The 72,089-nt window shown below is 37.3% G+C and overlaps 3 protein-coding genes across 3 annotated transcripts; 1 reads left to right on the top strand and 2 right to left on the bottom strand.

Annotated features, from left to right (window-relative positions):
* Positions 1–36,689: 36,689 nt before the first annotated feature.
* LOC149215916 (uncharacterized) lies at positions 36,690–38,267 on the bottom strand. The gene is made up of 3 exons (XM_089389768.1): positions 37,753–38,267; positions 37,133–37,618; positions 36,690–36,866 (listed from the first exon to the last, which is right to left on the bottom strand). The coding sequence occupies exons 1-3, from the start codon at positions 38,265–38,267 to the stop codon at positions 36,743–36,745; spliced, it is 1,125 nt and encodes a 374-aa protein (XP_089245894.1). The 3' UTR covers positions 36,690–36,742.
* A 17,149-nt stretch (positions 38,268–55,416) lies between these two features.
* LOC149215915 (uncharacterized) lies at positions 55,417–56,102 on the top strand. The gene is made up of 2 exons (XM_089391114.1): positions 55,417–55,501; positions 55,630–56,102. The coding sequence occupies exons 1-2, from the start codon at positions 55,475–55,477 to the stop codon at positions 56,041–56,043; spliced, it is 441 nt and encodes a 146-aa protein (XP_089247240.1). The 5' UTR covers positions 55,417–55,474; the 3' UTR covers positions 56,044–56,102.
* A 4,158-nt stretch (positions 56,103–60,260) lies between these two features.
* Positions 60,261–61,964, bottom strand: LOC149215914 (uncharacterized). Its single transcript, XM_089389767.1, has 4 exons — positions 61,856–61,964; positions 61,185–61,198; positions 60,890–61,018; positions 60,261–60,761 (listed from the first exon to the last, which is right to left on the bottom strand). The coding sequence occupies exons 1-4, from the start codon at positions 61,962–61,964 to the stop codon at positions 60,480–60,482; spliced, it is 534 nt and encodes a 177-aa protein (XP_089245893.1). The 3' UTR covers positions 60,261–60,479.
* Positions 61,965–72,089: the final 10,125 nt, after the last annotated feature.

The raw sequence follows: 72,089 nt of genomic DNA, 5'->3' as shown, positions 1-72,089 counted from the left end.
AAGGCCCTTGGTTCATGGGTTCGGCAGGCCTCTTCTTAACTCCATGGTTCCCAGACTTTGATCCTGTTTCTGCAGTTATCACAAAAGCCCCTGTCTGGATCAGACTCCCAAATCTTCCAATTCACCTGTGGAGCACTGAGGTATACAGGCAAATAGGCAACACTTTGGGTTGTTTCTTAATGGGAGATTACAAGAGGGAAATGCAGGGTCTTTACACATATGCCAGAATCTGTGTGGAGCTAGATTTAAGCAAGGGATTGCCAGAGCAAATCAATCTCAAGATCAAGGACTCAGTTTGGACTCAGTTTCTAGACTACGAGAACACTGCTTTTAGGTGTCGCCATTGTCACCTTACAGGACACCTGCAGAACTCTTGCCCATCGTTGACAGCAAGATCGAAAAAGGGACTCAATGCAAAAACCAAGCCCAAGCGTTGGGCTCCCTGCCCTCCTCAGCCGACTGGAAACCCCAGCTCCCCAGGTTCGAAGGATGGGGATAGCGATGCAGAACCAGATCAGGAACCTCAGCCAATGGATCCTCCCATGAATACCATGGGCCATTCCCCGGGCACAGCTATCGCCCTGAAGCGCAGCCATGAGACCTCCTCAGAATCTGAAAAGGAATTTCCGGTATCAGAGTTTCCCAGTCTTCAAGTTGTCCTAGCTCATCCTCCCCAGGATGGCTGGACAAAAGTCAACAAAAAGAAAGGGAAAAAACAATGCGTTGGAGCTACTACCCCCATGGGGTAAAGATTATTTGATATGTTTGTAATTTTTGCTATCTGTTGTTGCCTTTAGTTTGAATCTTTTTACCGGGACCGAGGTTGATGGATACATCATTTCCGGTCTGCCGGTCTCTTGCTTCTCCTGATTGTACATTATTTTCTACCTAATAGAATTAGTCTTTACCGAGAAAAAAAAATATTATCACTCTCAATTAGTCATTTCCTATAAATTTTGGGGAAACCTATAGCCGTTCCAAACACTCGTACCCAAGTTCCAAAAATTCCCACGTTTCAGAAACTCATGCAACATATATTATTATATATACAAAGCCAATGCTTTCTTTTAACACCAATTCTTGAAATAGCTTGAAATTTATTTTTCTGTGCTTTTGAAGCAGATATTCATAGTTCTTTGTGGGTTTGCAAAGGCTTATAGGGCATGTAACACCCTCCTCCCACAACTACCCAAGCAACCGGCCAGCTGAGGTAAACATGCGACGAGAGGCCACAATGATATGATTCGACCTCGTAAGTCACGTTAAGGAAGTGAAACCAATGGAAACACACCATACATACATTCAACATCAACATTAGGACCCTTAGGAACCAATCCAACCTTTTTTCCAACCAGCCCCTGGGTCCCACTGAGATTTTGGACCAATTTACCTCTAGACACTCTCATGCTATGGGCATGCCAATGTCCAAGGACCTCTAGACGCTCTCACAAGCCTACAAGCCAACATCCAAGGACTATTTTGCATAGTGTTGTGCCAGTGTCCCCAAGATTTGAACCACTTTTTCAAGCCTAGAGCCCAGGTCACTACTAAGAATTGAATGACATCTTCATTACAGTGAAATAACAGAGGAATGATGGTACAAATGCAATCACTTGAATAAGACCTTGACTGGATGCCTACTAGCCATGATAGGAATTTTTTCAAACATATCATGAATATGTAATCTACATGTGTAAATAAAAAATCTGAGCATAGGGGTCTCATACTTAGATGGGAGTCTCTAAGAAGAATTTATGCCTCAACACATCGACTTCCATTTCATCCATTAGGTCATAGATACATTTTTCATTCATTTATCAGTAAAAACATGATGAGAGCCATACATAACTACTGTCATAGAACATATGTATAACCAGCATAATAGCACCAAAAATACTAATGAAATCATAGTCATGTAAACCACATATAACCCATATAATCCTCATAGAATTACAAGGAGAAATAACCTCATATTGATGATGCAAAATCCAAACCTGGGATGGGACTTCCACATTCCACTCGACTGTAGAATGGTTGAGCCAAATCTCTCTTCATCCATTCACTCCCATGCCATATTCCAAGCATGAATGTGGGATCTCATAAAACACATCAATCCAAAAGCATCTAGGGCTTCCAAAGGCCATCCACCTCAACCCATTAAACAATGATTCCACCTCACGATCAGACATCACAAAACCATCATCATATTGGTCTCTATCCAAGCCTTCTAGGTCTCTGGAGAATTTATTCAAACCAAGGGTTGAGGACTAGTAACTCAACCCACAGCTATCACTGGGCTCTAGAACGTTTGTCCAACCAAGGATCCAAGACTAGTAACTCACCCCACCAAGGACTCCAGAGCATTTTTCCAACCAAGGCTACAGAACTAGTAACTCAACCCAAGATGTTATAGGGCTCCAAGAACTAATAATTGAACCCAAGCTAAGGAAACATGAGAACCAACCAAAACAAAACAAGTAAATAAACCCACAATCTCCATGGTTATCTAGGAAATGGAAAGGCTAGGAAATCCACTATAAATCTAGGCAATCCTCCATGCTAGTGATAGATCATGACCAATAATACACATGCATATGTCATGCATGCCAAAACTAGTGAGGAAAACATACATGCAACTTGAACCCTGCAAGAAAAACTATTGTAGTTGTTGATCCTGATGCCCTCTTGTGCTTTCTTGCTCTTCCTTTTCATTCTTGCTCCAACAATCCAAGTACACCACACCCTCCAAGATTGCTCCAAAAAAACTCTAAGTGTTCAAGACTGAGAGAGAGAGAGAATAATGAGAGAGCTCCAAAACCAAAGTGACAAAAGGTTACCAAATGATCCTCATAAGACTTTTTATGAATGAGGCCTCTTTTTCTTCATTTTCCATTATTTTCCTTCAATTTCCTCCTCACATGAAACCTGCGACCTTTCACCTCCATTTTCTCCTACTTTCCATTATTTTCATAAATAAATGTGCGAAAATGCCACTATGCCTTTTCGAAGCCTTAGCCATTTCCTTTGCCAATTTCCTTAGCCATTAACCAACCTCAAGTGATCCCCATCACTATGCTTTTGCCTAACATTCAGCTTGGAATAAGTGTCCCATAAACCGTGGTTATTATTTTTCCTCTATTAACTTTTGTTACATGGAATTTTCACTAGGGATGTTACAGAACCCTCCCCCTAGGGGGAACATCGTCCGTGGTGTTCAAAAACAAATATAACAACAAACTGTTGCAAGCAAACATACTGCCGATGGTGCTTTATAACTTAGCTTGTTGTAGCATTTTAAATAATCATCCTACTGAGAAGCAAACCAACATGAAAACATAACAACATAACATCATAATGACATGACACCCATACCGATTATTAGAGCTTTAAAACATAGCTCATGGTGGTATTTACATCCATATACATATGTACATATAACAAACATCACCAAAACATATACTAAAACATATACCAAAACACCATACCAAAACTGCTTTGCCTCAATCGGAAAACAAGGAAGGATACATAGCCCGCATTTGATTTGTCATCTCTCATGTAGCTTAATTGGCCCCAAATTGCTTCCATTGCACCTTAACTTGCTCTATTCCTCGGTTCCAAAGCATGAGCACCTTTTTTGCAATATACACTGAAGCTCCCGCTAGAATTCTCCATCTGGTTCGACCTATAATATAGACCAGTGAATCACATGATCAACATCTTTAACATACTTCTTAAGCAATGACACATGGAAAAGATCATGGAATTTCACTCTTAGAGGCAGTGTAAGTCAATAGGCTATTGGCCCAATCCTCTAAATGACACTGAAGGGTCCCAATAACCATGGTGCCAACTTGGCACATGATCCAATCCATAAGGAGCTCTTATTCGGTTTTATGTGCAAGTACACTTGTTCCCCAACCTGGAACTCCTTGAACAACCTGTTTCGATCTGGATAGCTCCTCTACCTATCCTATGTTGCTCTCAAATTCTTCTTGATTACCTAAATTTCATGTTCCATGTCCACCAACATGTTTGGTACAATCAACACCTTGTTAACTGGATCACTCCAACATATAGGATTATTGTAACTCCGCCCATAAAATGCCTCAAACAGGCTCATCCTCAAAGATTCTTAATACCCATTGTTGTAAGCGAAATCTGCTAGTGGAAGGTACTCTTTCCACTTTCTCTATTGATGCATCAGATACATCCTTAACATGTCGTCCAATATCCTGTTGACCCTCTTTGTCTGTCCATTTGTCTACGGATTATTAGTTGTACTAAAGTCCAAATTCATGCCTAAACTTGCAAATAACTCCTTCCAAAACTTGGAAGTGAACTTTGTTTTCCTGTTTGAAAAAATCTTCTTCGGAACACCATGAAATTTAACCACATCCCTGTTGAATACCTAAGCTACATCACTAGCTAAGAATGTAGACTTCATTGGGATGAAGTGCACAACTTTTTTCAACCTGTTCACAATAACCATGATGGAATCATTCTGTCTCACTATTCTCAAAAAACCTGTGATGAAGTCCATGGAAATGACTTCCCATTTCCACTCTGGAATCGTAATTGGTTATAGTAGTCCACCTAGATTCTTACACTGTGGCTTGACACACTGACAGTCGAAGCAAATATCCACAAACTCTGCTACATCCCTCTTCAAGTTCGGCCAATAATAAAATCTCTTCACTGTCGTCAGTGTCTTTTGATAACCTGGGTGACCTGAATATGGTTTCACATGAAATTCCCTCATTATCACCTTCTTGAACTCACTACTGTCTGGCACACATATCGTGTCTTTGAATCTAACCAATCCATCCACTGTAAGACAATAATCCACATCTTGTGCATCTGCACCTATACCTATACCTGTACCTGTACTACCACCTGTACCTATACTATCACCTATACCTATACCTTTACCTATACTATCACTTGTACATGTACCAATACTTTGCTGCAACCTGTGCATAATCGCCATATATCTAACATCTTATTGACCTACCTACAAGATCTTATCTTATAAGTCTATCCCATAGGAGCTCATAGCTACTAAAAGTTTTACCTATATTTACCTGCCAAGAGCATCTTCCACTCTATTCTCTTTACCTTTGATGTACCTAATCTCAAAGTCAAACTCACTGATGTGGCCAACCACCGAGCCTGCCTTCCATTCAGTGTCAGTTGGTCAAATAGATACAATAACCCATTGTGATCACTCATCAATAAAAACCTCCTACCCAGAAGATAGTGCCTCCACATTTTCAATGCATGTATAATCATTGCCAACTCAAGATCATGTGTGGGGTAGTTCTCCTCGTGCTCGTTTAGTTTTCACAACTCATAACATACCACCTATCCATCATGCCTAAGGACTCCACCAAGTCCTTTATTGCAAGCATATGTGCACGCAACAAACTCTTTGTCTGGGTCTGCAGTCTTTAACACTCGTGCATGTGTCAAAAACTACTTAAGCTACTTAAAACTAGCCTCAAACTCCTATGTCCATTCAAACTTCTTACCTTTCCTCTACAATGATGTGATAGGATAAGCAATTTGTTAGAACTTCCTGATGAACCTCCTATAATAGCCTGCCAACCCCATGAAAGATATCACCTCATCTACATTCCTAGGATATACCCACTCCATGATGGCTCTTATATTTTATGGATCTATTGCAATGCCCTCCTTAGAGACAACATGCCCCAAGTAATGTACCTTAGTCTGAAAGAAACTACACTTGTTGAGCTTAGCATATAACCGATGCTTTCTCAAAAATCTCAACACTTCTGCTAAATGCTCGGAATGATCTTCCTCATTTTTAGAATATACCAATATGTCATCAATGAACACAATAACAAACTTATCCAAAACTGGATGCAAGACATTATTCATCATGCACAGAAATATCACTGGAGCATTATTCAAACCGAATGGAACTACAACAAACTCATAATTCCCATACATGGTCTGGAAAGTTGTCTTGTAAATGTCCTTTTGTTTGATGTGTACCAGATGATATCTGGATCTCATATCAATCTTCAAGAACACTCCTACTCCCTTCAATTGATCGAATAAGTCATCAATCCTCGATAACAGATAACTATTCTTGATGGTCACTTTGTTCAACTACCTGTAGTCAATGAATAATATGAGAGTACCATCTTTCTTTTTCACAAAAAATATCAGTTTGCCCTATGGTGATAAACTTGGTCTGATGTATCCCTTGTCCAACATTTCCTTCAAGTGCAACTTCAACACTACCAACTCAGGTGTGTTCATCCTGTAAGGTGCTTTTGATGTCGAAGTTGCCCCTAGCACTAACTCAATGGAAAATTTTACCACCCTATGAGGTGGAAACTCTAAAATATCCCCAGAAAATACATTCGTGAATTGTTTTATAACTTAGTACCCACTCTAAACATCTGCATCCACAATTTCCTTACCCTTTCCACTAGAAATGTGTACTGCACATAACACACACCCTTTTATATGACTACGCTTTACTTGCATAGTTGTCACCATCTTAACTGAAGTGGCATGCTTCTTACCCTGTAAGACTCTTGGTTCACCATTGTCATCCAAGCACTCAATAGCTTTTTCATAACAATACACCTTGGTTCTATGAAGATACAACCAATACAATCCCAACAACATGCTATATGATCCCAATGGTAATACAATCAAATGTGTTGTTGTAGGCATACCCTTCAAATCAAATGCATAATATCTTATCCAACGATGAACTCACTTCTTTATACCTGTAGCAAACTGCACTAATCAATATTCTGCATGCAATTCCTTACTGAAACCACAATTATCCACCAAGTTAGGACTAACATAGCTATAATTAGATCCAAGGTCAATCAAAATAAAAATAACTTGATCAAAAAGTTTACCATCCATCTCAATTATAGATGCCTGATGGTCTGCTTGTTTTTTATCTAATGCTCCATAAATATGAGGAATACTTTGACCAACATCCCCAACAGTTTGTGCATCATGTGCACTATATATCTGAAATCTACCACCCTGATAGTGTGGACAATCTCTCCTTCTATGATCCCCTCCACAAGTCCAACACTGCACGAGCTCCTTATTCTGCTCCTCAGATCTATGTCCCTATTCTCTGTCTGATGCATTGAACCTTTTAGGTGGTGCAACTTTCTCCTTATTCCCTGAATCCTGAGGTCTTGCTCGTTTCTTGTCCCATTTTCCTTTGTTCTTTGCATTACCTTTCTAGCCTGGCTTAGTCTCAGATCTTTGCTTCGATTGCTCATAGCAATGCCTTAACTTTCAAATGGTTTCCACTAATGATTTAGGCTCTTCGAACTCAATATTTTCTTTAAATGCAACTAGTAATCCACTAATGAACCTCTGAATCTTGGCCTTCTCCTCCATGAGATAAGGCACATACCTCAGTAACTCCAAGAACCTTCTAGTGTACTCCTCATCTGTTATCAATCCCATCTTTAGCTCATAGAATTTTTTTTTGTTTTCATCGAAGTATCTCTCCTACAAATACTTCTTCTTGAATATTTGCTCAAACTCACTCCAAGTCAAGTCATCCTCATGAATACATCTGACATTCTTCACATCTTCCCACCAAATGTATGTTTTACATTTGAGACTGAATGTAGATACTTTGTCTTTCATGTTCTCTGAATAATCATGTAACCTGAAGAACTTTCTCATACCAAGAAACCATGCCTCTACATCCCAAGGTTTATTCATCTCTCCGTCAAAAGTAGGTGGCTTTATTTCTTAAACTCATTCGATAAGTATCCCACATCACTCCTCCTGTAAGGATGATAATGATGACGATCCTAGTTCCTATCTGAATCAGAACTAGAATAATACCTGTGTCTATCCCTCTTCCTATCGGAAGTGTCCAACAGTATGCCCTCTCTGATCGTGTCATCTCTATCTGACATGTGACCACCATGCGACCTACTACCATATGCCCCATTAGTTCGGTCCTCCTGCTCATAGCTAATCTCACGTGGTCCCTGTCGCTACAAGTCTGACAAACTCTGAAATATCACTGCATTTACCTCTTCTTGTTTCCCTTATGTCTGCATGATTTTATCATTATCTCCCTTACACTCCTTATTCCTTCCTTTAAGCTTATCAGTGTATCTCACAAATAGGAAGATTTCCCAACACCATACTGCTCTTTTGATTCATAGGGAGAATCTTTGTAGTCTACCATCTTGCTAGCCATTTGATATTTCTTCCTACAAGATATATCATATCCACTAAATCAAATCACAATAAACCAATGTACCTTAGTATATCTCGGGGAGGATACATTGTCCGCAAGATCAACAAATCAACGTGATACATGTATAACATAAACATGACAGTATATAGAAACATAACACGTAAGCGTATAACCACACAACCATCATTCTAGCTAGGGTCCAATTATCAATGCATGACCTTATTAACAATGCATACCACGACCTCATGCATGACAACAACCATTACATCACTATACGCTTGACCACAGGAAAACATGAATATGCATAAGCAATGCGAAATCATCCACACACATGCATAAACACATATAATCAAGCATAACCGAACAACACTTGTAACCAAGCCTACAAAAATTATATATGCAACCAAGAATACAAGAATGTAACCAAACATATAAGAATGTAACCAAACATGCAAAAATGATGAATGTAAGCGAAATATAACAGCATGTAACCAATCATACACTCATGACGATGCATTCCAAAATTTCAATATCAAATTCCACATGGCGACATCACTACCACCGTGATCAACATTATGAAAATGCAACAAGCACATGGAATGCAAGTGTAAAAGACACACATGCAACTGACATGCATGCATGACCCAAAAACAACCCATCTAGTCTGAGGGGTGAACCATGCTCTGATACCACTCTGTAACACCCTCCTCCAACATCTACCCAACCTACCGACCAACTGGGGTACATCTACCCAACCTACTGACCAACTGGGTAAACATGAGACGAGAGTCCACTATGATATGGTTCGACCTCCTAAGTCACATTAAGGAAGTGGAACCGATGGAAACACACCATACATGATCTAGGTGGATATTGGTTGCCACCCGCCTATTCCATTTGGACCCCCACCATTGTTTCTTTCAGTTTCCTTATTTGTAGCACAATTTACTATTTTTGGCAGTTTTTCGTGTCCTAAACTTCCAAAGCAGTGTTGAGGCCCTAAATGACATTTGTTTTGGGAAAATTAGGGAAAACATGGGTTGTAGATCAATGTTGTCCATTCAAAAGTTGTATTCCTTGGATAGGTATTTCTAACGAGGTATTGTGCGCATCAAACCAAGATTGTATGCCAAATTTACGACCCTAGAAAGTTGAAGTATCAATTTTCCCAACGGGGCCCATAGTTTAGCACTTCATCTCCTAGGGTTAGGTTTTTGGATGTTTAAGGTTTTCCATTGTTTCTCAATAATAAATAGGCCTTCGAGCTTCATTGTAACATAGTTTAGAGGCATGTAGATGCCACATCTCTTCTCAGAGATAAGCTACCATCACCCAAGCTAGTCTTATTTCCATTCTGTTTGTAAGCATATTCAATATTTGATATTAATGAAATGAAGTCTCATTTCCATTGCATATCTGTATTTATGGCTATATTTGTAATTTGTTGCATTCCTTTTTAAATCCGAATCAATACAAACATTCATTGTCAACATTAGGACCCTCAAGAACCAATCCAACCTTTCTGCCAACTAGTCCTTGGGTCCCACTGAAATTTTGGACCACTTTATCTCTGTAGACTCTCATGCTATGGGCATGCCAGTTTCCAGGGACCTCTGGACACTCTCATAGGTCTATAAGCCAGTATCGAAGGACTATTTTTCACAAGGTTGTGCCAGCGTCCTCGAGATTTAAGCCACTTTTTTAGGCCCATAATCCCAGGTCACTGCCAGGAATTGAATGGCATCTTCAAAACAATAAAATAACAGAGGAATAACATTACAAATGTGATCGCTTGAATAAGACCTTGACTGGACCCCTACTAGCCATGACAAGAATTTCATCAAACATATCAGGAATATGTAATCTACAGGTGTAAATAATAGATCTGAGCATAGGGGTATCATACTTAGCTGGGAAACGCTAAGAAGCATTGATGCCTCAACACATCAACTGCCACTTAATCCATTAGGTCATAGATGCATTGTTCATTCATTTATCAATAAAAAATTATGAGAGCCATACACATATATTATCATAAAACATATGTATAACTAGCATAATAGTAGCATAAACACTGATGAAATCACAACCATATAAACCACATATAACCCGTATAATATTGATAGAATTACAAGGAGAAATAACCTCATATTGATGATGAAAATCCAAACCCGAGATGGGACTTCTATGTTCCACCCAACCGTAGAATGGTTGAACCAAATCTCTCTTCATCCATTCACCCTCGTGCCATATTCCAAGCATGAATGTGGCATCTCATAGAACACATCAATCCAAAATCATCCAGGGATTCCATAGGACATCCACCTCAAACCATCAAACAATGATTCCACCTCACAGTCAAACATCACAAAACCATCATCCAATTGGTCCCTATCCAATCCTTCCAAGACTCTAAAGCATTTGTTCCAACCAAGGCTCCTGGACTAGTAACTCAACCCACAGTTGTCGCTAGGATCCAGAGCATTTGTCCAACCAAGGCTCCGAAACTAGTAACTCAACCCACCAAGGGCTCCAGAGCATTTGTCCAACCAAGGCTACAAGACTAGTAACTCAACTCAAGTTGTTACAGGGCTCCAGGAATTAATAACTCAACCCAAGCTAATGAAACATGAAAACCAACTAAAACAAAATAAGGAAATAAACCCATAATCTCCATGCCTATCCAGGAAATGGCAAGGCTAGGCAATCCACCGTCGACCTAGGCAATCCTCCATGCCAGTGACAGATCATGACCAATAATCCACATGCATATGCCATGCATGCCAAAACTAGTGAGAAAAGCATACATGCAACTCGGTACTTGCAAGAGAAACTTATGTAGCTATTAATCCCGGTGCCCTCTTATGCTTTCCTACTCTTCCTTTGCCTTCTTGCTCCAAAAATCCAAATATGCCACACCCTCCAAGGGTGCTCCAAGAAAACTCAAAGTGTCTAAGAGTATGAGAGAGATAGAATAGTGAGAGAACTCCAAAACTAAACTGACAAAGGGTTACCAACTGATCCTCAAAAGCCTTTTTATTAACGATTCCTCTATTTTATTTATTTTCCATTATTTTCCTTCAATTTCCTCCTCACATTCAACCTATGACCTTTCACCTCCCTTTTCTCCTAATTTCCATTATTTCCATAAATAAATATGCGAAAATGTCATTTTTCCTTTCTAAAGCCTTAGTCACTATCTTTGCCAATTTCCTTAGCCATTAACCAACCACAAGTAATCCCCATCACTATGCTTTTACCCAACATTCCATTTGGAATAAGTGTCCCATCAACTGTGGTTATTATTTTTCCTTCATTAACTTTTATTACATGGAATTTTCACTAGGGTTGTTACAGGGGAACTTAATATGGCCTTTCTGTAAAGAAGATAAGGGAAGTCGTAGGAAAATCATACTTTGTTCTGATGCTACAAAGGAACATTGTGCATTGTATGTTGGAAGAGAATGGAGAAGATGTATTTTCTCTATCCACTTATTCCAATTATTCTCGGTTCTGCACATTGTTAAGGAAGGCTAAAGAAGAGTTTGGGTTTGATCGCAAATGGGCTCACTCTTCCCTGTGATGAAGTTTCTTTCCAATATCCAATGACCATGTTTGGGAAAAAGGACCAACCAACACCTACAAATTTGAATATGGATAATCTAGATAAAATCATTGATATCCATTCTAAAAAGGGAATGAATTGCACATATATGTTTTATTGATTGATCTAATATCGTTGCAATGCACTCCTTTTAAGATCTCTAGTCTTAAAAAGATGAAATGTGCTTGGATATTTTGGGGTTTGTGCAGCTTCTGGTTGCAATGTAGTAGAGCCAGGTCCCTAAAAAATTAGCCTATTCTAACCAAAAGTCCGTATTGATAGCTGTTAATTTGATGTAAAAAGAAAGACAAAACCTTGTATCTATAATTTGGGTTAGCATGGTTAAAGTTAATTCAAATGTTGCTAACGATTGAGAGATTTTCTCATGTAAGTATGCATAATGGTAAACAACATTAAAAATTCAGAAGATATACTATTTGATATACAATTTGACCATTACATTATATTTACACATTCCATCGTTATACTTGCTTTTTACTTTGAATAATTTTTTTAATCAGCGTTCACAAAATTTCAATTTGTGTAATAAACAACCTTAAGGCACTTGCAGCAGGATTTAATCTTTCTGTCACTAAATAGATAGCAGATTCAATTAATAACAAGGTAGCTAGAGGGATTTCGTTCCGGCTGGATCGAATCCCCTGCCCAGCAAGTAGAACTTCACACCGATGTATTGTGTTTTAACTCTATTGATCTTTTAGATAAACAAATTGGAGTTGGAGTAGCGTCACTAAGCCCTATTTTTGGTGTTTATCGCATTGAAGTGATTAAATCTTTCCGTCACTAAAAAGATAGCATATTCAATTAATAACAAGTTATCCAGAGGGATTTACTTCAATCCCCTACCAAGCAAGTAGAACTTCACACCGATGTATTGTTTTTTAACTCTATTGATCTTTTAGATAAACAAATTGGAGTTGAGTAGCGTTACTAAGCCCTATTTTTGGTGTTTATCTCATTGAAGTTTAATATGCATTATCTCCGAAAAGATTCAAAAATTGGAACAATTGACAATAATCAATGGAGTTGTCTATAATGCGACTTTTTGAAGATTCCGGTGACGGAATCCGACGGAAGAAATTGAGGTTAAATCTTGATTTGTTGAAGTTAAAATGGTTTTTTAACTACATATTTGGATTCAGCACCCTGAAAAACCCTTGGGACGCTTTGATTGTGCAGACACTAGCTATCAAACTTGCGATTCCAATAAATTGTTGCCGGATTTTGACCGAAAAAACCCACCTGAAAAGCTTCCAAAAAGTCGCATTATAGACAACTGCATAATCAATTTTGTTTTATGTTTTTTTGTTTCCTTTTAAAATCAAAACATTGTGAAAAATAAAAATAATAATAAGATGTGTTGATAAAATATTATGCCAACAATATTCCCAATAACTAGATAATATGTTAATAAATTTTTGTACAAATTTTGTAATGATTTTGTGAATATTTTGATATATTTTTAATATATTTGAGCAGTTACAATCTCAATACATGATATTAGACTTTCTGTATATAAATATATATTTCTTTCAAACTATAATTCCTTCTAATTACATAATTAGAAAGTTGTAAGCTTAAAATGTTGAAATAAGTAAATATTTCTCATGTAGTTATGAAGTTATAATTCTCTCCTGGGATTAACAATCAACACCTCCCAAATAAATAGACTTATGGTATTGGTTCCATGGAAATGTGTAGATAATTCAATATGAAATGGCATTTTTTAACTCCAGGGATAAACAATCAACACCTCCCAAATAATCAGACTTATGATATTGGTTCCATGGAAATGTGTAGATAATGCAATATGACATGGCATTTTTTAACTCAATTTTGATAGATCATGTAATTCATTTTCATGTGGGAACAACGCGTAATTGAAATTTTAATAGAAGATCATTTTAAGTTAAATTTATTTTAAATATTATTATAATTTTATTAAAATAAATAAAAATATAATATAATTTTAAGTATAATATGATATAGCATATTTTAATTTATTTTCAAATAAAAATGTTGAGATTGCAACAAGATGATGGAGCTTAATGAAAAGAGTCGCCTTCACTAAGTGGGCCCGTAGGCTATTTTTGGCGCAAGTCTATTTTTAGACTATGTCTATTTTTAGACATATGGATCATGTCTATGGATTGCAGGTTGTTTTTTATGGATGATTGATCAAGTTGGGAAAAAATAGATGGACTTCTATTTTTGATGAAAGTGTGAGTGATCAAAGTCTATTTTTAGACTCGCTGTCAAAAATAGAAAAGTCAAATATTATTATCTCACAATAATATTTGGACTATAAACTTAATCTTATTCTTTTGGAGCACTTCAGTTTGAGCTACAGAGGTGGCACATGCAGCTGTCAGAAGGAAATACGCTTTTCTTATGAGTCAGTTGAGTTGTTGCATGCATGACTTCAGTTAGAACTCAATCAGTTGAGTTTGGTGGAGTTGATGGAGTTGTGTTCAGTTTAGCGTTGTTAAACTGGTTGTATTTAGTCTAACTGGCAAATAGACTAGAGATGAGTTGGGTGAATTAGTTATTAATTAATTCACAAGTTATTAACTCATAATACAACTAATGAATACATCAGTTAACTCAGTTGCATGTCAGTGCATGTTCAGTTCAACAGGGACAAGGGGTAGAGAATCAGATTGCTATCAGTTGTGACTATAGTTGTGCACCAGATCTTGCACAATCAAGGGATTGAGTATGCCAATGAGTTTGCTCACGTATTTTCCCACATTATAGCTTGTGCTCACGTCCAACAAAGGGTGAGTGACTATTTTGCAGGTGAAAAACGAGTTTGGTGAGCCATTCTCATCAGTTCTTGAGCAGGTATTAAGCAGTGGAGGCAGGCAAGCAGTGGAAGAGATTTGGAGATCAGATCTAAGATGTATTTTGTGTAACAGAGGTGGAGATACTTGTGAGAAGTATTATGTTGTGTAATGTTACATGACTCAATCATTAATATACAGATAGTTGGGGTTTTTAGTGAGATGCTTTCCCCAGGATACATACTGTGTTAATGTGTGAATGCTCTTGATGTTTTATTGTTATTGATGCTGCTATATTGATGATCAACGTAGAGGATCTTATGTATTGTGTATTTTTTCCGCAATAGTACATGATCAGGATAATCTCCATTGAATATGTGTTAAATTATTCAAAATTTCTACATGGTATCAGAGGTAGATGATTTGTAGAAAAAGTTTCTACATGGTATCGGAGCTGCTTGATTTGTAGAAGAGATTTTTACAGGATATCAAGCGAGGATTGATCATCGGATCTATTATTCAGAAAGTGTTTACATTTTATTTCTTCAGGCAGAGTCTGTAATCGGGCCAGGTAGCCTCTGGATTCATCCTTCCTTTGGAAGGTGAAATATCCGGTAAAAGCCCATACAGTCAATCTCTGTACGAGAAATATTTTGTTCTCACGAATTCTAGATCGGAAGCAGTTGAGTTGGTTGCTGGTGGAATTCGAATTTGCAGCAGTGTTTTCTTGGTGACAACGCAGCAATGTCTTTCAACGAATTGCGATTGGAGTATGCTCTTGAGGGCAGCTCAAACTATATTGCATGGAAGGACAGGATGGAGGCAGTATTGGATGATAACGGGCTGAAGGAGTTCATAGATACGGATATCCCAAAGCCTACTGATGCTGCTGAGGCGGAAGTTTGGCAAAAGAAGACCGCAAAATGTCGAAGGATTCTGTTGGAGGGCGTGAAGGATCACATTGTGTCCAGCCTCCATGGAAAGGCTACTCCATATTTGATGTGAAAACCATTAACAGAATTATTCCAAAGCAAGAGCGATCAGAGGAAGCTGGCGCTCAAAGATAAACTCAGAAACATCAAATGCGAGAAGGGTGACAGTATTCCCAAGTATCTCACGAAGTTCACTCAGTGTCAAGATGAGCTGGGAAGTGTGGGGGTTACTGTCCATGATGAGGACTTGGTGAGCTTGGCTCTCCTTGGTCTTCCGAAGAGTTGGCATTCCTATCAGGACTCTGTCAAGTCGGGAGAAGTTGCCAGGATGGGAAAGACTATGGTCAGATCTTGTGCAGGAGGAGATCAGGCGGAGTACCAGGGACGGATCTTCGTCAAAGGGAGCTGATGAAGAGAATTGTGCTTTGGCTACCAAAGCAAAGAAAGGGAAGAGCAAGAAAGCTTCTCAGTCTGGTGCGAAAGGCAAGAAGCAGGATATGCCCAAGGTGAAGTGTTTTCACTGTCACCAGCACGGACACTATGCCACAAATTGTCCACAGAAGAAGAAGAACAAGCAAGCTGCTGGATCTGTAGGGGGAGAGGCCTTAGCTTCTCAGTTTGAGCTTGATTTTTCATTGATCGCATGCTTGGTTTCAAGTGTGATGGGATCAGTGTGGTTCTTGGACAGTGGTGTGTCTTTTCACATGACGGGAGATAGAGATTTGTTCTCTGATCTGGAGGACAAAGATCTTGGAGTGCACATTGAGATGGGCGATGATGGTAGATACAGTGCGACCGGTATCGGTACCATTTCCTTTGAGAGGGAGTCTGGTAAACCCTTTGTATTGAAGGAAGTCATGCATGTTCCAGGATTGAAGAAGAATCTCATCTCAGTGGCGATGTTAGAAGACAAGGGGTATGATGTTGTTTTCAGCGAGGGAAAGGCCTTCCTACGCAGCAAGACAACTGGTGAGACCCGGAAGATAGGGGTTCGAGTGAGGAACCTTTATCAGTTGCATGTAGATGGATGCGCAGCAATGGCAGGCAATGCAGAAGGATTGGTGAGCCAGGATGATGGCGAGTTGTGGCACAGGAGATTGGGTCACCTTCACCATGGAGCCTTGAAGATACTGCAACAGATCACTACAGGGCTTCCTAAAAGCACACTTGCGCAGTCAGATCAGTGCAAGGGGTGTACTTTGGGGAAGTTTGTGAAAGCCACCTTTCACGAGAAGGATAGTCGCGCCACGACGATCCTTGAGAGAATTCACACAGACGTGTGTGGACCTTTCTCAGTTGCTTCGACAGCAAAACACGGGTATTATGTGATTTTTGTTGATGATTTCTCTCGTAAGCTCTGGATCTTCTTCATGTAGAAGAAGAGCGAGACATATTCAAAGTTCTGTGAATTCAAAGCACTGGTCAAGAAGGAGTCGGGGAAGAAGGTGAAGGCTCTTAGGAGCGATAATGGTGGTGAATACATCTCGGACGAGTTCAAGGATTTCTACAAGGCAGAAGGGATTCGTAGAGAGCTCATAGCTCCCCAAAACCCACAGCAGAACGGAGTAGCTGAGCGGAAGAACAGAACGATTGTGGGTGTTGCACGGGCAATGTTGCATGATCAGGGCCTACCCCTTCACTTGTGGGCGGAAGCATGCAATACAGCAGTTTATGTGCAAAACCGTTGTCCTCATAGGATACTTGGCATGAGTACACCTGAGGAGACTTATTCTGGTAAGAAGCCTGATCTTTCTCATTTGAGGATTTTTGGTGCTAACGTTTACATGCATGTGACGAAGGATGCCAGGAAGAAGTTGGAGCCGACAGTAGAGGTTGGGATATTTGTGGGGTACACTGATACGCCCCACAACTATCGTGTGTATTTGCCAGACAGTGGTAAAACTGTTGTGCGACGGGATATAAAATTTCAGGAGGAGAAAGCCATGAAGTGTTCGCTTGAGAGGGAGCTACACTTGCATGCAGATGAGGAGCTATTAGTTCCTAAGGATGAACTTCAGGACGTGGATCAGCCATAGGACGAGGTTCATGGAGTGGAAGAGACCACTCATGCAGCGCCAACCATCAGAGGGCGAAAGCGCTTGACAGAAGCTGAGCGACTGGCTCAAGATGCAGAGAAAGTTGTAGGACCACCTACAGCCCAACGCAGGCAGAGACAGTCACCTGATCGGTACACTGGATACATGGCTCTTATGAGCAATGTGTTGTGACTGATCCATCCTCTTTCGAGGAAGCTGTGGAGGATCCCGCATGGGTAGACGCCATGGTGGAAGAGTATGATTCTATTGTCAGAAACAGTGCATGGGAGATTGTTCCTAGACCGGAAGGGAAATCAGTGGTGGGTTCGAGATGGATCTACAAAGTTAAGCAGGTAGCTGACAAGAGTGTGGAGAAGTACAAGGCAAGATTTGTTGCCCGAGGCTTTTCACAGATTGAGGGGATCGATTATGAGGAGATCTTTGCACCTGTCGCAAGGTATTCTTCCATACGGACGATTCTTGCTCTCTCAGCGCAGATGGGATGGCACATTCATCAGATGGATGTGAAGACTGCGTTCCTCAACGGAGTCATTGAGGAGGAGGTGTACATTGAGCAACCCGAAGGCTTTGAAGTCTTCAGCAACGAGTCGCATGTGTGCAGGGTCAAGAGAGCGTTGTATGGGTTGAAGCAAGCACCACGTGCTTGGTACACACGGATAGACAGCTATTTCACAGGACTTGGATTCTCCAAGAGCGAGGCGGATCCGAACCTATACCAGATTGTGGTGGAGGGTAAGTTGCTTATCATTGTACTGTATGTTGATGATTTGATTCTAACGGGTGATGAGTTGTTGATACTGTCATGCAAGAAGGATCTTGCTACAGAGTTTGAGATGAAGGATTTGGGCCTCCTTCACTATTTCCTAGGATTGGAAATATGGCAGCGCAGTGGTGGACTGTTTGTTTCTCAGGGCAAGTATGCTCGGGAGATACTGGAGAAGTTCAACATGCATGGCTGCAAGCTTGTTGATACTCCTCTTCCTGGAGGTTGGAGGAAGGAGGATGCCACTTCGGGAGAAAAAGTGGATGCCACTGTTTATCGACAGTTGGTGGGGTCGCTGATGTATTTGGTCAATACACGACCTGATATATGCTATGTAGTTAACCAGCTTTCACAAGCTATGGTTAAGCCTACCAAGCTCTTCTGGAAGGCGGGCAAGCATGTATTGCGCTACTTGAGAGGCACATCGGGATATGGTTTGTGGTACAGACAAGAGGATGAGGTGAAGCTATGTGGCTTCACGGATGCAGATTGGGCAGGGAGCCCAACAGACAGAAAGAGCACATCAGGAGGGATCTTCAGTATCGGATCGACAGCAGTTTCTTGGTACAGCAGGAAGCAGAGATCCGTGGCACTCAGTTCAGCGGAGGCCGAGTATATGGCAGCAAGTTTGGCTGCATGCGAGGCTATATGGATGAAGAAGATCATGGTTGGTTTGTTCGGTTCTCATTTGGATCCTACTGTGATTTACTGTGATAACCAGAGTTGCATTAAACTCTCGGCTAATCCTGTATTTCATGATAGACCTAAACATATTGACATCAGGTACCATCATATCAGAGATTGTGTGCAGCGGAGGATCATGTTACTTTCGTACATTCCAATGGAGGATCAGGATGCTGATATTCTGACGAAGGCTCTCACCAGGAGCAAATTCGAGTACCACCGAGGCAGGATAGGGGTTGCTAATAATCCATATCTTGTCGAGAGGGAGTGTTGAGATTGCAACAAGATGATGGAGCTTAGTGAAAAGAGTCGCCTTCACTAAGTGGGCCCGCGGGCTATTTTTGGCGCAAGTCTATTTTTAGACTATGTCTATTTTTAGAGATATGGATCACGTCTATGGATTGCAGGTTGTTGTTTATGGATGATTGATCAAGTTGGGAAAAAAATAGATGGACTTCTATTTTTGATGAAAGTGTGAGTGATCAAAGTCTATTTTTAGACTGGCTGTCAAAAATAGAAAAGTCAAATATTATTATCTCACAATAATATTTGGACTATAAACTTAATCTTGTTCTTTTGGAGCACTTCAGTTTGAGCTACAGAGGTGGCACATGCAGCTGTCAGAAGGAAATACGCTTTTCTTATGAGTCAGTTGAGTTGTTGCATGCATGACTTCAGTTAGAACTCAATCAGTTGAGTTTGGTGGAGTTGATTGTGGAGTTGATTGAGTTGTGTTCAGTTTAGCTTTGTTAAACTGGTTGTATTTAGTCTAACTGGCAAATAGACTAGAGATGAGTTGGGTGAATTAGTTATTAATTAATTCACAAGTTATTAACTCATAATACAACTAATGAATACATCAGTTAACTCAGTTGCATGTCAGTGCATGTTCAGTTCAACAGGGACAGGTGGTAGAGAATCAGAATGCTATCAGTTGTGACTATAGTTGTGCACCAAATCTTGCACAATCAAGGGATTGAGTATGCCAATGAGTTTGCTCACGTATTTTCCCACAAAATAGCTTGTGCTCACGTCCAACAAAGGGTGAGTGACTATTTTGCAGGTGAAAAACGAGTTTGGTGAGCCATTCTCATCAGTTCTTGAGCAGGTATTGAGCAGTGGAGGCAGGCAAGCAGTGGAAGAGATTTGGAGATCAGATCTGAGCTGTATTGTGTGTAACAGAGGTGGAGATACTTGTGAGAAGTATTATGATGTGTAATGTTACATGACTCAATCATTAATATACAGATAGTTGGGGTTTTTAGCGAGATGCTTTCCCCGGGATACATACTGTGTTAATGTGTGAATGCTCTTGATGTTTTATTGTTATTGATGCTGCTATATTGATGATCAACGTAGAGGAGCTTATGTATTGTGTATGTTTTCCGCAATAGTACATGATCAGGATAATATCCATTGAATATGTGTTAAATTATTCAAAATTTCTACAAAAAATAATGAAAGAAAAATTTATTTACCAAATCATGTTATTGATTATGACATTTAAATTATTTTTAATTTTATCATAATTATTATTCAAATTAATAAATAATATTAAAAATAAATTATTGCAAGTTATTATATTATATTTCAAATTCATTTAAATAAGAGATTTGAATATACTTTCATTAAAATTATAATTATAATTATATATATATATGAGATATTAAATATACTTTTCATTAAAATTAAGTAAATATATATATTAAATAAGAGAAGAATCAGGGTCCTGATTTGGTGAAAAATAGGCAAAAATTTCCATGGAAAACTGTGCATCAAGTTCCCTTTTTGCGCCCATCGCACCCCCAGCAGTGTTCTGGGTGCGATGCATGTTGACTAGCCAGTGGTCAAGCCAGCATCCATCGCACCTTTCGATATAAAAGAGGTGCGATGGAGCGAGGGCGAGTTTTTCAAACCCCAGAGGCTCAGAAAAACCATAAAACATGCTCAAAATCCAAAAAGGAAAGGATGAAACTGAAGAGATCAAGTTTAGCTCCTACCTGGTCCAAACGGCACCAAGAACCGTCCACAGAATCTCCCGGAATCAGCTAGTGAAAATCAAGGGGGAAAGCACCTCCAAAGCTCCAAAAGCCAAGCTTCAAATGAAATGGTAAAATGAGAGGTAAAAAACCACTTTTAAATTGCTTTTCACGTAATTCAAGTAAAATATTAGTGTTTTGACTCATTTTTCAAGCATGTATTATTCATTTCTAACTTGTTTGATGAAGCAATTGAAGAGGCAGTACAACCTTTGATGGAACAAAATTGTCAATGGTAGAATCAAAGTAATCAATGACCAATATATCGAGCAGTTTTAACACGAAATTCAAGCTCATTAAAAAATAAACATAAGCAATGAGCAAACGTTCCCCCAGAGTTTAAGCTCATTAAAAAATGAACCAATTTCTGGTAAATAACCATCGTGAATGCATCATCATCAGCCTTTGAAGCCTTGGTCTTGTTCTCATCATCACCTCCACTCTATATTGGCCAGTCATTCGCCTCCATTTGATTGTTTACCCTTTTGAGGAATAGCTGCGAAAAGTGATACAGTTAGTCATCCTTGTGACACTGCCGTGATTGGAAAATTCCAAACCTTACCGGGAATCAATTGCTATCCGAAATTATCACTCGTTCCTCAAAAAACGAGTCTCCTTTAAGCTCTTTTCATCTGACTCGTAAAATATGAAAAGATTGCCGAGCAGTTGACCTCCCGAGCTCGTTAAAGCTACCTGGAGTGCTATCCCTCCTCTAGATTTTAATCTTTTTGGACCCGAGGGATTATTACACAAAAAGATCGAGCGCTTGTCTTGTTCGGCTCGTTAAAATTACCGAAAATTCATTCCTTTCGTATTGTTTTATACTTTTTCGGACCCAAGGGATTATATGACGAAAAAGGAATATTGGAGTTTTCTTTACATCCCTTTCAGACTCTCTAAAATTGAAAAGGACCGAGTTATCTTTGTCGTTAAACTCATTAAAACCAATTAGCGACAAACTTGTCCATACAGACAAGAACAAGTTTCACTATTGCTAGACTCGTTAAAACATAACGATGGGTTTGCCCGAAGGGCAAATTATAGAACAAGCATATGTTATCCTCCTCAAGCTTGACAAAAATAAAGAGGTACTGGTCAGTAATGACTGAAGAAAATTGGGAAGAAAACTTGAAGAAACTTTATTAGTAGCAAGTCGCTCTTGAACATGACACTTTCACTCCGCATCCAAATCAGGTTGGGTTGTTCCGTTCACCGGTCATATCACCATTGGTCCATCACGCCATCCATATTTGGGGTTAACGCTACCAATCCATCATGTCAGTGTCGCCAGTATGTTCAAGAGAAGTCGCTCAGAGAATTCACCTGTGTCTCATCCACTGCAATACATTCACGCTCTATTATTTCATGACCGCCACCCTGAACCCTGTATCATCAGATCATTTTCACCTCCATTAAAATAATTTGCTCCGTTCCGTGTCGTAGATGTGGGATTCATTAAGGCCCTCCTACGACGAATCGCTTCCTGTCGACATCAGCTCATTATCTAAGAAATTCAATCTAGGAACAACCTTTTCAGTACTTTGAAGCTTGCATGCCTCAATGGCAAGTTTCTTACTTCTGGCGACAAGTTTACATCATTGGCCTTCGACCGAAAGATTTTGCATGGTGTTCGACGCCAAGCCCCTTTTTCACACCATGCGAATTCTACTACAGTACCTTGAGGGTCATCATCATTATCAGTGATTCCTCTCGTGCCTATTAACAACTTACATCATTGGCTGGTAATCAGGCAATGTCTTTCCGTGTTCGACTCCAAAACATCTTTCACATGGATCGACTTGTACTTCGAGTGAAGATCGAACGAGATTGAACATCCCAGATCTAGTTTCATCCATCCGAGCTGCGATATATATTTAGGGAAATAAAGACATCAAATGTACATCATTGTTGCACAAATAATCATCCAACCTAAAGGATGATGGCTCTATCAGAATCATCAGTTTGCACTATGACGGTTATCTGTCCTATGTACATGAAAATGAATTTATAAAGTTGAGCATGGGAATGCCCGACTCAGCCAGGAAATGAAAAATATTATGAATATAATGTATTGTATTGTATCTTATTACAGGTCACCTTCCAGCTAGAAGAACTTCGGATCCTCATGATAAAGCATTTCACCCGACATCAAAAATTAATTAACGACCTCATGCTTTAGGGGGCAACTGTTATAGACATTTTTGGGCACTACAACCCCAATCATATATGTCCATAAACCAAGGGCTCCTAAGTCCCTAAAAGTGTTGTTCTATCCCCTAGAAGGACAAGGTCAACTGATTACATCATCTCCCAGAAGTTCTCCATGGAAAACTAGTCAAAATTGGACCATCTCTCCTGCTCCATGGACAAGGTGCGATGCATCCCACCTAAATACACACAGAGGGTGCGATACATACTGAAAATCCTTTCTATGGGGTGCAATGGGTGAGAATGGACAAATGGCAAAGGCAGTGTGCAAGGCGGAAACTCATGGAATCTTCTAGAAACTTCTCCTGTGACACTTGCCTCCCTAAACTCGCCCAGGGAGGAGTAAGAGATCATTATTCTCCAAGTGGAATCAAGAACTATCAGAGAGAAGACACTAATCAAAAACCCAGAAGCTGACTCACCCCCTTTGCAATCATCTATATATGGATCCCTCATCCCAAAGATCCAGAGGCTGGAATTTTGTATCTTGTAAAGAAGTGTTGTTGGTTTCTTGCTGTGACATCATAGTGTTGGGTGATCTAAGCTTTTCATGAGGTGAATAAGGGCTTCCTGCTGAGAGGATGATGATGGGTCAGAATAATTGGTTGTAATCCTCTTTGTTTTTTTCTTGATATCAATAAAGCTATTCAAGTTTTCCTCCACATTCTTGCATGTTTTATAATATATGTTTGTGTGTGGTCAATATACATCTGGTCCTATATTGTTTATGTTAGTAGATCTCTGTTCTCAGATAGTATTGTGCTGCTTTGTTTCCACAGGTGCTCTTTGAAGCTGAGCTGGCGAGGAAGCGAGTGGCGAAAATCTATTAGAAGGGAGAGGAATCAAGTGAGGAACCAAGCGCAAGATTGACGTTGGTGTCCTTGTTCCCCTTTTATCTATTCATCGTAAAGGAAAACGAAAGTAGTTTTAACTTGTTTGTTTCTAAGGCAGCTACCACCCTTAGTGGGATTAGCAGTTCTGTATAGACACTATTCCCGGTAACAAAATGTTAAATATGGTTATATATGTTTTATTTATTTTAAATTTCAAAATAATAATATTTTTCTCAAATATTAGTTTATATAATTAAATTTATATTAAAAATATATAATTTAATATAATAGTTAAATTATTAATATCTTACTCATATCCTTTATATATACAAACGAGTAATTGCATATGGGGTAGAGCCCCTGGATTTAACCTCATGGAATATGCAAAAAGAAATCAGGGAGTTGTGCACACAAAAATGTTGTGCCCATGTCTTCTACATGGATTAATAACGATTTCTTCTCAGATTTCATGGAGATTAGACTGATATGTAAACTTAGTCTTCGTTGGTAACCACAGTGAGCATCTAGAGATGAATTTAGCCATCAAATCAAACAGAGGAATAATAGAAAATGCAAAGGTGAAAATGTTAATAAAATTGATGATACAGTGGTCCATGGCTATGGAGTTCATCCTGCATCTCATGGCGAATGGTTTTGAGATTTCGGATGCTAGGCATGGTTAAAGAGGACTGCACAACTGCCCAAGTGGATGCCTCTTAGGATATACCAAATTTGAACCAAATCCAAACCAATAAGTTTCAATACCAGTAGGTCACAGCTTAATGCCCAAAACACGTTTGTGCTAGGATAGTCTCAAAGCCACAAATGATTCAACAAACAGAACGCAAGTACTTTCCAGAACTTGTGCCCATAACATGCTTCAGTGACACCTGTAAAAAGAAGTCAAAAAAGTCCAGCGAGAACAATTTCAACCTCCTTCAGGCCACTTGCAGAAATAAACTCAAAACGAAACGAAATCCAATTTTTCAAGCCCCAAAAATGTTCACGAATAGATCAACGTTTAATTTTCCTTCAAACCTCATAAGCTTTGACCTTGAAGATAACCGCAGGGATCAACTGTTTTAGAAATTGTATTGACGGAATCAACATTGAATGATAGAGTTCTTTCAGAGATGCGTTAATTCTCCGACACAATGTAACAAGGTAACCCAACGAATCCCAAAATAAACCATAGCTATAAACCCTCAGTAAACAGATCATAAAGAGTGCACCATTTATGAGGGTCGAAGACTTTAAAAAGATTCTGGACAACAAGTAGCACATATGCCCTAAGGAAATCTATCACCTGCAAAAGAAGTTACAAAAAGAACTCCCTTACACAACAAAAATCAAAGAAGTCCTTCCTATCCACAAAGCAAATCAAATCGCTTAGAACTTCATTCTTTGGCTGCAAATTGTTTATTTGAATAGTTATATATTGGTTTGGTGGGTATGGAAGTGGGATGATTGGTGGCTATGGAGCTACAGGTTATGGTTACGGTTCCAATGTTGATGGTTATAGTTCTAGCTCATCACGTATTGGGGAAGCTTATGGGAGTGGGACAGAAGGTTCTGGAACCAATGGTCGATATCACCAATATGCCAGGCAGAACAATTGATACTGGAGTTTCTCGAAAGCAATGGTTATCGATACAGATAAGACTGGAGGATTCATGGATATCACCCCACTAATGGAATATCAAGCCAAGCAGATGGGAAAAGTGCATGTTGATTACCAAAATTAAATAAACGAACCAAAAAAAAAAATAGCTTTATCTGATGCCTATCATAAAAACACACCACTCTGTTTATGTTGTGGTAGAGCCTACAAACAATTGTCAAAAATGGATAACAAATTAATGAAAACAAATCAAAAATTGCGGAAATCTAGAAACTCCAATTCCAAAGTTCAGTTGCCATGGAAATTATTCGTAGGAAAGTAAGCATCGTGTAACTTTCAAAAACAAGTCAAGTTAAATATCCTAGAAAAAAAAATATATATATATATATATATATATATATATATATATATATTTAGATGCCCATAGGTCCTAAGGGTTGAGCCCTACTCTGATACCATATGTAGCAGTGCAAAATAAATATCTAATTAACTTTTCTAATTAACATTAAATTTAAATCAAAGTGGCACTTACCTAACCAAATAAACATGTAATTAATAAACTAAATTCAACTATGAATAGTGTTTACCTGTGGTAGAAGTAAGCTTACCGCAACAAGGTTTTGGGGACGACTCTCCATCCAACCGTAGGCTCAATTGTGCAAGGGTTTGCTACAACTGGCCACCTCCATGCCCTCAATCAGCGTACTACTACTAGTGGCTCCTATGTCTTAGAACACCATTCTCCCAAGAGAATGAAAGATAGAATTTCGGAAAGATGGAATGCCTCCCATCCTCCTCGCCATCTATTAAATAGAACAAACATTGGAAGGGGAACCACATGCACACACTCCATGTGTCTAATGCAACTTTCTTTTGATTTTTAGCTTTCTTGTTTTATTTCCTTCTTTTTGATAGTTTTCTTGTTTTATTTCTATTTATTCTTATTTAGAGCTTTAGTATGGTTATTACTATTTTTATTTTTATTATTTTTATTTATTTTCTTTGTATATATTTTTAATGTCATTTATTACTTAACATTTATGATTTATTATTTTTATTATTTATTATTTATTATTTATTATTAAGGGGAGGTATATTACAAAATATTAGTTTATATAATTAAATTTATATTAAAAATATATAATTTAATATAATAGTTAAATTATTAATATCTTACTCATATCCTTTATATATAAATTAATATAATATATGATACAAGTCATGAGTTTCATATTTTGTCTCATCCTCTACTTTATATATTTATTTGTGCATCAACTTTAAATATATTATAATAAACAAAGTATCAATTAATTATTTGAAATAAAGATAGAGATAAATACTAGTGTTAATAAAAGAATGTTGTAAGAAACTATTGAAATTATCAATAGTATTCATAGCCTCTAAAAGCCTTATAATTAAACAACAAAACTTCCATCACTAATTTATTGGTTGTATCAAGTCTAGTTTCAAGTTCCAATTAAATTCAGGATGGGAAGATCGTGGCCATTATCGATGCAGTCATAGTACAATTGATGTAATTCACCAAAGAAAGGTTTATCATTCCTCACATTCTTGCATATAAGTTATATGCATCATGATAAATGGACCTATTTGCATATGAGATATATGCACCCTAACAGATGGACAAACACTTTGAATATTTGTTGCATCTGCTTTTAGTGTACATAATAGAATAACGCATTGGAACAATGAAATCTCCTTCATTGAATGAGCATCACTATAACTAACAATATTGTTAGTTAAATTAAATCTATTTGAGAAAATTTGGTAAAGAGTAACATCTGTCTTCACCCGAAGAATTCATGTGTAGCTCTAATGCCCTGAGGCCCGTCAACCTTTTGCTCCTCTGATCTTCCATGTTTCCTTCATGGCCTTGAGGCTTTGCCTATTAGGTCGACGCCCTCCTGCTGCATCTTCCCTTTTACTCTACTCTACCCCTCTGAATTCCTCTCCCCCCACCCCCTACCTTTTCTTCTTTTTTTATTCCCCTATTCTCTCTCCATATAGATCCTCTAGCCATCGGCCTCGGCCTTGGCTGGGTGGTCAATCATGACTAATCTGGTCTCCCCTCCTCATCTTGACTAAGAGGTCGAAGCTTTTAACTCCTTGGTATGGAATGGAACTAAGTTCCAGAAGACTTCGTCCTCTCATTTTGTGAAAATATTGAATGAGATCCCCAAAGTCTAAATCTTGGCTCCCCAAACTAGGCTTCAAGCTCTTTGATTGGAAGATTGGGGCCTATGGCCTCCCCCATGAATAGTTTTCCAATGGGCCCTAAATAATTGGAAACCCTTGATAGATGGAAGAGTCACTGCTTCATTTTGTGGCAAGGCTTTCTTCACCATCTTCTTCGAGAAAAAATCAGATTGGGATGGGATCTTCTGCAGTGGGTTGTACTTCATGGGAGCACAAGGGTTGTATTTGGATTGATGAAACCCCAACTTCAATCTCGATTGCAATGTCCCTTTATTTGTTCATCTGGGTGAAGTTTTTCTGCCTTCCCCTTCACTGTTGGAATGATGCCACCTTTAGAATGATCAAGAACACGTTGGGGAAATTTCTTGATTGTGCTAAACCCAAAGTTGGACAATTCTCTTGTGCTAGGATATGTGTTAAAGTATATCTAGTAAAAGGTCTACCTATGGCAATCAATCTAAGCTTGGAAATTTGGGCACACATTCAAGAAGTTGACTATGATCAACAGTCATTCAAATGCCAAATTTGTCACGACTATGGACATTTCGCTAGAAATTTCCTAAAGAAACCAGAAGATTAGGAGAAGAAAAGTGATCAAGGGGACCAATGGAAACAAGCTAAAAGGAGAAAATGCCCTCAAAAGCTAAATCCTCCTTCAACTCAACCATAGAGACAAGCGCCTGCTAAAGAATTTGGGGCCCTCTCCAAAGAAAAAATCAGTAGGAAATGGAGAAGGCACAAGCAAATCAATTAATAGAGGAATCTCAAGTAATAGGTATGAAACACTTGCAAATGAATATGAAGACGAGGAGATACCCCGAGAAAATACCCTAACCGTGGATCTGACCCCTATCCTCATACCTTTTTAAGGCCCAACGAAAGGATTTACGGTAGTTAGATCCAATGAAGACCCAATGCATATGCAAGTCAAATCCTCAAAAGCAGAGGAAGACGTCTTTTTGCCAAGGGATGGTACAACATGAGCTCCATTTTCCAGTTCAGCAAATGAAAAATTAGAAGCATACAAAGTGAGGGAGGAAATCCAATAGAGAAATAAGGATTGAACAAACAAAGAAAAGAGAAAGAACTGGGCCATTAGCTAACCCTCAAAAACATCCAAATGGGTGACCTAGGAAGCAAAGGAAATAAGAGAAGTTTTGGATTTTCCCCACCTAAAGGGGCTCCCCACTCAAAAAGTAAGGAATAATAGTTCTCTCCTATAATTGTAGGGGCTTAAGGTCTAGAAAAAGGAAATTATAAGTGAAATCGCTAATCAAGAAGGAAAATCCCTCTATTGCCCTTCTCTAGGAGACAAAGCTTAAGGATCAAGAAATGTTAGCCTCACACTTAGTGCACATTGATCACCTTCACTTCTCCATGGAAAAAGGACCTATGTCAGAGGAAATGTTGAGCGAAGAAAAACTTTTGTTTGAAAAATACCATTCACTGCTAAAATATGAAGAGGAATATTGGACACTTAGTTCTCAAAGCTTGCAACTACAGGGAGGAGATTGAAACACCAAATTCTTTCAGAAACAAGTGAAAATAGGTAATGGAAAAAAATTATCTAGGAGATTGAGGTAAATGGTACCAAGATAGGAGACTTCCAACAAATCAAGAAAGCAATAGTGGGATTTTTTAGTAATATATACTCTTATAAGGACCCTCTCTCAAAGGAGGTTGAACTCTATATGTTATAGTATACATAGCATGCCAAACCTGCTAAGCACGTGGAACAATATACAAGGTGATGTTGGATAGTGGAGAAGTGGTTGTTGTAAAGAAAATCTGTAACAAGCAACGAGGAAATTTTGTGGCTCTAGCATATAAGGAATTCAATGGAGATATGGAGATGGTTAGCAGTAAGATGAAGCATAACAATGTGGTGAAGCTTTTGTGTTGCATTTCAAGCAATGGTTGGAAGCTACTCGTGTATGAATTTTTGGCCAACGACAACTTATTTGATTTCCTATGTGGGAATGAGAATGGTTCGTCAAGAGAATTGTTGCAGTGGCTTGTTCGTCCTAAGATTGCAATAAGTGTTGCTAGAATTGTGAGACAAGTGTTTAAGATTGCACCAAGGATAGCGAATCTGAATAGTGTCACCACGATAAACCTCACAACAAAAACACTATCGACATAATTAATATACGACCATAATATTAACTTTCTACTTACACACCAATAACATTTTATATATAATAAGTTTATATCTATAATATATATTCATATATACTATACACTCTATTATATTATTACTATAAATTAACATAGATTTAATATATATTATATTATTAATATACTATAATATAATTCAGAAAATAGCCCCGAGGGATAGCTCAAATGGTCGAGTTCCCGTTGTTAGTACTCTCCCGGTTTGGGAGGTCACGGGGTCAAATCTCCTCGACGCCCTCGGGGTTAGGCCTGATATGGCCGACCGGCAAATCCCTTCGGGTGGATCTGCCCCGCTTCTCTATGTGGACGTAGCGGCCACTCCGGTGCCCGTGAACCACACTCAAAATATATATATATGTTTTATATTTTACTATTGTATTAATTCATTCATATATTATTGTATTTAATATAATACTTTTTATATAAATTATTTTTTTTAGTTTTAAGCCGGCTATATTACGTAGGAGTTGTCTATAATGCAACTTTTTGGAGATTCCGGTGACGGAATCCGGCCAGAAAAATTGAGGTTAAATCTTGATTTGTATTATTTAAAATGTTTTTTTAATTGCAAATTTGGATTCAGCGCCCTGAAAAACCCTGGGACGCTTTGATTGTGCAGAAATTAGCTATCAAACTTGCGATTCCAATAAATTGCTGCCGGATTTTGACTGGAAAAACTCAACAGAAAAACTTCCAAAAAATCGCATTATAGACAACTGCTATTACGTATTCGTTTTATATTTATTTGATGCTTTTGAAAACGAAAATCTTAATTACATAAACATAAAAAATAAATATGATTCTATTAATTATTAATTGGTATGTGAATAATATTAATTATTTTATATCATTTTTAATATTATAATAACATAAAAAATAAATACGATACATAAACATAAAAAATAAATTTGATTATATTAATTATTAATTGATATGTGAATAATATTAATTATTTTATATTATTTTTAATTAATATTATAATAGATGTTTAAAAACAAAAAAATGTACAACTTGCACAACCTAAGCTACACATAAGCGTCCCTTTAATCACTGTCATAGCCTCTAAATGTACCTCCAATTAGGTGAGTCTCCCGTTGGCGCAGCTGCTCGAGTACACCCCTACCCCACCGGACTCTCGAACAAAACTCAACCCAAAGCGGCCTCCAACGACATCACATATTCCACACCTGGCAGATCCTGTATCTTAGGGCATTCCCTAACATCTAGGGTTTTCAGCGTTTGGAGGAATGTCAACGGTGGTATGCTCTCCCGCGCCTCGCAGCACACGACTTCCAAACTCTCTAAAGAAATCAAATGTTCCAAACCTTGAAGCGTTTGTATCTTATAAGTTACGGCAATACCCAACATGTAGCATTTTGAGCTTTTGTAGGAACCTCAACGGTGATATGCTCTCCAGCTCATTGCAACCCTTGACTTCCAAACTCTGTAAAGAAATCAAATGTTCCACACTGGCCGATCCTGTATCTTACGGCATCCCTCAACATGTAGGCCTTTGAGCTTTTGGAGGAACCTCAACGGTGGTATGCTCTCCAGCTCATTGCAATCCTTGACATTCAAAATCTCTAAAGAAATCAAATGTTCCACCTTGGAGCGTATATATCCCACGGCTTTTTGGGAAGTGCCACAAAGGTATCTGACTACTAACGTTCAACTCCTTCAAAGAAACCAAATGTTCCAAACCTGGGAGCGTTTGTATGTCATGGCATCCCTTGAAATTTAGTGTCTCGAGCTTTGTGAGGTACCCCAATCCTGGCATGCTTTCGAGCTCATTGCATCGACAAACCTCCAACTTCTTCAAAGAAATCAAATGTTTCAAACCCTGGAGCGATTTATCTCACTGCAGGCAGTGACAGTTAGTGTCTCTACGTTTGTGAGGTGCTTCAAACTTGGTATGCTCCGCAGACTCTTGCATCCATTCCAGGCCCTGTAATGAAGTCAAATGTTCTAAACTTGGCAGCTTATTCATAAGGCAATCCTTGATTGTAGTGTTTGGAGCTTTTTGAGCTGCCCCAACCCTGGTATAATCTCGATGAACCTAAATTCAGAAGGAGTCAACGTCTCCAAAGACGTCAAATGTTCCAGACTTGGCAGTTCTCGTAGGAAACTCCATCCAGAAAGGTTTAGATTTCGGAGCTTTGTGAGCGACCCCAACGTTGGTATCCTCTCCAGGTTCCCGCATTCTGTAATATCCAACGTCTGCAAACTTGCAAAGAATTCAAATGTTTCAAACTTGGCATCCTCTGCAGCTTTCGGCATCCAACATCGAGTATCTGGATCATTTTTAGCTGGGCCAACCCTGGTATGCTGTGCAGCTCATGGCATTCCCTAATGTTCAACGTCTTCAAAGAAGTCAAATTATCCAAACCCAAGAGTGATCATATCTCACAACAACCACTAGCATCTAGTGTTTGGAGCTTCGTGAGCTGCCCCAACTCTGGTATGATCTCAAGGTCCCGGCACTCACTAACATTCAACGTCTTCAAAGACGTGAGAGGTCCCAAGCCTGGCAGCTCTGGTATCTCATAGCATCCACTAAAATTTAATATCTAGAGCTTTGTGAGCTTCCCCAACTCTGGTATGTTCGGAAGCTTCTTGCACTCACTAACATTCAACGTCTCCAAAGACGCGAGACGTTCCCCGCCTGGCAGCTCTCTTATCTCATAGCATCCACTAACATTTAATATTTGAGCAAAGAGCGGTGAAAAGTTTTCTAAATGACTTTTCAAAACGGTCGGAAGTCGTCCCCGTGGAAGACTTTTATATTGGGCTCCCGGAAAAATTAGAAGATTTCGAAAAGGCGGTGCTATCGAAGCAAGAGGAAAATCGTGTAAAGGCCAAGGTTGTGGGAATTCTGGGTGGTGTTGGAATTAGGAAAACAGCGCTGGCGAAAGAAATTTTCAAGTGTAAGAGATCAAATTACAAAGAATCCTCCTCCTTGTTTAATGTGACAAACCATGTTGCGAGAAAATATGCTCTAAAAGGTTTGCAAAGTATGATCATTAAAGACTTGAAACATAGTCCTAGTAAAGAAATTGAGAGTGTCAAAGAAGGTAAGAAGATACTCAAACATCATCTCCGATTGTGTCAGGGTCTCGTAATATTAAATGATGTTGATCATGCGGATCAACTTTATGCATTGATGCCAATCCTTCACCCAAAGAGCTTGATTTTGGTTACCTCTCGTCACAAGGATGTCCTCGATAGTTTCGGCATCGTAGATTCATCAATTTATCATCTAACCGGACTAAATAGTGAAGACTCCCGAAAGCTTTTACTCTCCTATGCCTTCAATCTCCCGTCAATTTGTTATCTACTTGGACTAAATTTCCAGAACTTTTTACTCTCCTATGGCTTCGATCGCCCGTTTCCACGACACCCTTCTGATGATCCGGTATTTGAATCTCTGGTACAAAATTTTGTAATGGCCCGTGATGGTTTGCCACTACCGTTGAAAGAACTAGGAAAGCGTCTGAGTGGAAAAGAAGATCTGGCTGGGAAGAGCAATTGAATCAACTTCAACACAACTGTAAACTACTTATCGAGACAAAGCTTAGCGTTTGTTATGATTCACTAAATGAAGAGGAACAGCAAATATTCTTAGATGTTGCTTGCTTCTTCATAGGTGAAGACAGAGATAACGCAACAAGGATATTCGGCATGGAAGGACTTGAGAAGCTAGAGAACAGATGTCTATTGCAGGTGACCAGTAAAATAGAAATAAATGAATTCCTGCGAAATTATGGAAGAAATAAGGCTAACAGATTAACGCCACCTCGGCTTTGGCATCAGGAGACCAAGCAGATCAATGATTTTGCTTGAGAAATCGCCATCTGTAAGTGCTTCCGCAATCCTTCAAACGTTTGTAAACCTTTGAATTTCTATTTATTCTTAAGAGAAACGCATCTTTTGTTTATTCGTAAGAGAGATGCATCTCTGTATTTTATACTTATAATGATTGAACAGGAACTAGCCCAATTCCAAGGAATTACAATGAATGGAGACCCCGGAGATGACACTAAATGCCATGTTGCAAACAAAGTGGTGAGACGTTTAGTGGTTCCAAAAATTTGAAATTTTTTGCAGCTCAAGGTGGTTATGTAGAAAAGATAGTGACTAGGGTGGGATCAGCAGATCTCTTATGGCTAAAGTGGCATAAGTGCACCCACTATTCTCTTCCTCCCTGGATTTCGATGGAGAAATTACGCGTTTTAGAAGTGGACGGAAGCAAATTAACAGAATTGTGGCAAACTTAATCTCAGGTTTGGTAAGTTTTTGTGTTCGTTATTCCTTCGTTTCATTTCATTTCGTAGATGAAAATCGTCTGATAGTTGATATCTAAACATCGCAGGCTCCTCTCCAGTTGCGGGAGCTAAATATCTGCGCCGCCCTTTCACGGTTACCACAGTCCATAGGTCAACTGGAGCTCCTTGAAAAGATTGTAGTTAAATGTTCTAGACCACTCCCATTCATAGCTTTGCCGGAAGAATTTTGTCGGCTGCACTCGTTGAAATACTTAGAGATGACAGAGTGCTCAGGAATGATGCAAACCTCCAATATATCGATTTGAAAGGCGCTTCTTGCTTGCAGATGCTTCCAAAATCATTCGGGAATTTAACTGTACTCAAGTATCTATCTCTGGAAGGGTGCAGTGAGATACGAGATCTGCCTGGTCTGGAACATTCCACTTCTTTGGAGACGTTAGATGTTAGAGGATGCAAGAATCTCGAGAGCATACCAGGGTTGGGGCAGCTCATCAAGCTCGAAATACTAGATGTTAGTGGATGCAGCCAGATAAAATGGCTATCAGGTTTAAAACATTTGAATTCTTTGGAGACGTTTATTGTTAGCGGATGCCAGAAGCTCCAGAGCATACCAAGGTTGGGGCAGGTCACAAAACTCCGAGTTAAATGTTAGTGGATGCAGTGAGATAAAATTGCTGCTAGGTTTGGAAAATTTGACTTCTTTAGAGTCTTTTAATGTTAGTGGGTGCCAGAAACTCCAGAGCATGGGAGGGTTGGGGCAGCTCACAGAGCTCCAAACACTAGATGTTAGTGGCTACAGTGAGATACAGACGTTGACAGGCTTGAAACATTTGACCTCGTTGGAGACTTTTAATGTTCGGGGATGCGAGAAGCTCCAGAGCATAGATGTTAGTGGAAGCAGAGGGATACATACGCTGTCAGATTTGGAACATTTGACTTCTTTGCAGAGGGATGCAAGAAGCTGCAGAGATTACCAAGTTTGGGGCTACAAACAAAGCTTAGAACAATAGATGTTAGTGGGTGCTGTGCGATACAATCGCTCTTCGGTTTGGAACATTTGACCTCTTTGAAGAGGTTGAATGTTAGTGGATGCGAAAAGCGGCAGAGCGTAAGAGGGTTGGGGCAGCTCAGAAAGCTTCAAATATTGAATGTCGGTAGATGCTATGAGATACGAGAGCTGCGAGGTGTGGAACTTCTTACGTCTTTGGAAACATTGAATATTAGTGAGTGTAAGAAGCTTCAAAACATACGATGGTTGGGGCAGCTCAGAAAGCTCCAAAGACTAGATGTTGGTGGGTGCCAAAAACAATGGCTCTTAGGTTTGAAATATTTGACTTCTTTGAAGAAGTTGAATGTTAGTGAGTGCAAGAAGCTTCATAACATACCAGAGTTGGGGAAGCTCACAAAGCTCCAAATATTAAATGGTAGTGGATGCTATGAGATACAAGAGCTGCCAAGCGTGGAACGTCTCACGTCTTTGGAGACTTTGAATGTTAGTGAGTGCAAGAAGCTTCCGAACATACCAGAGTTGGGAAACTCACAAAGCTCCAAAATTTCTATGTTACCAGAAACGGAGTTTAGAAGTTTCACACTCAAGAAATGAGCAGAGTGAAAATGAAAATAAAAATGAAAAATAGAGAGTGAGTTTCAATTTTCAATATAGTTTCAACTAAATTTGGCTCCCAAATTTTATTAAAAAACTAAATAATTTAAATACTAAATTGATGATTAGTAAATTGACTATTAAATATATATATTTTTTATATTTCCTAACCAATTAAATCTAAATAATTTGAATACTAAATTGATGATTAGTAAATTGACTATTAAATATATATATTTTTTATTTTTCCTAACCAATTAAGTGCATACATTCTTATGCATTTTGGGCCTTTGGCTCATTATGATTTCCTTGAAAAAATCCATTGAAAAAATCCATATATATATAGATATAACTGTAAACAATAAATAAATAGAATTCGCAATTAAATTTGAACTTCTTTAGCCACAGTTTAAACTATGAATTTTAACAATATACCTAGGAAAACAAATCAATTAAAAAAAAGAACAATAGTACAAAAATGATCAACGTTCTGTATACTTGAGACTCTAGATTATTGAACGAATACATAAATGAAATCTGCAATAAAGAGTGAAAATACACGGCTAAAATCCACCTGCAAAAGAGCGATCTACGACCTGTGAAAGATATCCCATAAAATATATGCATCCGTTAACTAAAACGACCGTAGAAAACGGCATTTCAGTCTGGTCTCGTTTCTTACACGTTTTCTAAACACTTTTCGCCGCTCTATGCTCTGCGGAGCTTATCATGAGTTCTGATGGTGCTGGTTCTGGAATATATTTCAACACCCTTTCGACAATCTTATCCATAAACTCCTCCTTGAGCTCCTCCCTGAATATTCCATTAGAAAAGAGTAAAACCAATTTAATAAGCAGTGAGAAATACCTACTCTAATGACATGTATTCCAACAAATTGAAAACAGCACTTCAGGGATGGGAAAGGTCTGAGCTTATTTTCATTGCAGATTCAGTTAACGGGTTTGGAGTAAAGTAAACTACACATATTGGATGAATAGCAAAATTAATAATTAAGTATTAGATACCTGGAATTTGCAATGACACAAGGATGCTCTTGGAAAAGATGCAAGAATTCTTACCCGGCCAGCATGAATTCATCTGATTTTGGGACATTGGCAAGAGCGTCTCTCCATTTCTCAATAGTCCCTGTGTCCTGTCGCTGTTTCTCTCGGTGGTGGGAGTACAGGGTTTCAATGTAAATTCCATCCAGATCGGAAGGTTTCACTTCATAGAAAACGGGTAAAATGGTACCTGTGGCCTTTGTGATGAGGAAGAGTTCATCCATGCACCAAGAAGATTCCGGAAATCTGGGAGAAAATATAACGATATTGACAGACGCGAATTGAAGAGGCATCTCTATTTGAGTTTCAATCTTGGGTGCCCCCACCAATTCTGGCTTGTCCAGAAATACTCGTAATCCATGGGAAACAAGGCGATCGTAGAGAGGCTGGGCGAATTTCTCCTTCGTGTCTGGCCCGTGATGACTCAAGAAAACATGATAATGGCGAGGAGGACAGGTTTTGAAGACGCTGTCCACGACTTTACCCAAGAGCACCTCCTGGCCCCTAAATATTCAAGCAGAGAGTAAAATAAGCAGTGAGAAACGCTTTTATGTATTAAGTTACAATGGTGAGAAACCTCTGTCAATCGATCAAATTGAAAACGATCATTAAGGATTTGAATAGTAGGAAATGCTCACCCGTTGCTCTCCTCCAGCTGGAAACCACTTATATTGGAAACATCGCACAGAGCGTCTCTCCAAGCCTCAATAATTTGCGAGTCATATCGTCCTTCATGGGCACGCAGCGATTGAGCATATGGTCCCTTGTGATCTTTTCTCGTAAACCTGAGATGAAAAGGTTCGACTTTATAAAAAACGGGGAGAATAGGCGCCTCCGACTTTGTCATCTTGACGAGCGTATCCATGGACCATTTACAGGTAGCATAGTTTGGAGAAAATATGGCGATCTGGAGAGCGGCTAGTGAAAGGGCAGCTTCCACGCGAGTAACCTCCTTATCAATCCCGTCCAGAAAAACGTACAATCCACGGGAAACAAGACGCTTGCAGAGTTCCATGGCGAAGTCTCTGGTTTCATCCTCATAATGGTTAACAAATATGTCAAAATGGACATAAGGAGGATTCGACGCAGAGCCAGAGGCAGTGGAGGAGGAAGCAATGTCATCGTGATGATGGGTGGCTGTTATTTCTGCCATAGAAATTGGAAAGAACAGATGGATGGACTAAAATTTGAAATGATACGCGCAGGCGTGTAGTTAGATAGTTGGAGTAATGTGTTGTAGAATAATGTATCTCTTGCGAAAACGATGAAAGGTGTTCGATGTGTTGTAGGCGGCTGTATTAATATGGGGCAGCCCTTATGTCGATTGCAGATCCACTTAACATTTTTACGTGGGTTTTTGGACCCACTTTTCCGTCTCCGTTTATAGAGACGGATGTTGATATTCATATGAAAGGTGTTCGATGTGTTGTAGGCGACTGTATTAATATGGGCAGCTCTTATCTGCATTCTTACATGTGTAATTGGACCCACTTTTCCGCCTCTGTTTATGGAGACGGATGTTGATATTCATTAACTGAATTATTCATCTTGGAAAACTTTTTCAACCAGAAACTTGTGTTAAGTCTGAGATCTGTCGTTGTCGCAGCGCAGAAACTTGTGTCAAGTCTGAGATCTGTCGTTGTCGCAGCGCCGTCTAGGCGACAGCTCGAGGAATGGAATTAAATTCAACGTACGCAACTACAGCACCGGGCAGATGCCAGCCTGTGCAATGGACTAATTGCACAGCATTGAAATTACTTTAAAATATATATATTTATCACACACGATTAAGTTGTTCGCTCATTCACGGTACTCGGGTAGAGTCAATTAATTTGTTTTTAATTATTAAAATTTCAATTCAAATTTAAATAACCATTAATATTGAATTTCGGTTTAAATTAAAAATATTAGTATTATTTAATAATGTGGTTGTTGTTAAGATTTAATTGTTATCAATATTATGATTATTTTAGAAATTTTATTTAAATAGTTTTATATTTTTTAAATTTAATTATTTAAAATATATATATTATTTTTTATAAAAAAATTATGTGTTTTTTTCAATTTTCTCTAAGTTAGATTTTCAAAAAAAATTATATCTAAATAAAAATAAAATATTTTATGATATTTTATAAATTAAAAAGTCATAATTAAAAACAAAAATAAATATATTTATTTGATTAGTGGTTAGTTTTAATTAAAAGCATTATTGTTGAGGGCTTCTTATTTCAACTTAAGGTGGATGAGGATTTGTTGATTTTTTTTAATTGAAGGCCTAGATTGATTCTCAAGGGAATATGCTCACCATATGCTTAGACTTAATGTTTGTCATTGGTTATTAGTGTATTATAAAGTTCATTATGTTGTATTGACTTTTAAAATTTTTTAAAAATTATAATCTTGTCATGTGGCTCCCCGCCCATCAATTTCCTAGGGATTTGAGATTATTTCAATTCTAATAAGTTCTTCCATGATAAGTTTTTCATTATTATTTATAACATTCATTTATAAATAAGCAAATTTTATTTAGCAAAATGGTACCTACTTTTAATAAATTTAAAAAGTTATATTTGTACCAAGTGGTTCCCCACCCACCAATTTCTTAGGGATTTGAGATTATTTCAATTCTAATAATTTCCTCTATGTAAGGTCCTCATTATTATTTATAACATTCATTTATAATTTTTTTTCTTAAGTTAAAGTTGACCCACAACCTTTTTATATATGATTAATAAAGTAAATGTGTTCATTAGTAAGACATTCTTAGTGTTGCCATAGTTTTTTTGGTTGTATTTATGAAGTCTTCGTCCGTATTAATCACATTAATATTTTTAATGGGAGTAGTCTACTCAGGCGGAGGAATGGCCCGGTTTCCGTTGTTGCTCGGAAAAACCTCCGGCTCCGGCCGCCGACAATTCCTCAGCCTAGCTCCGCCACCCTCCGCGAGCTCCGCCCAGCTCCGCATCCTACGCATTTAATGACGACGTCCCTCTGCATTTAATGAAGACGTCTGACAGGGGTTCCATCGCGTCTTGCCACCATTCACACCTCAATTCGAATTTGGAATTTGGGAATTAACCGCTGGCTACATTCCCGTGCAGCTCACTAGGTCACCACAACAAGCAAAAACCAAAACCCTCTAGCGTTAAGAAGAATCTCCGAGTTGAATGATGACAAATTGTAAGGGAGGTTACCAAGCCCGCAGTGAAACCATGGCTCCATAAGAACCTTAATCATCATGAAGGGCGAGGTAACATTACCAACCTGCAATGACATTTCCCAAAACCGCCTGTAATGCCCATAAATTGGAAAACCGGAAACATGTAAATACTCATAAACTGGAAAACAGGAAGCATAAAAATTTAATTTGCACTTACCTGAACTGCTAGCTGATCCCGCGCAGTTGACGATACTGTTCCCGTGCAGTTGAAGATACTGTTGATGTTGAGCTCCAATTACCCAGGGAGACCAATTCCGCCCAGCCTGATTGAGCAGAGGCTGGCTACTCAATCCAGCAAGCTTCTCACAGAAGCCCACTATCCCCCGTGCCCAGAACCTCAGACGGATTAAAGCTCTTCCAATAGCAAATCTCTCTCACTGCTGAATTCCTCCTCTGGTTTCACTGCTGAATTTCTCCCCCACTTCTCCATTCAATATCCCGGTTTTAACCACGGGCCTGGCGGTGGCCGCCCTCCAGCATGCAACCACCGCCTTCCCTTGTCCCGACACGCCTTCTACGCATTGTCGTTCTCTCTCTGCTGTCTTGTGCGCTCTGATATATATCTTGTTGGAATTAAACGTCCCCCTTGTATAAGGGTCCTTGTTTTATATAATTTAGTTTTATAAAGTTAACTGATATTTTACAAAGTTTAATTTATAATTATATTTTATAAAGTTAATTTATATATTTTGTAAAGTTTAATATATATATATATTTTATGAAGTTTAGAATTATATTTTATAAAGTTTTTTTTTTTAATGATATTTATAAAACTTAAATAAATTTATTATTTAAAATTCATCACATTTGTTTTATTATAAAGTTTGAAACTTTATATAGTGGATTAGTTTAGATGGGCCATTACATACACTCCCCCTTCAGAAAACTTCGTCCCGAAGTTAGAGAGTTTTAAGTTTATGATTTTGATGGATAAATTTTACCCTATCCAAGTTGCCAAGCTATTCTAAAATCATCCTATCCTTCCTAATCTCTTCCGCTCCCATCCTATCCGTCCTCTACTGGAGTATGCCATGGCGTCAGTTTTACTGACCCAACCATTCATAAACTCTAAGGTGGCAGCGTCGATTATACCGACCTGATTCCTAGTAGGCATCTGGCAGTCATCATCACACGTCTAGGGGAGCGTGATTCACACAGTCCTCCCATGACCCCAGGGTTCGGAGGATAAACGGTGGGCAACACCTCCACCCCTCCCAATAGAACTTAGGGCTAACACCCTATCATAGAATCACTTGGAGCTTTAATTGTTCTGAGGTTCTGTCATCACGTGGTCATCCCGGTAATTGGATACTTGAATCTGCAATCATACACTCACTCACGCATTCGTAACATGTGCATCAGCATATTCAAAATAACTCATATATTATTCACATATGATACTACAGTATAACACATTTTTACCATTTTCTATGCATGTATTTTGACTTCCATCTAAAATGTATTCACTTCCTGATTTCTATGCCATTGATCATATTGACATGTAAAAACAAAACAGATTTACAATATCTTATTTTCTATTAGAAGTAAAATCCTTTAACTGTCTTAACTTTCCTTCGACAACTATAATTTAATAAAATGAACCACATATATCGTTTTGGTATCCATGTACCAGCAGAAGTTAAACATATATTATGTCACAAAATTTCATGTTTATCTATAATCATTCAAAATGTTTCTGGGTCTCTGACTGCAATAGAGTAAAAATATATACTAAACATAGTTTAAAGTTCTTCAAAATTGACATAGTCTAGGGTATCTTTGACATATGTCCTCTGTATTTTCCCAAGTTGCTGATCCAGGACTGTACTTGTCCCAATGGACCCTAACTTGGTCCACCAGGCGGTTCCTCAGCTATCGAACCCTACGTCCCAGTATACGTAATGGTTCGACCGTTACGATTCCCTTGTTCCATACCTGAAGATCCCGCTATAGTGGGTTGATGCGCTGCTTGGTCGTTGTTGATTACTGCATGAATTCTATGATTATCTTGATTGTTTGATATTGGTCCCTCTCCAGTCCTATGCGACATATTCGACGAAGCTTCAGGGCAATCCCGTTGAAAATGCGGTCCCCCACATCCCCAACAATTTAGCGGCATTGATCCTCTTGACCCAGGACGTGAATTTCTAGGGAACGAGCTTCGTCCTCTCATGCTGATTTCTCTCGAATTTCTACCTCTGCTGGCAGTCCCTTGAGATGACCAAGACCTAGCGTTTGATGATTCCGAGGCTATAGTGTTTACTGCCATGGGAGCTCTTGTTACTATATTTCTAGAGGTAGACCTGTTATCGTAAGGTGGCCTTGAGCTACTTCCGCTGATAAAATTTCGAGGAGTCTTTCCAGGAAATCCTTATTGTAAAGGTTCTGCTAGCCCTATCTCTTTTCTGATTCCAAGGTGCTCTTCTGCATAACGACCACACTCAACCGCCTCGGCTACTGATGATGGTTTCCACATGCTTACCAAGGCTCTAATGCGAGGATTTAACCCAAATATGAAGCGTTCAGCTTGACGTTCATCAGAATCTAAGTAGTGAATGTATTTTACAAGCTCCATAAACCTAATCTCGTACTCTTCCACCGTTTTATTTCCCTGAATTAATGTATGAAAGGCTCTTGCTTGATGTTGTTGAAAGTATGGAGGTAAATACTTTGCGCGGAACCTTTCCTCAAATAGTTCCCAAGGGGCATTATCTGATGTAAGGTGTAGCTACTTTTCCAGATTTCCCCACCAAATCAGGGAACTTTCCTTTAGTTGAAACACGGCAATTTTTGTTTTTGCCGAAGACGAATATTCTCTTAACCTAAAGCATCTGTTCATTCCTTCTAACCATGCTTCAGCGCGCTCACCTGCTCAACCTCCTGAGAATTCTGGGAGTCTAATTTTCTGAAGCTCCCTGGAAATGTCTTCTTTTGGTCTTCTGGGCTCATAATTATTTGGTTCTACTGAACTGGTGGCTACATGATGAAATTCCCCTTTGGTTCTGGCCTTAGTGGATTCCTTTAATGTCTCCAATAAGGCTTCCAAAGAGTTCATTATCACAGTCAATTCTGGCGCTGGAGCGTTTGATGTTGACAATGGTCTTGGTGGTGACGATGGTGATGGTGGTGGCGATGGGGACAATGATGGCGACGGTGGCGGCATTAATGGTGGTGATGCTGCCCGATCACGTCGTCGTCGCTCATACGTCCTTACCATTGTAATGGTTCCTGAACACATAATAAAATTTTATCAAAATTTTGAGGTAGACAACCGAATTTAACGCATAATTTTCTTTTGCGACTTCACATTCATAAACGGGTATAGTTTTGCTATTTTTATCCGCTAGGCGGATCTTACTAGTACCGAGGTCAAGGAGGGTGGTCTCGCGACCTCCTTGTCCTAATGCAGGGTATTCTATCCTAGTATGAATAATGCTGAAGTGTATGGTTATTAGCTCCTAAGATCAAACATCTAAATAATATCCACAAAATGAAAATGTTTAAATGTCTCGTTACAATATACCTCGGTAACATACCCGTCATACCTCAATCTAGCTATCTCCTTTAAAGAAGGTCATACATACTTATATTTTTGAATATATTATTTAGATATGGATTAAACCTATAATAACATGGAGGGTTGTTCTGGTTCCAAATGAGTTTGTCCTTTAGCCGGAAAATTTACCATAGTCATGTCATGATTACAATCTAGAAGAAATATAGTTCAGCAGATAATGTGGCATAAAGGCATTATAAGGTATGCAATTTTAACAATTCACCAAGGCACATGACAGAGGGGTAATTGGCATTTGCATTCAGTAAACTTGAATGCATTTGGGGCAGTTTAAAGGTTATAAGAGGTTAGTTTAATAGTATGCAAATAAAATGATCTATACTATCCTTTCCTACATTAGTGCACCATCTCATTTCTAGATGTTTAAGAGCCACCTACAGGCATAATGTAACGGGACTACCAAAATCAAAACTTTGTAAGATCATGGCAATGTTAGAGTTACTTTAGAGATGACCTATCAATGCATTATATTGAAACTACTCTGTAGCTAAACACAAATCGTTGTATGTAAGTACGTTTATGTATATCTAATTTTTGTTTATAAGACTCAGTCAACTTATCAAAGTATGCTTAAATTCAAGAGATGTTTCAACGAATACTTAGCTTCAAGGTAATAAAGCTTACAGGTGCACTTACAATAGAGCCACAAACTGATTTACTAATAACATTCCTATGATCAGCTAAAGATCAAATATAATAATTGTATAACGTCTGTAAATGGTTGGATGGCACAGCTGAAGTGTGGTTCGCTTTTCGGTTTGGTCTGCTTCAGAACTAAATTACTAAAACATTCTAATACACAGTAGACAAACACACTCACTCATCACTGAATTCTTGTTAAGAACCGTGATAATCCCCTGGACTCAACCAATGATCCAAATCACATAGCATATTAAAGATAGAAAGAGTAGCATGGTATGGCTGTGATAATGAGAATAATTCTTCTTCAAACTACTAAAACAGGTAAAAACATTCGTTATCTACTTTAACTAAAACAATTCAAACTTCCAAGAAAAGCATTCGTTGTATCCAAACTTCTATTGTGTTTAATAATTCATTAATTCCTATTCAGCAGAAAACAATTTTTTTTTTTTAAATATTTTAACCATTTTTGCTATTAAGTGAATGACCCTAGAAATGAAATGGATGTCTAGGTTGTCATCTGATTCTGAGAAACTGATTAGGATATGCTCTAGGCACTCCTTTTTGTTTGTTGGCAACCATTGTTCGTCCAATTCCTATTGACCTATTTCGGTCATTTGTGGCAATGATATAATTTCATTTCATTTCTCAAAAAGAATTGATGATAATCTCAATGAAGCTCGTAAGAAATGGGTAAAGCAGCTAGACATCCTAAAAATGATAACAATTTTAATTTACCCTTGAAAGCAGAAAACGCAAATTCTACCATGTCTTACTCTTTAATGGCAAGGAGCTCCCAAAATCACATCCTTTTTATAAAAAAATTGTTGAACTAAAACCTGAGAAAACCAAGGATCCAATCAATCCACATGACCAGCGATTGAGGCAGCATCACATCCTTCCTTTGCTTTGTAGGAAATTCTAGCTCCTTGATACCTAACGCATAACTTTGATGTTGCCCATTCCCCTGCTGCCGCAAGTTAAAATATTTGATCACTCTCTCAGAAAGTGAGCCTCTACAACCTTTGCCAAGAAGTGCGACTCGCCCTTTAAGGTCTACTCCACGCTGAAAATTTTCCTTTTTGGAGCCATCTTTGGCAATCCCATATCATTTATTGCAATTCCAATCACTTTACCAGAGCTTGCATCACGTAAAACCTAGGCCAATGTCCTCACTTGCAGCAAAACCTGGATAAATTTCAACCCCCAATTCCTCAGCTTTTTGAGACAGCCAGCGTACAAGCTCACTCAAGCTTATTACATAATTTCCCTCATTACTGAAGGGTGAAGGAAGGGGAAAAGAGCGATTTTCTGTAAGCAACCAAAATTTGTCACAGGAAACAGGTACTCTGAGAGGAGCCCCTTGTTCCTTCCAGTCTGGGATGAGCTCATTTAAAGAACGGGGTTCAAAAACATTTCCTGACAATATATGTGCACCGACTTCAGCTCCTTTCTCCACTACACAGACAGAGAGGTCTCTATTTTTCTCTCAACAGAGTTGCTTGAACTTGATAGCTGCAGATAACCCAGCTGGTCCTGCACCCACTATCACTACATCATATTCTAAACTGTCTCTGGGTTCTTCCGAACTTGCCTGTGTACTGAATCCCCTGCCATGTTCCACGATTCCAATACCATTTGAATTCGGATTCAAGAAAGCTTGCGAAGAATGCAATAGACTACCTACGTTGTTATATATTGCTTGTCCTCTATTATGAAAAATATATTCAACACCAAAGGGATTTGTGTCCGGCGTGATTGCGGATTGAAATCCATTATTGGGTTTCAGCCTTTGCAAGATAGGAGCTCTGGTATAGATTGGCTTGAATCTGCTGTAACGAAAATTAGGCATTGTTATCGTTTTTTTTTTTTTTTCCTTTGGCAGATAATTCCAGATTTGATTCCGTGAAGGAATGACATAACGACTCATCAGTCAGAACATGAGCAAATCCTGATCCACTAGCTTCAGTAGAAACTACGACTGCCTTCCCGGTATCTTTTGAATTATCTACAATCGAATCAATTTTTGAGCTCCCAGTCAAGACAGTGCTACTGCTTGAATCGTTCCCAGAACCATTCCCGTGTTGAAGAATTATCATGTCATCTGATGCAGAGTTTGCATAGAAATCTGTATTCTGCCAATCCTGTCTCTGAGCCCATGAACTGGTTTTGATGTGACTCTCTTCAACTGCCAGACTGCCTGTTGGAAACTTGTTTGAGCTGAAGTCAACAGAGCTCTTAACTTCCCCGCAAATGCCTAATCTAACGATTCCGTTGCCGTGCTCGTTGGCCCTTAAAATTTTACTTTCCATGATGATTCCCAAGGCATTATGACGCTAACCAGAATACGTCTTTCAGTCTGTATCGATTGCGAAGTCTCTAAGAAGATTAAGACTCACGATCATTCCCTTCGTTCCCAATGAAACGAAAAGGGCTGCCACAGAACTACGCGCAATCAACTCGGAAATTTTAAAAGTCGGCCTCCAATCTCCAGCGAAGATTGAATTAAGGCAAGCGGTATGGTCGGCGGCAGAGAAGTAAATTGGCTAAACGTCAATCCACCTTCCGACTATCGAATATCATAAAAATATTCGAAGAGCACTGCGTTCCGAATGCACAGATACTGAAGAAATTCATTAAAGAATCGATGATTCCGCCATTACTGGACAAGGCGGAGTGAATTAAGGTTTCCCTCCCAACATTTAAAAAGACACATCGCTCACTTAACCAGACATTTGAAATTCTAGCCGTCAGACAGACGCTCAGACAGCCGTTTATACGCTCAAACAGAGGTTTATACGAAATTCTAGCTGTGTAGGGCCTGTGAGGTCCCAAAGGGTTTGAACGCAGCTCTGATACCATGTGTAATGCCCATAAATTGGAAAACAGGAAACATGTAAATACTCATAAACTGGAAAACAGGAAGCATAAAAACTTAATTTGCACTTACCTGAACTACTAGCTGATCCCGCGCAATTGACGATACTGTTCCCATTCAGTTGACGATACTGTTGATGTTGAGCTCCAATTACCCAGGGAGACCAATTCCGCCCAACCTGATTGAGCAGAGGCTGGCTACTCAATCCAGCAAGCTTCTCACAGAAGCCCACTGTCCCCCGTGCCCAGAACCTCAGACGGATTAAAGCTCTTCCAATAGCAAATCTCTCTCACTGCTGAATTCCTCCTCTAGTTTCACTGCTGAATTTCTCCCCCACTTCTCCGTTCAAAATCCCGGTTTTAACCACGGGCCTGGCGGTGGCTGCCCTCCAGCATGCAACCACCGCCTTCCCTTGTCCCAACACGCCTTCTACGCATTACCGTTCTCTCTCTGCTGTCTTGTGCGCTCTGATATATATCTTGTTGGAATTAAACGTCCCCCTTGTATAAGGGTCCTTGTTTTATATAATTTAGTTTTATAAAGTTAACTTATATTTTACAAAGTTTAATTTATAATTATATTTTATAAAGTTAATTTATATATTTTGTAAAGTTTAATATATATATATATATATTTTATGAAGTTTAGAATTATATTTTATAAAGTTTTTTTTTTAAATGATATTTATAAAACTTAAATAAATTTATTATTTAAAATTCATCACATTTGTTTTATTATAAAGTTTCAAACTTTATATAGTGGATTAGTTTAGATGGGCCGTTACACCGCCAAGGAAACTGGAAGGAGGAATGAAACGAATTACACGAATGAGTTCGAAGAGGGAAAAGTAACCCACCACTTTGCAAACGGAAGAAGGGAACATCGGACTGCAAGGAAAGGCAAACCAGGGGTCACATATTGACATGCTTCAGTTCAGGATACTGTATGATGCATAGATCAGTTTTCATTAGTGTTCCAAATGCTCAAGAAACAACGTTTAACATCGTAGTTTTTCAAGGTTACTATCTAATCAAAACAAGGTGTCAACTTGTCATGAATAGGCTTAGAAACTGCACTGAAACAATCAATAAAAAGATGAATTCTTCAGATTTGTTTCCTGAGGAAACCCTAGGCCAAGCAAACTATAGAATTAGAGTTTGATTTCATTTTGTTACAGGTTTGATTATAGTTGAAGGAGCGAGGTCCTAATATTCTTAAAAAAAAGGTGTTTACATTGAAAAGTTTTCCAGTGTTTTGTTTCTGAGCTGAAACTAGGCTGTCTTGAATCGAATGTTCTGGAGCTCTGTCTCTCTGGGTGGGCTATATATAAATGTATTTGGCTGGATATAGGCTACCATCATTGACAGATTTGCATTATCCAATACACCAAGGAGTCAACCAAACGAGATTACATTCTAGAGAGTCAGCAGATCTTTCAAACTCTAAAGGATAACCTTAAAACGCTTCAAGCTATGATGAAATGAAGGGGAGACTAGCATTGATCCGAACTAGAATTTGCAATCGGAGATCCTTATGAACAGATCACTTTTATGAAAAAGGTATGTAAGAAACTATCTTTTGAGTGTTATGGTCCCTTCGCAATCCTTCAGCAAGTTGAATGAGTAGCCTATTCTCTACAATTACTAGCAAGTGTCAAGGTACATAACCCATTCCATGTTTTTAATTTAAAGAAGGAAATTGCAGAGGATTTGATAGTTTCATAAGATCTACCTCCCCTTGATGAGGAAGGAAAATTGATCCTGATATATGAGCATATCCTGGTTTCCAAAGATGAAAGGTTAAGAAAGATGGTTCTTAAAAATATCTGGTGCAGTGCAAAGATCTGCCCATTGAAGATGCCTCTTGGAAGGAACCTAACAGCTGCCAACATCCTTCATTGCTTACATTGATACAAACACATTCAGGAGAGCCAGACTTCCAATGAGCTCAATTCGTCTCACAAGCAAAACCAGAGCCAAATAAATGGTAATTTGAATTTACTGATGAAATTTCATGGTATGACATGTTAGTCAGAGGACTTTGTTTTCGTCGATTTAGAGGATTTTATTAGCCAGCTCATCCAAGAAGTTCAAACCTCTTGTCTGAGATCAAAAATAATAGTTTTTGGTCAAATTAAAGCTAGAATTTAATTTGTGGTTCTAGAATCGAACATAGCTGCATGCATTCAAAAACAAGGGTTTCTCTAAAATTAAATCTAGAGGTGTGGAACTTGAATCCAATGTAGTTGCAAGAGTTCAAAAACAAGACTTTTCCTAAACCTAGAGCTAGAATTGTGGAGCTTGAATGCAACGTCGTACTTATGGCTCTCACCTCGTTTCTTGATAACAACTGTGTTATACAGAAAAATTTTGGTCTAGCTGAACCAACACTATATTCATTCAAGATTAGTTTGTCTTTACATTTGGGAATGGCTCACCTGAAAGCTTTGGTTATTCTGTTTATTGTGTATGTGATTGGAAGTTTAGTCTTAAATTTCTTCAATTTTTCACTTTAAATTGTCTTCCCAAGCTTTTTAGTTCATAATCAAGTATTCAGCATTCCATCTTTCCTATGAGATTTTAAGGAAAATATATTGCATGAATGTTTGCTGGATGGATTCTTTGCTTGTCCAACTCAGTTAGAAAAAAAAAGTAGATCTGAAAAGGTTGAAAACATAATGTAGTTTAACTTTGGATTATTAAGTGCACAACCGCAAATGATACTTCCCTTCATCCAATGGAAACTGTTAGACCAGAGCATACATAACACACAACGGATTTATACTCAGAGACAGACAGATGGAGAAACAACAAGATTACTTGATTAGAAACAACGAAATAGATAAAATAATCACTGAAGAACAAAAATCACTTTGCATTACATTACAGGCTTGGGCCTTGGCTTGCTTTCCTTGGCCAGAGAAATTACAAATTTATAGAGGCAGAAGAAGGATCTAGAATCCTGTGTGTGGTTCGGATGGAGATCTGAAATGATCTAGAAACCACTAGCGGTGTAGGAGGTTCTAGAATCCTGCATGTGATTCTAGAAACTAATGGCGGTGTAGAAAGAACTAGAATCTTGGAGATCTAGAAAGATCTAATCTAGAATCCTCCGTGAATTTGGCTTCACACTTAACATTCTCCCACTTGAACCCAAATAAAAGTCATCAAGTCACATCGAGTCCTACCATGCCTCTACATAACTCATGTTTGTTTTGTGGTAGAATCTTAGTAAGCATATCAGCAAGGTTTCTGTCTGTATGGATCTTTTCCAAGGATAACTGTTTTTCCTCCAACACATGCCAGATCCAATGGTACCTTAAGTCAATGTGCTTGGTTTTTGAATGAAATGTTGGGTTTTTCGCCAAGTGAATGGCACTCTGACTATCACAATATAACACATACTTGTCCTGCTTTATTATTATCTCTCCTAGGAATCGTTGCATCCACAACATCTCTTTACAAGCTTCTGTTGCAGCTATGTACTCTGCTTCTGTTGTAGAGAGGGCTACTATTCTTTGTAGCCTTGACACCCAAGATACCACTGCACCTGCAAATGTATACAAATAACCTGTAGTGGACTTTCTGGTATCCATATCTCTAGCCATATCTGCATCTGTAAATCCTTCGAGCATAGTCTCATCCTGACCAAAACATAAAAAATAATGACTAGTACCCTTGAGATACCTTAAAATCCATTTTACTGCTTGCCAATGTTGTTTTCCTGGATTGGTAAGGAAGCTGCTCACTACTCCCACTAAATATGCAATATCTGGTCGTGTGCATACCATGGCATACATTAAACTGCCAACTGCTGAAGCATAAGGAATTTTGCTCATCTCTTCTTTCTCTTTGTCATTACCAGGACATAATTCAATACTTAGCTTGAAGTGGGCTGCAAGGGGTGTACCAACTGGCTTGGCATCCTTCATATTAAACCTGTCAAGCACCTTCTTGATATATTTTTCTTGTGACAGCCACAACCTTTTGTTTTTCTTGTCACGCATAATCCGCATGCCCAATATCTGTTGTGCTGGTCCCAAATCCTTCATTGCAAATTTGCTACCCAAATCTTTCTTCAACCTATTGATCTTATTCTTATCATGCCCAACAATCAACATGTCATCCACATATAACAATAATATGATATATTTTCCTTGATCATACCTCTTGATATAGACACAATGGTTAGCTTCCAACCTCTGAAAACCATGTTCCAACATGAATGAATCAAATTTCTTGTACCATTGTCGAGGTGCCTGTTTCAACCCATAGAGACTCTTCTTCAACCTACAAACAAGGCCTTCTTTGCCTTTTCCTATGAAGCCTTCTGGCTGCTCCATATAAATTTATTCCTCTAATTCACCATGAAGGAAAGCAGTTTTTACATCTAATTGTTCACATTCTAGGTCTAAAGCAGCAACTAGACCAAGAATGACTCTAATGGATGACATTTTAACAATAGGTGAAAAAATTTCAGTGAAGTCCATACCTTCTTTTTGGGCAAAACCTTTCACCACCAGTCTTGCTTTATACCTCTCCTTCTTTTCGTTACCTTCATGCTTAATCATGTACACCCATTTGTTTTGTAGAGCCTTTCTACCTTTTGGGAGATTTACCAACTCCCAAGTTTTATTTTCCTGCAAAGAGTTAATTTTTTCTTCCATTGCTTTCTTCCATTCTTTACTGTGCTCGACTTTACAAACTTCTTGAAAACAATTAGGTTCACCTTCATCAGTCAACAAAATATAGTTTGAAGGATGATACCTTTGTGAAGGCTTATGAGGCCTAGAAGATCTACGAACCAACTGTGGTGGTGCATTGTCAGGTTGAATCTCCTGTAAAGGTTCCTGCAAGATTCCTTCTTCTTGTTGTTCTTCATGCTCCTGAATTTGCTGTTCATTTTCTTGTATTGGTGGTATGTTTTCCTGCTGCTCTTCAAACCTGTCAATAAAATTCTTGACCTCCAACTCACCTACAGTCCTCTTGAACATTTCTGACTCATTAAATATAACATCCCTGCTTCTAATAATTTTATGTTTGACTGGATCCCATAGACGATAACCAAGATCTTCATCCGCATATCTCAAAAAAATGCATTTCATAGATTTATCATCTAGCTTAGTTCTATTTTCTTTGGGAATATGTACGAATGCTTCACATCCAAATATTTTCAAGTGAGAATAATTCAAATTCTTACCAGTGCAAACTTCTTCATGGATACCACAATCCAAGGCTGTAGTTGGAGATCTATTTATGAGGTAGCAAGCGGTCCTGACTGCTTCAGCCCAAAAATTCTTCTTCAAACCGGAATTGGACAACATACTTCGCACCTTTTCCACAATTGTGTGATTCATCTTTTCTGCGACACCATTTTGTTGAGGAGTACTAGGCACAGTCTTCTCATGCTTTATGCCAAACCTGTTACAATATTCCTTAAATGCATTTGAGCAATATTCTCCACCATTATCTGTTCTTAAACACTTCAGCAATTTGTTAGTCTCTCTTTCAACAACAACATGGAATTTTTGAAATATTCCAAACACCTCACTTTTATTTTTCATAGGATATACCCAAACCTTCCTGGATGCATCATCTATAAACGTTACAAAATATGATGCTCCTCCTAATGATTTGATGTTAACAAGCCCAAACACATCTGAGTGTACCAATTCTAACACATTTTTCTTTCTATCATGGCCACCTCTAAGGAATGAAACCCTTCTTTGTCTACCATATATACAATGCTCACAAAGATCAAGATTATAGGATTTCAAACCTGGCAATAAATTTTTATCAACAAGGATTTTTAAGTCCTTCTCGCTCATGTGACCCAAACACTTATGCCACAGATCTGCTGAATTTCCTTCTTTTGTGACAACAGCCAAATCTGATTTTCCTATCAGTGTCTTCAATGTGTATAATGTTCCTGTCTTGGGTCCTTTGGCCACGACCAATGCACCTTTGCTAATTTTCTAGCCTCATTTTCCAAAGCTTGTCGAATAGCCTTCATCATCTAGTCGTCCCATAGAGATTAAACTCATGCGCATTTCTGGTACATGCCTGACCTATTTCAACAATATATCTTGTCCATCTTTCATCTTGATCTGGACATCTCCCACTCCAACAATACTGCAAAAATGATTATTCCCCAAATGCACTCTACCATAATCACCAGGATTATATGAAACAAAACTATCTTTGCATGGGGTTACATGGTGAGATGCCCCAGAGTCAAGAATCCAATCAAATCCACTGCTAGATGTATATACACATGCATCCTCTACTGAAACAGTAAACAACACATCACCATTTGTGGCTACAGTAGTAGTCTCACCTTCATTTGTGCTGGATGACTTGTGATTTGTACTAGATGGTCTCTGATCCTTTAAAATCAGTATATCCTCCATTTGTGATTTCTATAGGGCAAAATTAGCCCCGCTCAACTTCTCCATATCTGTAACTGTTGTCTCCATTTTCAATCAAATTCACGCCCCAAAACAAAAAAAACTCCACTTAAAAATAAAACTTTAATTTTTACTCTTTAAAATTTACTAATAATGACCTTCCTCCTTTTAAAATACCCTTTTCAAAATTCCTGCTCCTTTTTTAAAATATACTTTTCCAAATTCCAACATATAATTATATATGTTTCATAATAAATATAAAAGCATAATTAATTTTTTAACCTTTTCACATTTCACACATACATATGTTGGTTTGAGAAAAAACTTCACGTATACGTGCAAACTTGATGTAAAAAAAGCTTACGAACACCACGTTTCAACTCCAAACTCCACGCATCTCCACCTTTTCAAACTCCAACAACACGTTCTACATAGATCCACGAACTTGTTTTTCTTGCAGCAACTGTCTTTTAGTTCCAGCGTTCCTCAGTTATTTCTTGGACATATCCTTCAACAGCTCCAGGAGTAATAACCAACGTTTTAACGAACGCTGCCAGAGCAAGGCAATGGCACTAAGCGGCTTGCACCGTGGATATTCGAACCATGCTCTGATACCAGTTGTTAGACCAGAGCATACATAACACACAACGGATTTATACTCAGAGACAGACAAATGGAGAAACAACAAGATTACTTAATTAGAAACAACAGAATAGATAAAACAATCACTGAAGAACAGAAATCACTTTGCATTACATTACAGGCTTGGGCCTTGGCTTGCTTTCATTGGCCAGAGAAATTACAAATTTATAGAGGCAGAAGAAGGATCTAGAATCCTGTGTGTGGTTTGGATGGAGATCTGAAATGATCTAGAAACCACTAGCGGTGTAGGAGGTTCTAGAATCCTGCATGTGATTCTAGAAACTAATGGCGGTGTAGAAAGATCTAGAATCCTGGAGATCTAGAAAGATCTGATCTGGAATCCTCCGTGAATTTGGCTTCACACTTAACAGAAACTATTTAAATAAAGGATAAAATTAGACAGTAACCTGATATTGATTCTCATACAAACATCCCTGACAACCTTGAGACTTAGTTCAATCTCTAAAAGGGATCATCATTCTAAATTTAACACATCGGAAAATGGAAAAGGGTGATGCCAATGAAAATTTTCATTGATCTTATACAGGCTAACGAAGTTCATTCATTTATAGGTCAATGGAGAGGTGACCATATTTCTTTAGTGCAAATGATAAGCTTAATCTGAAAATGAGGAACCCTTTCATGCAATACAGAACATTCTCTACTTTTTCATAAATTTTCAATCTCATCTAGTGTTCTGATTTTCTACAGAAGGAAAGTTTATGGTTATACTAATGTATAATAGTTCTGACACTGTTTTCAATTTCTAACATAAACTATTAAGAGGTGTTGGTTTTATAGCCTTCCCTTGTCAGTCTGTTCTGCCTAGACACTTGCAATAATGTTTGTTAAAGTCCTATATCAGTGGCGTAACTTGTACTTAACTGTAATTTCAGGAAAAGGACATAGCTACAGCTGCAGGGAGGCTTGCAAAGTGCCAGGAAACTATACTTGTTCTTAGTAAGTAGTTGAAGGCCCTTGCTTGCCCAGTGGACACCATGGAATTTCCATACGAGGCAGAAAAGGTATAATGAGGAAAAGGTACATCTTTCACTCTAGGGTGAGATCTGTTTTGCTAATAAGAACCAGTTGAGACTAGAGATTCAAAGCATGCTAAGAAGAGCCTGACAAATTGTCAATTTTTCTATGGCAGAGAGCTGAAAGGGACCAAAGATATGAACTGGATGCTCCTTGGAGTCCTCGTAGCCAAAGTGCTTCATGGGCATCAGAACCTGAGAATATCAGCACAGCAAATGGCAGAGGACGTGCTAGTGAGTGGACTAGTGAATCTGGGCTTGCTGCTTCTGATCTATATAAAGTGAACGTACCAGATTCACCAATTGTAGATTATTTGGATGGACGTTTAACAATGCATACCTACTTTGATACGGAAGAAAGCTCGCCAGCAGGGTCTCCAGTGAAATCTACACAACAGAGAAACAAGTTCACATGTTTCTCATTAGGAAGTGAATTCCCAAAGTCTGTCAAAACATATGGAGGGGAGTCACCTACATCTTCTTCATCATCTTCTTTAGCATCCACTTTCTTTTCAAAGTCACGGGAGTAGCTTATGTAAGCACTTTCATGTGCCAGAAGAAGTCACTAAATGGATAAGCAAGGAATTGGGAAAATTACAGCCCGTTTTCCCAGCAAAGAGCATAAATATCACTTTAATTCATTCTAGCATGGCTTGTGATGTGGCTATTGAGCGGCAATAGCCTTGCAATTAGAATGCCTGTTACTAGGAACTTCAATATTGTTACATTCAGTTTTGTATATTTACAGCGTTGGAATATAGCCTTCGTTTATATAGAAAACTTGTGCCCATTAATATACTGCTAACTAAACTTGATTTGTAGTTGTAGTTAGTTTGGAAGTTTAATCGAGTACTTGTGAAGAAAGAGTGAATTACCCGCCAGTTAGTTATATCAGTTCTGGTTCCAAATAATGGTCATCATTATACCGTTTCCATGTATGTGAACTTTCTATATTAATGATTTGTTGATAAAAACAAAACTGAAGTGGATAATTTGATGTGGATTTTGGATAAAACGGTAGTGGGTGCTAGGTTTGGGGATTTTTAGGAATAGTTCGATGTTGATTCTGTTAGAATAATCAAAGTTTGGAACAGTGCTTGTTTATGCCATTTTAAATGGGTTTGAAAGCTTTTGCCTGTATCAAATTGTGCATGATTTTCAGGAGCTGCATTTGCAGGGAAATATTGTGACAAGTGAGCGAGTTAATCACTGGGTGTGAATCTTTGAATATTATAAAAAATATATGAACCTCAAAGGATCTGATTTTTCTTTGTTCTTCGTTTATTTCTCTTAGTGCTTGATTAATTGAAGTTTAAAACAAGTTTGTTCACCTTTAATTCTCAGTGTTTCCAATCAAGCTGCAATACCAGATTCAATTAAAAATGCAGCAGATGAAATAAAACAAATCTAAATTAATGGTAGATCTCTTACTAGAAATGGGTGTGATTCTTTGAGTATTATAAAAAATATTTGAACATTAAAGGATCTGAATTTTTTTGGTTCTTCGTTTGTTTCTCTTATGCTTTGATTGATTGAGGTTTAACTAGTTTATAAGTTTGTTCATTCTCGGTGTTTCCATTTAAGCTGCAATACCAGATTCAAAATATAAAAATGCAGCAGATTAAATAAATTAAATTTAAATCAAGGGTAGATCTCTTATTAGAAATGTGTGTGAATCTTTGAATATTATACGAACCTCAAAGGATCTGTTTTTTCTTGGTTCTTCGTTTATTTCTCTTAGTGCTTGATTTATTGAAGTTTAACTAGTTTATAAGTTAGTTCATCTTTAATTCTCAGTGTTTCCAACTAAGCTGTAATACTAGATTCAAAATATAAAAACGTTTATTTCTCTTAGTGTTTGATTGATTGAAGTTTAACTGGTTTATAAGTTTACCTTTAATAATTAAAGTGTTTCCAACTAAGCTGTAATACTGATTCAAAATATAAAAATGCAGCAGATAAATTAATCGTAGATCTCTTCCCAGAAATTGGTAAGAAGAGGGGAAAATCAAATCTAAATTAGATCTTACTGAAAATCCGGTAAGAAGATGCGAAATTGATGGACATTGCAAAATCTATCAGAAAAGAAATGTTAGAATCTGTTACCCTTACCTACATATACAGAAATTGCAGATACGAATAAATCCCGATTACCCAATAAACTCTGTTTTAATGGCAAGTGAAAATATTCAATTTTCTGGTGCGCTTAGCGCAAAGAAAAATGGTGGAAACCCACCTTCTCAAACCCCTTCCCTTCGTTTTGAAGATGAGTTTAAAACGGTTAGCCTTTCAGTAGTAAAGCGGAATGTCCATTGTGTCATGACATTTTTCATGGACTCGTGGGTTTTCTGAAATTATTGCGATGTTTTCTTGTCAAAAACAAATTTTATTTCTTAAAGCGATATTATTGCCAACTTTACACACATTGAGATATATTCATATTGTGATGCATCTGGTAATATCTCGATGTCCTCAACACCATAAAATTATGTGTTGTCAGAAATTGAGGTTCAAGTTTGCATGCCTGGCTGCTTCTGAGATAAGCATTAATTATGTGTTTTCAGAAATTGAGATTCAAGTTTGTATGCCTGGCTGTGTCTGAGATCAGCATGCTTTGTGATCTTAGAAATTGAGGGCACTTGAAGCAAGCTTTGTGATATGAAAAATTGAAGGGACTTATTGCCCATTTGTAAATTGTGAAGGGAAAACACATGAAAAATCGAAGGGGCTTATAGTCCATTTGTAAATTGTGACGGGAAAACCTATAGTGGCCTGTATTGTCAATTCCATAAAATTGTTGAAGTCAATATAAAAACCTGTTGAGACACTTTTATGAAGAAATTTTTGTCGTACGTGCTGTTTGAATTGCTGTGTGTAATTACTGTTCTTAGAGTTGTTGCCTCATTGGAATTTCAGAGCCTTTGTGCTCTCTTGTTTATGCTCGTGGTGATAGCAATCTGCAGGGGTCTAAGGTCTGCTTTGCATCATATCAGCGTGTATCATGTAAAGGCCAACCTAGTTGCTTATCCTAGAAATTGTTGGTATGATTGGCAATTTTCTGTACTTTAAAGGTTGGAATTCTCTCTCTCATGTTGAAAGTTATTTTATTACTTTTGTGGAATACTGGCTACTTAGAGTGGGAGGAGGATTCATGGGGACATGTACCTTTAAAACTGGACATTTTACTGCAGGCCCTCTTAGTTGGCATAATCTAAGGATTAACTAAATCACCACCACTTTGCTGGCATTTGGTGATTTGATAGAATTGGATTTCTGAATTAAAATGTTCATATTGTAGTTTCAAACATCTCGGTTAGTTCAAAATCCATAGAAATCCGGGTTTAACTTGGATTGTAGATATTCTGAAACTCAGAAAATAGATTTATATCTGTTATTATTGTATGTTGTATAATATAAGAGTACGACCAATATCATATAACAATGTTATTTTATTGTTTTTGTGGAATACTGGCTACTTAGAGTGAGAGGAGGATTCATTAGGGGACATGTACCTTTAAAACTGGACATTTTACTGCAGGCCCTCTTAGTTGGCATAATCTAAGGATTAACTAAATCACCACCACTTTGCTGGCATTGGGTGATTTGATAGAATTGATTTTTTGAATTAAAATGTTCATATTGTAGTTTCAAACATCTCGGTTAGTTCAAAATCCATAGAAATCCGTGTTTAACCTGGATTGTAGATATTCTAAAACTCAGAAAATAGATTTATATCTGTTATTATTGTATGTTGTATAATATAAGAGTACTTGTTTGTAATATTTAATGATTGCATAGCAAACACTATCTTACCAGCTTATTACACATGCAAGATTGTATTGCAATCATTAAATATTACAAACTAGTAAACCATCTTATTTCAGATGCTTAGAGATCATTCTAACCTCCCTCAAAATTCAGTTTATAGCCAAAAACTTATCTTTAAGAAATATGACAGATATGACAAACATATACATTATGATCGCAGAACATGATGACGATATTCAGCTAGAGCCCATATGGGGAAGATATTATGATAGGCAACATAAACCATCACAAAGCAGCATAAAGAAAGGCTTAGCAGACTTGAAAGACCCATAAAGAGAGGTCTGAATATATGAAATGGTACAAAATCTGAATAAACTTGTCAATAAAGGGGAGTGCTCAATACAATGCAAACTATCAATATAAGTTAATGATGTGATACTTTTATATAAATGAGATAATGCAATAATATTTCCCCGGGTAAACACTAAGGGGTGATGTTAGAATTACTTGTACGTAGATACCTCTCTACTTGCAATTGGTAAATGGAAAATCAGGTAATTGACAACACATATGATTGAAAATAGGTTTCACTAATAAGGGAATAATTTTCTTTGTTACCAGTTCAACACGAAATGAACTAAAGATAGCAAAATGTTCAAAAACATTTAAAAATAGCATAGGTTCGTGGCTCTGCAATTATTAACTTGTTGAATCTTCACTCTTTCTTCACAAGAAATCGATTAAACTTCCAAACTAACTACAACTACAAATCAAGTTTAGTTAGCAACTTAGCAGTATATTAATGGCAACAAGTTTTCTATATAAACGAAGGCTATATACCAAAGCTGTAAATATACAAAACTTAATGTAACAATTTTGAAGTTCCTGGTAACAGGCATTCTAATTGCAAGGCTATTGCCGCTCAATAGCCACATCACAAGCCATGCTAAAATGAATTAAAGTGATATATATGCTCTTTGCTGGCAAAACGGGCTGTAATTTTCCCAATTCCTTGCTTATCCATTTAGTGACTTCTTCTGGCACATGAAAGTGCTTACATAAGCTACTCCCGTGAATTTGAAAAGAAAGTGGATGCTAAAGAAGATGATGATGAAGAAGATGTAGGTGACTCCCCTCCATATATTTTAACAGACTTTGGGAATTCACTTCCTGATGAGAAACATGTGAACTTGTTTCTCTATTGTGTAGATTTCACTGGAGACCCTGCTGGCGAGCTTTCTTCAGTATCAGAGTAGATATGCATTGTTAAACGTCCATCCAAATAATCTACAATTGGTGAATCTGGTACGTTCACTTTATATAGATCAGAAGCAGCAAGGCCAGATTCACTAGTCCACTCACTAGCACGTCCTCTGCCATTTGCTGTGCTGATATTCTCAGGTTCTGATGCCCATGAAGCACTTTGGCTACAAGGACTCCAAGGAGCATCCAGTTCATATCTTTGGTCCCTTTCAGCTCTCTGCCATAGAAAAATTGACAATTTGTCAGGCTCTCCTCAGCATGCTTTGAATCTCTAGTCTCAACTGGTTCTTATTAGCAAAACAGATCTCACCCTAGAGTGAAAGATGTACCTTTTCCTGACTATACCTTTTCTGCCTCGTATGGAAATTCCATGGAGTCCACTGGGCAAGCAAGGGCCTTCAACTGCTTACTAAGAACAAGTATGGTTTCCTGGCACTCTGCAAGCTTCCCTGCAACCGCAGCTATGTCCTTTTCCTGAAATTACAGTTAAGTACAAGTTACGTCACCGCTATAGGACTTTAACAAACATTATTGAAAGTGTCTAGGCAGAACAGACTTACAAGGGAAGGCTGTAAAACCAACACCTCTTAATAGTTTATGTTAGGAACTGAAAACAGTGCATATTATACATTAGTATAACCATAAACTTTCCTTCTGCAAAAAATCAGAACACTAGATGAGATTGAGAATTTATGAAAAAGTAGAAAATGCTCTGTATTGCATGAAAGGGTTCCTCATTTTCAGATTAAGCTTATCATCTGCACTAAAGAAATATGGTCACCTCTCCACCGACCTATAAATGAATGAACTTCGTTAGCCTGTATAAGATCAATGAAAATTTTCATTGGCATCACCCTTTTCCATTTTCCGATGTGTTAAATTTAGAATGATGATCCCTTTTAGAGATTGAACTAAGTCTCAAGGTTGTCAGGGATGTTTGTATGAGAATCAGTATCAGGTTACTGTCTAATTTTATCCTTTATTTAGATAGTTTCCATTGGATGAAGGGAAGTATCATTTGCAGTTGTACTTAATAGTCCAAAGTTAAACTACCTTGTGTTTTCAAAATTTTTCAGATCTACTTTTTTTTTTTCTAACTGAGTTGGACAAACAAAGAATCCATCCAGCAGACATTCACGCAATATATTTTCCTTAAAATCTCATAGGAAAGATGGAATGCTGAGTACTTGATTATGAACTAAAAAGCTTGGGAAGACAGTTTAGAGTGAAAAATTGAAGAAATTTAAGACTAAACTTCCAATCACAAACACAATAAACAGAATAACCAAAGCTTTCAGGTGAGCCACTCACCTCCCAAATGTAAAGACAAACTAATCTTGAATGAATATAGTGTTGGTTCAGCTAGACCAAAAATTTTCTGTATAACACAGTTGTTGTCAAGAAACGAGGTGAGAGCCATAAGTACGACGTTGCATTCAAGCTCCACAATTCTAGCTCTAGGTTTAGGAAAAGTCTTGTTTTTGAACTCTTGCAACTACATTGGATTCAAGTTCCACACCTCTAGATTTAATTTTAGAGAAACCCTTGTTTTTGAATGCATGCAGCAATGTTTGATTCTAGAACCACAAATTAAATTCTAGCTCTAATTTGACCGAAAACTATTATTTTTGATCTCAGACAAGAGGTTTGAACTTCTTGGATGAGCTGGCTGATAAAATCCTCTAAATCGACGAAAACAAAGTCCTCTGACCAACATGTCATACCATGAAATTTCATCAGTAAATTCAAATTACCATTTATTTGGCTCTGGTTTTGCTTGTGAGACGAATTGAGCTCATTGGAAGTCTAGCTCTCCTGAATGTGTTTGTATCAATGTAAGCAATGAAGGATGTTGGCAGCTGTTAGGTTCCTTCCAAGAGGCATCTTCAATGGGCAGATCTTTGCACTGCACCAGATATTTTTAAGAACCCTGTTTCTTAACCTTTCATCTTTGGAAACCAGGATATGCTCATCTATCAGGATCAATTTTCCTTCCTCATCAAGGGGAGGTAAATCTTATGAAACTATCAAATCCTCTGCAATTTCCTTCTTTAAATTAAAAACATGGAATGGGTTATGTACCTTGACGCTTGCTAGTAATTGTAGAGAATAGGCTACTCATTCAACTTGCTGAAGGATTGCGAAGGGACCATAACACTCAGAAGATAGTTTCTTACATACCTTTTTCATAAAAGTGGTCTGTTCATAAGGATCTCCGATTGCAAATTCTAGTTCGGATCAATGCTAGTCTCCCCTTCATTTCATCGTAGCTTGAAGCGTTTTAAGGTTATCCTTTAGAGTTTGAAAGATCTGCTGACTCTCTAGAATGTAATCTCGTTTGGTTGACTCCTTGGTGTATTGGATAACGCAAATTTGTCAATGATGGTAGCCTATATCCAGCCAAATACATTTATATATAGCCCGCCTAGAGAGACAGAGCTCCAGGACATTCGATTCAAGACAACCTGGTTTCAGCTCAGAAACAAAATACTTGAAAACTTTTCAATATAAACACCTTTTTTTTAAGAAGACTAGGACCTCGCTCCTTCAACTGTAATCAGACCTGTAACAAAATGAAATCAAACTCTAATTCTGTAGTTTGCTTGGCCTAGGGTTTCCTCAGGAAACAAGTCTGAAGAATTCATCTTTTTATTGATTGTTTCAGTGCAGTTTCTAAGCCTATTCATGACAAGTTGACACCTTGTTTTGATTAGATAGTAACCTTGAAAAACTATGATGTTAAACGTTGTTTCTTGAGCATTTGGAACACTAATGAAAACTGATCTATGCATCATACAGTATCCCGAACTGAAGCATGTCAATATGGGACCCCTGGTTTGCCTTTCCTTGCAGTCCGACGTTCCCTTCTTCCGTTTGCAAAGTGGTGGGTTACTTTTCCCTCTTCAAACTCATTCGTGTAGTTCGTTTCATTCCTCCTTCCAGTTTCCTTGGCGGTTTTGGGAAATGTCATTGCAGGTTGGTAATGTTACCTCACCCTTCATGATGATTAAGGTTCTTATGGAACCATGGTTTCACTGTGGGCTTGGTAACCTCCCTTACAGTTTGTCATCATTCAACTCGGAGATTCTTCTTAACGCTGGAGGGTTTCGGTTTCTGCGTGTTGTGGTGACCTGGTGAGCTGCAGGGGAATGCAGCCAGCGGTTAATTCCCAAATTCCAAATTCGAATTGAGGTGTGAATGGCGGCAAGACGAGATGGAACCCCTGTCAGACGTCTTCATTAAATGCAGAGGGACGTCGTCATTAAATGCGTAGGATGGCGGAGCTGGGCGGAGCTCGCGGAGGGTGGCAGAGCTAGGATGAGGAATTCCTGTGGCCGGAACCGGAGGTTTTTCTGGGCGGCGACGGAAACCGGGCCATTCCTCCACCTGGGTAGACTACTCCTTTTTAATGTGGTCAACTTAAAAAAATGACAAAAACAATTAAAAGTGAAAAAAATAAAATAAAAATGAAAATGAAATATTTCCTAGATAAAAAAATAATGTCAACTATAACTAAAAACAAAAATGAATATACCTATTTGATTACTTTAAATTATAGAGTTGAGGCTTCTGTGATCCATGTCAACTTGTCCTGACGATGAACCACACTGGTTGGTTCGAAACGGGTCGACAAATGATTTCTCATGTGATTTTCGCCGAAAAATCTATCATATACTTTAAATTACATTACAACTTAGAAGATGTAAAAATATCTTAGTCTTGCACTCAACTACAAGTAAAATATTTAGATGTTAATGGGAAATAACAAAATTTTATATCAGTTAAAAAAAATATAGAAAATAAATATATGTCCAATTAAAAGTGTGGAAGATGTATAATTTTTATACTTATTAAAAATATTTCAATACAAGATTTAGATAAATTATTTAAATATCTATACCACTATATATATGAAAGAAAATAATTATATATATTGAAAGTGGAAAAAAAAATTCTTAACAAGAATTCCTAATAAAAACAATAAAAGGGAGGTGTGCAATTCTTTCAATTCTTAATATAAAACTAATATGTGGCATTTAAAAATATTAATAATAAATAATAAAAAATGGATTATAAATAAAATATTTCAATCATTTTGGTTCTACTATAAAATAAATGTGAATATGGGAAAACCCCTTTTAAATTTGAACATTTGAGAGGTGTGCAATTCTTTCGATTCTTAATATAAAATTAATATGTGGCATTTAAAGAATATTAATAATAAATAGATAAAAAATTGGATTATAAATAAAATATTTTAATCATTTTGGTTCTATTATAAAATAAATGTGAATATAGGAAACCCATTTTAGATTGGAATATTTGGCTTCACTAAAAAAACACGTCCTTAACCATTAGTTACAATTTAATTATTTCAAAAAATGTGATATACTTTAGATATGTTATTAAATTATGATTGTAATGTAATAAATAAGTGTTATGTAACAATAGTCATATGGTAGTTATTATGTAATATAATCATTAATATGTAATATTGATTAGTTATAGAACAATTGTTACATGATATTTATTTACTGCATTATGATAATATTTATTATAATATACCTTAGGTATTCTACATAAACCTTCTTCAAATTTAAGAAGATTACATAAATTTCATGAAATTTTTTGAAATCACAAGGAAAAATTAGTCTTTTTGTATATTTTTCAATTAAAAAGTGTTTATTATCAGGGATATTCCTTCTATTAAGATTTTATCCTTAAATTTGAATGGGTTCCTAGATTTTCAAAAGTTTATCCACATAAAATCTGAGGAACCTTAAATTTGATTTGACCATTGGCTTGCCATCTGTCACTATATGTCTAGAAATTCAAGGCATCACCTAATAGACTAGGTCCTTCTTAAAATATTATGCATTTCTCTAGATTTTAGCTAATTAATTATGCATCTAAAATATGAATAACAAATTGCAAGAGTCATCCTTCCCATTGGATAATAGATGCTCTTTTGTGAAATTCCTCGGGTGCAGCCTAAGCAACATATATGCATCCTCCTAAAAATAACAACAATAGCAAAAAGTAGAAACAAAGACATGAAGATTATCCATAACAATAGAGTTATTGATGCAATGAAATAACCAACTCCACATCCAATGTCTGGACAAAAAGGAAATAATATTGTAGTGAACATGTAGTAGAAAGCAACATCAAGAGAAAGCACCAATGATAAAAAATGTTAAGAGCAAAAAAGTAGGAGGCCTAGTTCAAAAATGGATTAGGAGAAGAGTTAGTAGGTGATCTGTCCCAAGCGAAGAAGAGAGTCTAAGATGAATTCCTGGAAATGGATCGAGCCCAGCGAGGTAGAACATTCACTTTCGGACAAAATTTTAGCTTCCTTATTGTGCTCATGATAGATTTGAGAGAAGGAAATATGAATGAATGATTGCGATAGAGTTTTGATCTACTGTTGCCAAGAGAGAAGATTCATATTCTATAGTTTACATCGGTTGTTGGCCTAATCGATAATAACTTTAGATTCCCCAAATATGGAAATGCTTGTCAATCCAATCCAGGAAGAACAATAGAGAGTGCCCCATAGGGCCAAAAGCTCGGCCCTAGTATTCGAAACATTTCCACCAAACCAAAGGAATTTGAAAAGGTGATGAGGTTCCAGATAAATGATCATTACACAACCACATGACCCAAAGGAACTGGCTCCATCAAAGAAGCCAACTGGAAAGGAAGACCAAGGATCAAAGGAGGAGCGAGAGGGGTGAGGAGAAGGGAAGGGCTCAAGAGAAAATTCTTTAAAGAGGGCCACGATCGAAGAGTTAATTCTGTAGACAGAAGACTGGGAGGAATCAAATATCAATGCATTAGGTGCTCTCGAGACTCCCCATAAGAGAAAAAATGGAAGGGTCCTGAGGGATTTATGCACAACAAACCAATGATGGAGGTAGTCAGGGATGTGATCCCAGATTGGGACAACTAGGGATTCCAGGAGATTGAGGAATTCAAATATATAATTGTAAAACATAAAGATGCAACTGATTTAAATCAAATTGTTCTGTGTTCCCTTTAACATACAGAAAATTGTCCAGAGTTGAGAATCCATCCCACTAGATTGTGTTAAAGCAAAAGGGAACCATATATTTCTTTGCCATTTTTTAATAGTTGATCCTATTCCAATTTTATTATAGGTGGTTGTATTTGTATAAAAGGGCAACCCTTATCTCGATTGAGGGTTCTCTAAACCTGCATACATTGATGCTCGGGCCCACCATTTTTGTCACTCTTTGAATAGACGAACGTTGGAGTTATTACGAGAATTGTTGATTGTCGGAAAACTTTTACAACATATAGATTATTCTATACCCGTTAGATTGTGACATTTAATATTTCTCCTTTGTCCTGGCTCCATTTAATGCAGAGTTCAAGACATGGAATTTGGACTATCTGTGGGTCCTATGCTAACACATAAATCGAGGATGGAGCAAGTTAGGTTTGAGAAAGTTATTTCTGAAGTGTTAATAGAGTGGAAACCTTATTACCATGTAAAAACATGGTTTAAGTTTTTATAAAATGGGAATTTCAGTGTATATGATACTGTCCAGTTAGAAAAATAACCAAATACAAGATATATATATATATATATATATATATATATATATATATATATATATATATATATATAAAGAAGTTATAAGTTGGCGAGTATGAAAATATTGACTTCCATTATGTGATTAAGATGCTATAAAATTCATGACAATGACTTTAAATATTTTCATTATAAATATTGACTTATTTTAAAAATTTGAAAAATCGTTTAAAAAAATTATATATATTATGTAATTATTTCTGGTTAATAATTAAATTATATGTTTTTAATTTCTTGAAAGTTTAGGATTTAAAAATTAGTAAAATTTGTTATAAATTAGTGGTAACTATTATTAAAGTAATAATTTAGAGATAAATTAAAAGTAATAAAATTTTAAAAAATAAAATATTAATTATACAGTGTTTGAATTATTATATATAAAAATAAAAATAAAAATTTATGGTATTATTATAATAATGTTAAGAGGAGTGAAATGATAATTTGGATGTATAATGATGATGAGTATGATGATTAATGCCCACTAAGGCTTATATAGTCTATCAGACCTTAATAAGGTAATAGATTAAATATGATTCTTTAACATCTTATTTATATGGGCAAAAATAAGTGGGAGAAGGTTTCCAAATCACCATTTTTTTATGACTTAAAATGTTAAGAAGGTTGTTGAAGGACAATAGCTCTAGTGGTAGCTAGAGGGTTTAATTCCCCCTCCACATGAGTTCTAGTATTTGAAGACATGTTAGATTGTATGGAAAATTTTGAACAAGTTGAATGCCTGACTAGTAATTCCTATAAGTTTGAATGGGATTGAATGTGAGTATAAGGTGGAAAATCTAAGAGTAAGTGCCTTAATGTGATTATAATATGGACAATCTAGGAGAAAGTGAATTTTAATATAAGATAGACAATCTAAGAGAAAGTTTTTTAATGTGAGTACAAGATTCAACCCTCCTAGGCTTGGTGGAAAACTCTTTCATGTGAATATAAGATGGAAAATCTAAGAGAAAATGTTTTTTTATCTTCAACCCTCCTATTATTGGTGACAAAATCTTTCATCCCAAGGTGTTTTGAGAATTCACCAATGCCTGCATAAGTGAAAAACTCTTTCATCCCACGGTGTTTTAAGAATTCACCAATGCAATTTTCATTATGAAGCTCATTAGAATTGGTTCTAATATTGGAAATGTTCATTTTCATCTTAACACTAGTTAAGACAGAGAGATAATTTTGGTTTTCCAGATTGGGGTTGATCACCTCCTTATAATATTGCACTTTCCTTTTTTCCCTCCAACTCTTTATTTTCCCACAATTTTTCTTTAAATTTGGAAGCAATTGTTTTCCCGATTGGGGTTGATCACCTCCTTATAATATTGCACTTTCCTTTTTTCCCTCCAACTCTTTATTTTCCCACAATTTCTCTTTAAATTTGGAAGCAATATTATTTTTGATATTATCTGAATTATCTAAGATGATCTCCTCTTTATTCCCCAATGGTCTAGCGAAGACTGGGCATCCTTATGCCACCCTCACTTCAATCGATGGTGGAGGTTTTGGCTAAAGGTAGAAGCAATTTTAGGAAACCTAGAAGCAATTTTAGGAAACCCATTTGCATCCATATTGTATAACTTCTTTTTATATATAAGATACCTAGTGATTAAATAAAATATTGAAACAAAGTTAAAAGAGGAAAATAAATAATTTATAAGGTGAACCGTCCCTTTTTATTGATCTCTTGTGATACCTTTTCACTTGGTAATGTTCTTTTAAGATTTTCCAATGATTATGATTTATATGTTTTCATGATACGTTTGGTAAAGTATAATTGGCAATGTTTTTGTGTTTTATTTTAATTTTCATTTAACTAATAATATTTTTAAATGAGATTTATTTTATTTCTAATTTTATTTAATTGGTAATTTCATTATATGATATTTGTTAAGATATAATTTTGGTAATGGTTTTAACAACATTTTAAAGTTAGAGAATTGCATATTCCACAATTTGGAAGAATGATTAAAATGAATTCAAATATTCTATAACAAGTTCAAAAAAGTAAGACATGCAACAAGTTAATATGTAAGAGGTTAATGTTTTCATATGGAATTTTTGGGAAACGCTTTTACATTAATGTTTATTGTGATTTATATTTTTGTATAAATATTAATTTTACTGTTGTGGACTAAGTTATGATGAGGATAATTTGGTTAATATTGATAAATATGTATAACCATTAAAAAAATAAAAGTAAATTGAAATTATATGACTTCATGAATATGAGTAACTTTATGTGAATATAAAGTTTTATTGTTACATTTTAGACAGAGTGAGGTTTATATGGTTAATAAAGGGAGGATAAAGGAATTTGGAACCTTATTTAGTGCTACAAAGGCAATGAAATATAGATACGACCAATAAATAGTTGTAAATGCGTGGGAAAATAAATTTTGGTAATTATTTTATGTATTATTTGTCTTTTATACTTGTCCTCATAATAGAATCTTCTGATACAATTAATGAGAGTAACAACTTGGCAATCATGGCCAATATTAACAACTATATTCTAACAACTATTTCCTTATATTAAAATATTATTTATTTAGTCGTATCTAACTATTATATTATAACGGCTAAAATTTTTCTCTCCACCTATTTAACTTAATGCCAAGATCTAGTTCTTCATCTTGTTCTAGCGATGAACCACACTGGATGGTTCGAAACGCATCAACAAAACTATAATGATGTGATTTTTACCAAACGTTTTCTTACTTTTCATGATCATGCCAGAGTTTGAAAATGCAATTCCAGCTGATATGAATGATGGGTTCAAATATAAAATGGATTCAAGATGATTGTTGAGCATAACTCCTAATTAATGGTTATTAGATTTTCTTGCTTTGAGGATGTTGCATTCGAAGATGGGAAGAATGGAGATAAAATCCTAACCATGGACATTAAGAAAAGAACATCAAAGATGAAGTAACATACAATCACATAATATGTTCAACTGATCGACGTAACATGTGGTAGTAAATAAGGCACTATTCGTTCAGGCAAGATGTGGAGATGACCAATAAATTATTGTGGATATTCCATTGGAACAATTCATCATAATAGATCTGATAAATATTGAATATTTCACAGTGAATATTAATTATTTTAGATCTCGGGTTCTTTATTTATTGTTTGTATGCTTAAATATAAATTGTTGAAATGCAAGCAATATAGAGTGAAAAGAAATACACACACTAATCAAAGTAAGCACAATTTTTCCCTTGGGAAACCCTTATGGGAGAAACCTAGCTAGAAGGTAAGTTGCTTTGATATCTATTCTCTAGTATGGAAAAATGTGTAGATACAAAGAAAGAGGTGCTCTCCATAGAGATACCTAAGACCTATGGCTTATAAAGTTGCTACAAAACCTTAAGCCCTTTTTTCTTTCTAACATCCCACTCCCAATTGCTTTGCTCAAATATGAGGAGAATATGATAATATGAAATGTAACCCCTACTCCTCCTAGCGTCCTAGTATTTAACATAACGCAATAGCTAACTATATGAAAGGTTTGACTTCCTCAACCCTCAACTAGAGTTACGATTTTGGACCTTCTTGAGTCTTTTTTAAATTACACACATGGCTAGCCCCATATGCATGAGTAACAGGGATTAACATGACATTGACTTGTAGCATGGTGGTCAGTATGGTAGATAAAATTGCGAGAGGCATAAATTTTTCATCCAAAGTTCGAGTACCAGAGGATCTCGCACAAACAAGAATTTTTTTACCCCAGAAAAAAACGTTTAATGCCTCAAAATGGATTTGGAAGAATTCATACCCAAATTAGGGCCCATTGATAAACAATACTGTACAAGTCGATTCATTTAATTCTTTCACTATGAAAGCATTGAGATAGATGAAGAACACCATAATAATTCAATCTGAAACAAGATAAATTATAAATGGAAAATAGTATCACAATTCCCTAAATTACATACGAATGAAGTCAAAATTGGAAGAAACTTACCCCTCAAAGAATACAAACCTATGAGAAGATAGAAAAATAAGTATAAAGAAATGGGGGTTTTAAGAAATGAATGATGATAACCTATTATAGTGCTCATAACCATGGCCAATCTATAATGATGAGATAAACATAAAATAGTAATATATAGATACATAAAGTTAAATATGTGGAAGTTTCTCAAACAAGTGTAAGAAATCAACTAGAACACGATGGAGGCTTTTTTAATTAGGGAATAGTCATGATGAAATAACTTAGCACTCTATTGTTATATTGTAAATAAGCATGTGGTAAGTGGTTGTGGAATAACATGTGTGGAAATGACTTCATATGTGGAAAAAGAAAGAAATGATGTAGACTAATGAGAAAACACCTAGCATGAAGTGTAGGAAGGAATTCTGAGAGAAATTCTATAATGAGAGCTTGAGAAGGATTATGCATAATTGAAAAAACTAGTGAGAATCAACTAAAGGCACTTGCACAAGAATGATGACCCCAGAAGTGGAAATGGGGCTATCATGAGGAAAACATGCCCACAAGAATGTGTGCTTATTCTTAGGAATTCACATGTGTTCCTAGTTACTTAGGCTCCGTAAGGCCCAAGGTACCAACTAGGACCCCAACGAGGCTACCTGCTTAGCATGGCTCAAAAGTGTGTGTGCATTATTAGGAAATATAATTATGCAATTTGGAAAACTTAGTTCTATGCACTATGAAAACCCTTGCTTTGTGGAATTTGAAAACCATAGCAATGTGGAATGTGGAAACTCCAACATAGTGAGTTCAAATTCGAGTGCATAATTAGAAAATGTGAGTAAACACACCATATTGAACATGCATCACAATTTGGCGATGTCTGTCGATGTATATTGAAATGAAATTTGAAGACCTTAGTTTTATGAAATTTTAAAACATTGCTTTTGTGGAATTTGAAAACCCTCGTATTG

Source organism: Pinus tabuliformis, chromosome 1_1 (assembly GCF_031772625.1).
Source record: "Pinus tabuliformis cultivar Carrire ecotype Pingquan chromosome 1_1, CPIR1, whole genome shotgun sequence".
NCBI lineage: Eukaryota > Viridiplantae > Streptophyta > Pinopsida > Pinales > Pinaceae > Pinus > Pinus tabuliformis.
This window is presented reverse-complemented; position numbering and strand designations above follow the sequence as displayed.

Excerpts from the sequence above, each read along its gene's own strand:
- LOC149215915 (XM_089391114.1), top strand. The coding sequence starts at position 55,475 with ATGGAATTTCCATACGAGGCAGAAAAG. Across the intron at positions 55,502-55,629 it reads TTCCATACGAGGCAGAAAAG|AGAGCTGAAAGGGACCAAAG; the intron begins GTATAATGAGGA and ends TTTCTATGGCAG.
- LOC149215914 (XM_089389767.1), bottom strand. The coding sequence starts at position 61,964 with ATGGCTCTCACCTCGTTTCTTGACAACAACTGTGTTATACAGAAAATT. Across the intron at positions 60,762-60,889 it reads TTCCATACGAGGCAGAAAAG|AGAGCTGAAAGGGACCAAAG; the intron begins GTATAGTCAGGA and ends TTTCTATGGCAG.
- LOC149215916 (XM_089389768.1), bottom strand. The coding sequence starts at position 38,267 with ATGGCAGAAATAACAGCCACCCATCATCACGATGACATTGCTTCCTCC. Across the intron at positions 37,619-37,752 it reads CAGCTGGAGGAGAGCAACGG|GGGCCAGGAGGTGCTCTTGG; the intron begins GTGAGCATTTCC and ends TTGAATATTTAG. Across the intron at positions 36,867-37,132 it reads GATGAATTCATGCTGGCCGG|GGAGGAGCTCAAGGAGGAGT; the intron begins GTAAGAATTCTT and ends TGGAATATTCAG.